We start from the raw sequence: 71931 nt of genomic DNA, 5'->3' as shown, positions 1-71931 counted from the left end.
TGGATTTCTAGCATCTGACACGACATAGACATACAACAAATATTCTTTGAATGAGCAAACGATTGACTGTGAGGATTTGGAGACGAAGCACACTGAATGAGAGTTCGTCATTCGCTGGGAAAAATGCATGTGCAGGCAAGACCTCCTAACAGCACTCAGGAGACATCTGGTTCCCTGGCCATCTTTCATGTCTCAGTGTTGGAGCATCACCCCATCACTGGATGAGCCTGCTCACCTCCCTGCAGGTGTATTTTTGAATTAGCACATTCAACAGCACCACTGTTGACATTTTGGATCTGTCAATTCTTTCTTGGGTTTGAGGGGAAGAGGGACTGTTCCATGCATCGTAGGATGTGTAGTAGCAGCCCTGGCCTCTAGCCACCAGATGCCAGTAGCACCCCTCTTCCAATTGTGACAACCAAACATGTCTGCAGACATCACCAGATGTCCCCTGGGGACCAAAATTGCCTTCTTTTGAGAAGCGCTGGGGTGGACCCATTGCACATCTCTTTGACAAGGTGTGCCACAGATGCCGACCAAGAACTTGTACAAATACTTAAGGACGAGTCAAAGCTTTGCTCTCAGGGACACTGGCTCTTCCCATAGGTCCCTGGCTGATGCAAGGGAGTGGATTTCTGCCTTGGTGCAAATATACATCTCATTCTTGAAGTTTCACAGCAGGATGACAACGTTGGCTCCCTCACATCTGGTTTTAGGGCACATGGCTCTCATTCTAAGCAACACCACCAAGACGGTAGTGTGGCACCCAAGACGTGTGCTCTCATCTTTCTCTCAAACTCACTGTTCCTTTCCCTCTTTTCCTCTAGCACTGTTTCTTGACTCGTGCCTAGAACTCCACAGCTTTAAGATAAGTATCAGGATTCTTAGTTGCAGGTGAATGAAACCCCAACTCAAATGAGTGGAGCAAGGATGGGAATGCAGAGTTGAGAGAGGGGAGGGTCGATATCTGGTCTGGTGGGGTGTGGAGCTCAAGTGGTCTCCTAAGAAACATATTTCCCCTGGGTCAGCTTAGTTCTGGGGAAGCAGAACTTAGTTCATGGTGGCAAGTGGATGTTGTTATCTGTGGCCTTACCAACTCTCACCTTCTCAGGATGCCCACAGAAACAATTTCCTTTCCCCAATAGTTCCAATAAAAGCCTTAGAATTGGGGCAGGCATGGTGACTTACACCTATAATCCCAGGACTTTGGGAGGTCAAGGCAGGAGGATCTCTTGAGGCCAGGAGTTGGAAACCAGCCTGGGTAACATACTGTGACCCTATCTCTACAAAATAAAAAAGAAATTAGCCAGGTGTGGTGGTGCATGCTTGTCCCAGCTACTTGAGAGGCCAAGGCAGGAGGATCTCTTGAGGCCACAAGTTCAAGACCAGCTTGGCCAACATGGTGAAACCCTGTCTCTACTAAAAATACAAAAACTTGGCTGGGCATAGTGGCAGGCACCTGTAATCCCAGCTACTTGGGACACTGAGGCAGGAGAATCACTTGAACCCAGGAGGCAAGGTTGCAGTGAGCCGAGGTTGCACCACTGCACTCCAGCCCTGGCGACAGAGTGAGACTCTGTCTCAAAAAAACAAAAACGAAAACAAAAAGGCTTTGAATTGAGTGTCATTCGTTCTAATTGTCCTGGCCTGGATAGCTTGACCACCCAGATGTCACTGTGGCCACTGCACCTGTTGCTCTGCAGGAACAGCCTAGCTCTCACATCTACTTCTTGGGCCAGAAGTGAGGCTAGCCACACAAAACCCTGGTGGATCCAGAGTGAGAAGATGGGTAGATACGGGGCAGGAAAAACCACATATGTCCACTTGAGCACTAAAGGGGGCCACGATTGATGTCTTTCAAAGGTTAGGCCTGAGAGGGGTGCTCCTTGCAAGCCTGCCAGTGCTGTGTGTTCCTGCATGCTGAGTCCTGGCTCAGCGGAGTCCTTGGGAAGCTCCTGGTTGGGCATCTCAGGTGCATGTTGCCCTCTTAGCTTCAGACCTTTGGTTCTGATGGTGCTCTTCCATTTGTACCCTGGGTGTGTATAATATTGTGATATAATAAGAAATATATGTATTTGGTTTTTGTCCCCAGTTCCTGGCATAGATTTCCCAAAACGCTTGGAATTTCCATTGTGTTAGATGTGAGAGGAGCATCTTCTGTTATTCATAACAAGTCCCTTTCAATCACACCTTAGTTTATGTTAATGAGGTGACATCTAGAAAACCCCTAAGGTTGAGGGCCTTTCAAGGAGAACCATGTGATTTGAGGTTGAAGCTTTTAGTCCTACCTCCCAGGAAAAGGAAAGGAGCTGGAGATTGACTTACTCAACAATGGCCAAAGATTTTGTCAATCAATCATGCTTACATAATGAAGGTAATGGCACCTCTATAAAAACTCTAAACAATGGGGTTTTCAGAGCTTCTGGATTGGTGAACCCATGAAGGTGCTGAGAAGAAAGTGTGCCCAGAGAGGGCATGGAGGTTCTGTCCCCCTTTTCCTATCCCTTGCCCAACGCATCTCTCCCATTTGGCTATTCTTGAGTTTTATCCTTTATAATAAACTAACAAACATAAGTAAATATTTCCCTGAGTTCTGTCAACGTTGCTAGCAAATTATCAAACCCAAGGAGGGGAATCAGGGGAACATCTGATTTATAGTCAGTCAGTCAGAAATTTGGGAGGCCAAGACCAGATGGGGTTAATGATTGGCATCTACAGTGGGGATATATATATTTGTCAGGTACATATATTTTTAAATGTATGGTTAAGTTATCAACTATAATCACCCTGTGTGCATTCAAATAGTTTGTCTTATTGTAGGACTGAGTCCTTAACCTAAGAGGTCTGTGTTAACTCCAGGAAGCTGGTGTCAGAATTGAGTTAAATTGTAACACACAGTTGGTGTTCACAATTGAAGAATTGGTGGGTGTGGGATAACCTCTTCTCCCTTTGGTGTCAGAAGTGTGAGTGTGGTGATAGCAGAGTAGTCATCTCTTCACTGTGGCCCTCAGGTGCCCTCCTGTCCTCATTTCCTACTCTGGCTTTCCTAGCCACCCCCACTCATGCAGCACCCCCAAATTTTCCACATGCTATCCTTGACCATATGCTTAGAGTTTCAAATGTGGCAACCCAACACTTGTGCTGACAGTGTAGAATGTATGAAATCTAGATATGGATGGTTAATGGGTACATTAAAAAATAGAATGAATAAGACATACTCTTTGATTGCACAACAGGGTTGTTCTAGTAATAACCCTGTTGTTATAATAATTATATATAAAATATATAATAATACAATAATAATAATAATTCAATAATAACTTGGTCTGGCGTGGTGGCTCATATCAGCACTTTGGGAGGCCAAGGTGGGTGGATCGCCTGGGGTCAGGAGTTCAAGACGAGCCTGGCTAACATGGTGAAACCCCGTCTCTACTAAAAATACAAACAAACAAAAATTGGCTGGGCATGGTAGCAGGCGCCTGTAATCCCAGCTACTTGGGAAGCTGAGGAAGGAGAATCACTTGAACCTGGGAGGCAGAGGTTGCCGTGAGCCAAGATTGAGCCGCTGCACTGCTGCCTGGGCAACAAGAGTGAAACTCTGTCTCTCCGGGTGAAGTCTTCCTAAGAAAAGAAAAAAAAAAGCAACTCTGTCTCAATAATAATAATAATAATAATAATAATGATAATAACTTAATCATACATTTTTTAAAGAACTAAAAGAGTATAATCAGATTGTTTAAAGCACAAAGGATAAGTACTTGAGGGGATGGACGTCCCATTTTCCATGATGTGATTCCTACTATATACCCACAAAAATTTTTAAAAACTAAAAAGAAATAAATCTGAACATTATTCTGCTGAAATCCAAATGTCATCCACTGGATTCATAAAACACCACCACTTATCTCTACATAGGAAAACAAGGGCCAGGCTGAGAGCTGGAGATTCACCTCATCCCCTTCCCTTTGGGTTCAGTGTAGGCACATCCTTTCTCTCAAGAGCCATAATGGAAGTGTTGTCTCTGGCCATGACCTTCTATTATTTTTAAGTAGCTGTGGCTGAACAAAAGACAAATAAAAACTTTCTCTGCTTGACATTGAAAAAATTGCTGGCATGTCATATGGTAATTCATTAAAGAATTCTCATTCATCAAAACAATTCATTTTTGTTTGAAGAGGCTGAATAAGCAGTTTCTTGCTGATTTCACTGTCAGCCTCTCTGGCCACATGTGGCTCTGGTTCATTTGCAGTAATTTTATTCTCAAATATTAAGAGCTTTGGGGGCATACATGGAATATTTTAAATCAAATGGTGCTGTTTTACTTAGACACCTCCATACAAGCTTATTTCCCTCTTTATATTTTTTTCCTTTACAATTCTAATACTTAGAACTTAAATTCAGTTACTTTTTTAAAGATGGGAAGCATATACCAAATGGATTGATTTGAATCTGTTACTGAACTGTGTATAGGAAAATGGTCTTGGGGTAATTTTAAAAGACTTTTTATAATATCCTAAACTAGGGGGAATTATTCCAGAGTTTCTTGGAATTCTGAGTGGAATTAACCCTTGTAAATGTCTGCTTTACAAAGTCCTTCATTATCAAGAACACCCGGTTCATTTTTTATGGTAGTTATATTTCAATACCACAGAAAGATAGCTGTTGGATTTCCCCAAAGTTTTTTCTCAGAAATCTTTAGTCAGGATTGTTTCCCAATGTCTAACTTGTGTTATTCATCTAATAGATTTTACCTTTTAAGGGACTGTTTTCCTTTCTTTAGCCTTTCAGCTTCTTCTTTCATGAGCCCAGTTTCCTTGGTTAAACCTGAAATCGTAATGCCTCTCCCTCTGACTGCTCCTCATGTTCTTTCCTCTCCCCCTTAGAACAGAGACTGTAAGCTCAGAATGCTGAGGTTAGACAGATATTTTAAATGAGTAAATAGGCTGGGAACGATAGAAAGGAAACACAGGGGTAGATGGGGACTCTGGAAGTCAGAGATCTAGAATAAGTAGAGGATTACCACCATTCAGCACCAGCCAAGAGTCCCCATGAGATGATTAGCACCAAAATTGCCAGAAGGTACACTTCCAAGAGAAGCCAGAGATCTAGGTTTCAGTGTGAAATGCTGCAGTTTTAGACATAGTCAATTATTTAAAATTGTCAACCTTACCCCTTCCCCAAGCCTGTACCTATCCCATAGCCACTAGAAAGTCTTTTACTTGTGATTTCTCCATGCTTTCACTAAAGTTACCACCATCACATTTTGATTAGACCATGCTAGTTCTTACTCTTGCCCTCACCTCCTATACTTGGCCCAGAGTTTTGCGAGTTACGGTAGTAACTGGTAAGTATCTAATGAAAAGAGTCCTGCTCTTCCACTACTGTTATTTTAGGCATTGGGACCAGAGCTCTTCCTGGGAAAGTGTCAACTGGGGCCAATGTCCCTTGGCAGTGCTTTGCCACTGGCCTGTGGACAGAGACTGAGGAGACAGTTGGAGATCAAGAAAGAGGTGGCTCAGCCCTTAATGCTGGAAAAGAAAGAACAGCTGAATTCCAGCCCGTCTGTCCACTTGGCCCTCTATCACTTGGAACTTTTCCCTCTGACCTTGTTGATCCAACACCTCTGCCACCATTGTCAACACCGAGAGGGGCTAGACACAGGCTCGTTCTGTGTATCCCATGTTACCCCCACACAGTGCACACACATAAACACACACAGATGTATACACATCCACACAGAGACTCACACTCACATAGACACACGCATATCCATAGAGACACATACATTCACATGCACACAGAGACATATTCACACATATATTAGCACACACACATCCACACACAGAAACATACATTCTGATACACACATATACACATAGAAACACACAGACACAGACACGTCTACATACATTTGCACACACAGACACACAGATACATGTGTCCATACACAGACACACACACACAGAAACACAGGGAGATATGCACACATCCACGCACAAAAATATACACATCCACATCCAGACTCCACACACAGGCACACATACACACACACCCCCACACACTCACACACACACACAGAGAACTGTCATTTCCTGACTCCTTTTCTTCTCAGCTGCTCTTAACGTTCATTTTTGTTTGATTTAACCTGTACAAGGAACGTGGTGTGTCTGGGATGTCCAGTGCTGTGAACAGGACTGAAGAAGTGACGTGTGCTCAGTTATATCATACCCCAGTTAGTCCACAAGCTTGTGTAATCGGGAGTTAATGGTATTAAATGACACTTTGCATTTAGATAGTACTTAAGTTTTTAAAACATTTTTACAGTTATCATTTTAGTTTTAATCTTACAAATAAACCCTGTGGCTCTGGTAGTGGAATATTGTTCCCCCCCATCTTTTTTTTTAACAGATTTGAAGACTTGTCAGAAAGGCTCAGAGACTTGATGATACACAGTGATCAGACATAGGAGGGTCTCCGAAAACATCTGGACATCAGGTACTAAAGTATGATGTGGCTGACATGGAGTTTCACTGAATTGTGTGTATGGTTTTACTTTACCTATGATTTTATATTTTTTTTAACAAAAATGATTTGTTACCAATGATAACTACACAGGTGATTGAACATTTCTAGTGTAGTTGACTATGGTGTCCCAGTTTTCGGTCTTACTAATTTGATCACCGTATTTATGGCCACTCAGCCTATTAGTAGGAGATCAAAGACCAGTATTCGTTTTCTGAGTATGATGATCTGTTTGTTTTTTCTAATTAGATTGGGCCAAGCAGTACAGAAAGAAGGGTAAATGTAGGATTTTCGTGCAGTGTTCTTGCTTGTATATACCTTGCTAAAAAATGTTAGAGCACTACCCTGCTAACTTATTGCAAACTTATGGTCTAGCAATCTCTTCTTTGGGGGAAGTTGTATCAATTGGGATTTTTTGGCTACAAAAACTAGAAAACCTAAGTGAATTAAGCTGTAAAAAAAACTTAATATCTCTCCCAACAGCCAAACTTGGACCAATTTTAACAACAAAAGAAAGTAGTATTGGATTGCACATAAAGTATAAAATAAATATCCACGAATCCTCACTGATATAAATAAATGATGGCATAAATAGGTTAATAAATGGGGGAGAAAAGACAAATCCTTACAGAAGAATTCCAAATAATTTATGCGAATACTCTGCCCTCAAGGAGGTGGACCACACTTCCCACTCCTTCAGGGTGGGCTGCCTATAGTGACTTCTTTCTAAAGAACACAGTGTAGAAAGGGATGCCGGGGAAGAGTAATTCACAGTGGAGATACCTGACAAGCACTACCCCTGGCAGGGGGTCAAGGTCAGTATCAACAGTGATAAATCATGTTGAAAGCATTGAAAGCATGTACCCTTGATATGATGTGATGAAAATGGCACTTTACCTCTGTGGTCTCCCTCCCCCAAGCCCCATAACCCCAGTGTAATCATGAGAGAAACATCAGACAAATCCCAATAGAGAGGTATCTTCACCATTACTCTTCAAACTTGTCAAGGTAAATCTGAGATACTGTCACAGCCCAGAGGAACCTAAGGAACCATGACAACTAAATGTAATGTGTCCTGAGTGGGATCCCGGAATGGAACGTTAGGCAAAGCTAAGGATATCTGAATACACTCTGGGCTTTAGTTAGTCATAATATATCCAGTATATTGGTTCATTAATTGTAACAAATGTACCGTACTAATGCAAGACATTAATAATAAGGGATTCTGGGTGAGAGATATATGGGAACTCACTATACATCTTCTTGATTTTTCTGTATATCTAAAACTATTCTAAAAAAAGAAGTGAGGCTGGGCGTGGTGGCTCACGCCTGTAATCTCAGCACTTTGGGAGGCTGAGGCAGGTGGATCTTTGATGGTCAGGAGTTCAAGACCATCCTGGCCAACATAGTGAAACCCCATCTCTACTAAAAACAGAAAAATGAACCCGGTGTGGTAGCGCGTGCCTGTAGTCCCAGCTACTCGGGAGGCTGAGGCAGGAGAATTGTTTGAACCCGGGAGGCAGAGGTTGCAGTGAGCCAAGATCACACCATTGTACCCCAGCCTGGGTGATAGGGCAAGACTCTGTCTCAAAAAGAAAAAAGTGATGGTTTTTGTTTGTTTGTTTTTGAGACAAGGTCCCACTCTGTCACCCAGGCTGGAGTGCAGTGGCAGGATCACAGTTCACTGTAGCTTTGAACTCCTGGGCTCCAGTAACCCTACCACCTCAGCCTTTTGAGTAGCTGGGACTACAGGGTGCATCACCACATCTGGCTAATTTTTTAATTTTTTAAAAGCTTTGTAGAGATGAGCTCTTGCTATCTTGCCCAGGCTGGTCTTGAACTCCTAGGCTCAAGCAATCCTTAGGCTCTGAAAGTGCTGGGGTTACAGGTGTGAGCCACCATGCCGAGACAAGTATGGTTCCAAAAAAGTCTTATCTCACCTAAAAGAGAGGATTCGCAGGACATGTCCAGAGTTGGCTGATCCAGCAGAACAGCAAACCTGGAAGTGCAGGTTCTTTCCCCTCACCTGCTCTGCTCACCTGACGTGGGCTGACCTCAGCTACTGGGTCTCATGGCTGTAACAGAACCACTGTACTTACCAGGACACAGGCAGACATGACAACATTCAACAAGAGGCAAAAACCATTTTTCATTATGTTCCTTTGTAAGTATGAAGGTCCTTTTCCTAGAAGCCCCCAGGGGGTCTCCCCTGGAGACCACGGGATAGAACTGGTGCCGTATCTGCTCCTGAGCCATCACTGACAAGGGAATAAGACAGCCCCAGGGTCTGACAGAAACAGGATGTCCCTTGAGTCTCATGGCGGGGGCATCTGAACTAACTGGGCTCTTCCAGCCCCTAGGAAGAGGGTGAGCAACTGGCCCCATTGCTGTGCAAGCCGCGGCAAAGCAAATGACCTTCCTACTTGGAAGGGTTGTGCTTATATCTGCTTCCCCAGGTTGAACTCCGGTCTCTACTAAACCCCATCCTCTTTGGGTGTCCATTTTTCCAACTTGTGCGAGTCCTTCTGAAGGTTAATGCTTAGGTATTCTATATTAAGCTGCGGGCGTATGATTTTTCTCTTTTCTTTCCATTGGCTGCCTAATGGCTTGACTACTCACTGTAACTCTTCCCATCTCTCAAAATGAATAAGGAAAGCTGCTTGGCTCAGATCCCTGCTTTGGGTTAGTTTGGAGGCACTTATCTGCAGTGCCCTCATGTCTGTGCTCTATTTTCAGGGCTCATACGAAGCTCTGCTAAGGAAAGCCATTTTCCCCCTGCTTTTCATCAGAAAAATGCAGATGACAAGTGTCTGTATAACAGACCCTTCATCAGTGCCCTCGACATCTTTCCAATGCCCCGGCCCTATTATGCTGCTGTGTCCTGCCAGTCCCAGTCTCTCCAACTGGTGATATATGTTATTAAGATGCTAGATTTTCTACTCTTAGTAAGGTGGTTTCTGATAGGTTATGGAATACTTTTTGTAAATAATTATGATCAGTAATCTGGGTCTCACAGTCTTGTTTTCAGAAGCAAGACAGGAGAAAATCCTTAAAAATAAAATAGGTAAACCTTTTATATCTTCAAGTGAGGATAAACATTGACAGTAACCACAGTTGCTTTCTCTCCTGAAACCAAGAAAAGGCAAAAAAAAAAAAAAAAAAAAGTGAGTGAATTAAAGATCTAGATTCTACAATGTGGTTGTCAGAGAGTGGTGAGTCCTCTGGTAAAATAAATCCAACAGGTTTTGAAGCCTGCCTACACTCCTGAGAAGGAGTATGTGAAGGAGACTTTGTTCAAGAAGCAAAACAAAACAAAAATAGAGGAAGAGACTGAAAACCACATTGTTTCCTGGCGAAGGGTGTAAGCTGAATTGGGTGAAGGAATATGAACTCAAGAACCCCTGGGGTAAAATCACTGCTTCCTCCCAGCCCCCACACCTCTTATTTCTTCTCTTTATCTGTCGGTGTAGATAATAAGCCAACAATAAGACAAGCAAGTCAACCACCATCTAATGATCCTTTCCGAGCCTTCTATGCCTCTTTCTCTCACTGAAATCCCTAGAGACAGTGGTGTGGACATGAATTTTATAATAGCTAATCAACTTGTTCTGGGAGGAGTGTGTGTGTGTGTGTGTGTGTGTGGTGTGCTTGTGTACACGTTCATGCATGTATATGTGTGAGTATGAGTTCATGTGTGCATGTGTGTCTGTGTGTGGCTGAAGAGAGGAGAGAGACACACAGAGAGAAACTGTGGGGATGCCTGTACTTCTCTGATTTGAAAGGATAATGTTTTGAGCCAAAGTGATCTGATCTGCACCTCATCTAGAAGCTACTTTAGAATCACAGGAGCCTGGATCGTCTCTACAAAGGGTGCAAGATGAAGGTGTTAGGACAATTTCAGGAGATGGGAGGTGCGAGGAATTGGCAGGTGCCTGACGGCCAAGGTGAGGCTCGAGAACCCTGCTCTCCCCTCAGTCTCTCCCAGGCATTGCTCCTCAAATGCTCCCTAAGGCCCTTCTTGCATGAAAGTGTGTCTCAGGATCTATGACCTGGTGTAGGACAGTTAGGCCAGCAGGCAGGTCTAAGTGTGCCTGCCCTGAAATGGGCTTTGGGAATCAGATCATCCACAATCCTCTGGCATAGTTAGCGGGCAGTTATTAACGTTTTCACCAGTGATGAATTGGCATGCTCTCAGGTGCTTGAGGAGTTTAGGGTATGGGGGAGAATAGCAATCAAAAGTATAGTGACAGCAGATAGCTCTTGCTGAGTGACACCAATATGTTGGAGAAAGACAATGAAAGGCTATGAGTGAATAATCACCAATTTAAGGCAAAGTGTGAGAGTTAGAGGACCTCCTTGGCAGCCCATGAAGAGTTCTCCATCTCCTGAAATCAGAGGCAAATAATAAGAATGCGGAAGTTGAGGGCCATGCCTAGAACTCAGTTACAAGGTTAGCGGAGCTCCAGAGAAGATGGAATCCTCAGTCCCGTGAAGTTTTCTCTGCCCTAGTCATGGCCCTGATTGGGAGGAAGTGGGAATCCGAGGCTTGTAATGGGAACATCTGGGTTGATCACTCTTGAGTGAGCCCTGGAAACCTGGATTCCCCTCAGTCCTAGGGCCTGCAGAAGTGGCCCATTCCCCCCGTTAGAGGTCAGCATCCCCGCCCCACCTCCACAAGAATGATGCGGAGGCCTCCACCTTGCAAGGCAACACATGCCCCTCTCCACCTCAGGATCCGTCCCGACATCCACTCCCTGTCAGATCAATCACTAGGACCAAGTCAGAACATAACCTGGCTGGGGAAATGTTGGGCCTGGGAAGGGAAGAAGGGAACTGCGTGTTGAGGAATCTGTAGGGACTAGCAAATACGCAACAGCAAAAGTTGGGAACGTATGTATGGGGCTGGATCCAGAAAATGCCAGATCAATAGAAAAGGGATTATAAAGTTAGAGAAGGGAATCTGTTGATATGGGAAGTCTCTCCCATGCTGTGGAATTATATATCCTGGCAAGGATCTGGGAGATTGTGCTCTGGGAATACACTGTTAAGTTGGCACTCAGAAGTATAGCAAGAGTGATGAGCTACCAGAACTACTAGAACTTCGGTGGAAGATGATGGAGGAAGGGATAGGAAGGCTCAGATAAGTGGGCATGCTAGACTGGGAATACTAGGCAAATCCAGAAAGTCTCCCAGCTGACTATGTTATATAGGAGGGCTCTGATGATGCTACAGAAAGTAAGAGAGAAATCCCATGAAGATCCAGATCCTCATCGATGAATATATAGGGGTCCAGTATGCTAAGGCATCCCGAGACATCCCCTCCAAAGCAATATGGAATATACTGATAAAGGGCTTCCGATATGGCAGAAAGACTCACTCTGGGCTGTCCTCCGCAGGCAGGGACTGACGGTGGGAGATGCTGTTACAGAACTGGACTTCCTGATAGCACTGAGGACGGTAAGACTCCAAAACAATATTTAACCAGCAGAATCAAGGTGGATACAATTATCATAAGGGGCATCTTGGATAGAGTTGGGAAGGGGCTGCTCTGCAGAGGGCTATGATAATGGTTAATAGAACTTGGTATTTCTAGGAGCAGGATAGATGGCAGCTGACAGAGTATTGCTCAATCTATACCCCCAAAGAGATTAAGAATGAGTGATCAGGAGGCCAAAGGCAGTCGTTCCATTAAAACACCACGATCCCTTGTTAGTTTCTACATGTGGGCCAGTTTTCAGACCCGGAGTCCATTAACTGAAGGAGAACCTGGGTCCTTAGGAGGAAGGATCCTGTATCATCATAGCAACTGTATATATGATGATGATTTGTCCAATATTTCTCCAGAGGAACCTATAGCCTTTTACCGAGGTAGTCATCTGGTAGGGGCAGGGGGATACCTGGACATTTCCAGGGTTGTTGAATACAAGATCTGTGTTCACAATAAAACCTGAGGATCTGAAGCGTCATCGTGCTCCTCCTGCTAGAACAGGTATATGAGGATCAGTGATTAATAAAGACCTGGACCTGGACTGACTCACAGTGGTCTCCTGGGTCCTCAAACCCACCAAATAGTCATTTTCTTAGTCTCAGTTTATCATTGGAATGGATATACGTGGTCTTTGGCAGTACCCCATATTGATTGATTGGTTTGTGTGTTTGTGGAGTGGTGACTGTTGTACTAGAGACGGTCAAATAGGAAAACTTCGGGCACAGTGGCTCACGCCTGCAGTTCCAGCACTTTGGGAGACCAAGGTGGGTGGATTGCTTGAGTTCAGGAGTTAGAGACCATGGGCAACACAGTGAAATACCACCTTTACAAAAAAAAAAACACACACACACACAAAAATTAGCCAGGCATGGTGGCATGCATCTGTAGTCTCAGCTACTCAGGAGGCTGAGGTGGGAGAATCACTTGAGCCAGGAGGTCAAGGCTGCAGTGAGCCATGATCATGCCACTGTACTCCAGGCTGGGTGACAGAGCAAGACCTTGTCTCAAACAAACAAACAAATAAACAAAGAAAACTCTGAAACTGCCTCTCTACTCTGGCCAAAAGAGTAAATGAAAATGAAATCACTATTGCATCCTAGGGAGAATGGCAGAGATTAGTACCACCCACAAAGTGTTCACGAGTCGTGGTTATAATCATAGTCCCCGTTTAATTCACCAGTCTGGGCCCTACAAAGACCAGAAAGATTCTGGAGGATGTGAACTCTGCAGCCTCAAACTCAACCGAGTAATGCTTCCAACTCCCGATGTGATTACAGATGTGGTTTTGTTGTTGTAGCTGTTTTTGCTAGAAAGTAGTAACACGTCCTCAGGTATGTGGTGTGTGGCCTGGGTTTGGCAAAGGTGTTCTTTGCTATTCCTGTCAGAATAGAGTGCCTGAAGCAGATCACATTCACATGGAGTGCAGGACAGTATACATTTACCATCTCCCCCAAACACATTAACTCTTCTCCCTGCAATAATTTAGTCCAAAGGGAACTTGGACTGTCTGGACACTTGAAGAACATGACACTGGTCCACTAATTTGATGACATCAAGTTAATAGGGTCACATTAACAAGATGTGGCGAGTAATCAGCGACCTGCTAACATATGTGCTTCAGAGGGTGTGAGGAAACCCCCTCAGAGACTCAGGTGTCCATCATATCTATGAACATTTAGGAAAGGACAGTTGACTGCATTTCATATTTCCCCTTACTGAGAAGAAAGCATATCACCTGGTAAACCTCTTTGGGTTCTGAAGGCAGCATTTTCCTCCTCGGAAATACTACTTTGATACATTTTCCAAGTGGCGTAGAAGGCTGTCAGCTTTGAGTGGGGCCCAGAGCAGGAAAGGGCTCTGTGTCAGGTCTAGGCAGCCCTGCTGCTTGAACCATATGATCAGCAGACCCTCTGTTATTAGAAGTATCTGGGTGGGAAAATACGCCATGTGGAGTTTATGGCAAGCCCAATAGGAGATTCACAATGTAGACCCCTAGGGTTCTGGAGCAAGGCCATGCCATCTGCAGCAGAGAATGATATACCATTTGAAAGAATAGCTCCTGGCGTGCCAATGGCCCCTGGTTGAAATGGACATGGGACATCAGGTAACCTTGTGGCCAGACTGCCCATTGATGATCTGGGTTCTAGTCAACCCAGCAAGTCATAAGGTCAGGTGGGCCTAGGAGTGATCTGTCATAAGATAGAAGTAGCACATCCAGAATCGAGCATCAGCAGGGCAGGTGGGCACTGGGGAGCTGCATAAGCAGGTGGCCCAGACCCTCAGGTCACCCACCGCTGCCACACAGCCCCCCTCACTCAGTTCATATTTATGATGATCGCCTACATGACCATGAGGGCTGCAGGGCCTCTTCTGGGTCAACTGATGGAGAAAGAAAAAGGCCAAGCTTAGTTTAGGGAAGAGTCAGATTTGCTTGTGGGTGCAAGTCAAAAGTGGACACTGACTGCATGCTGTCCCTCCTACGAGTGTCCTTGAAAGACAGGGGTAAGGGAAAATCCTCCTCCCGGTAGGAGGAGCTTTGGACTGTGCTTGATCATGCACTTTTGAGGGAAAAAAGTGACCTGTACAGAGATTCATGAGTGATGGCAAAAGGCTAGGCCAGCGGCCAAGGAGGAGCAGGAATGGGAGTTTCAGGGACAAGGACTCTGGGGGAGGCATGTGGCTAGGACACTGGGAGGAGGCCTTGCGTCACCTTCTAATGCCTACCAGAGAGCGTCTTTTACAGGAGAAGCACCGAGCAACTAAATAGACAAAAAACTGGTGGCCCACATGTTGTACCTACTGGGGACACAGTACCATAAAATGGTCACTGACTTAGGGTCCCAGAGGATAGTGTCCCAAGCATGCAGAGTATCACCTTCAAGCTGGTTGCTAATCTGCTCCTTTACAAGCCCGTCTCATCTCTCCATCAGGCCCGTGGCTTCTAGGAGATGTAATCAGTGACAAAATGTGTAGAGCCTACAGTCAAACGCTCTCTGCTGCACATTGTTTACTGTAGGGCAATATCAGTATCAGTCAATGTCAGCTGGCCTCTCTCGCAGGCTGCGTAAGAGCTGGTACAATTGGTGCAGAAACGTGGTAGCTGCTACCTCAAGGCTGGAGGGTCTGTTTGGGCTCAGCAGCATTGGCTGTCACTCATTAAGGCTGACTTAGTCATCACTACTTCTGAATGTCCAGACTGCAAGTCACAGAGACAAATGCTGAGCCCCAGAGGAGCACCACCCCGCAAAGACCAAACAGCCACTTAGCACGAGTTGATTACTTGCGTCCTTTCCACTCCAGAAGAGGACATGATTTCTCTTGATTAGATTGATACATATTCCAGGTATAAGTTTAGTTTTCCTGCCTGCAGGGACTAAGCTACTATCTGAAGGCCCAAGATTGTTTTCTCCACTGACATGGGAGCCCACATAACATTGCATGGGACCAGGCAATCAATTTTACAGCAAAGGAAATTCAGCAGGAACGTCAGACCACGCATGGGCTCTACTCACCTGTCACATGTTCTACCTCCCAGAGCTGCTGCCTGATGGAGAGATGGAACAGGATTGTAAAGGATCAGTGTAGGCACCAGCTTGAAGACGATGCTCTGCGTATCCTCTAGGACCCTAAGTCGGTGACCATTACATGGTACTGTGTCCTCAGTAGGTAGAATACACACATCTGGGAACCAAAATGCAAAAGGAGGTGTAGTCCTACTCACCATCCCTCCCAGCGACCCACTTAGGGAATTTGTGCCTCCCATCTCTTCTACTCTGGGTTCTGTGGGGTCAGAGGGTTTGCTTCTGAGAAGGGATGCTTCAACCAAGGAGCAGAGCAAGAGTCTCATTAAACTTTAGGCTGCCAGGGGCCAGGCACAGTGGCTCATGCCTTGTAATCCCAGCACTTTGTGAGGCTGAGGAAGGTGGATCATTTGAGGTCAGGAGTTCGAGATCAGCATGACCATGATGAAAGCCTATCTGTACTAAAAATAGGAAAATTAGCCAGATGTGGTGGCACACACCTGTAATCACAGCTACTCAGGAGGCATAGGATTGCGTGAAGCTAGGAGGTAAAGATTGCAGTGAGCTGTGATCACGCTACTGCACTCCAGCCCAGGCATCAGAGTGAGACTCCACCTCACAACACACACACACACCCCACCAACTTTAAGCTGCCAGGCATGGTGGTGCGTGCCTGTAGTCTCAGTTACTCTGGAGGCTGAGGTGGGAGGATCCCTTGAGTCCAGAAGTTTGAGGCTGCAGTGAGCCACGATCGCACCACTGCACTCCAGTCTGGGTCACAGGGCAAGACCCCAATTTCTAAAAAAAAAATAAGAAATTTTAAGCTATAGCTGCCAGCTGCCACCAGGTCCTCCAGGACCCTTGTGCCCAGAGACCACTGGGCAAGGAAAAGAGTTTCCATCCTGGCGGGAAGAATGAACTGACCATCAGGAGGAGGTAGGGCTGCTATTTATAGAACGGGGCAGGAAACGATATGGCTGCTAGCCAGGTAATCCATTTTGGTGTCTATTGGTCCCCCTGACAAATTGTAATGAAAAACAGACAAGTGCAGTATGCACAGCCGGAAAGCACAGGTGACCGGGCCCTAGGTGTGAGGCGCAGCATCACCCCACCCCGTAAGCCACCTGCATCTGCAGAGGTGCTCGCTGAAGGTGAGGGGAATATGGAATAGGCAGGGGTGGCGTGAGGGGATGGGCAGCAGGTACAGAGTCAAGACCAGCTATAGCTACAGGGACTGTAGTTCGTCCCACCAACGTGCCTTTTGAGGTTTCTCCAGGAAAAGAGAAAAAGAGAATCCTGAAGTCATGGTTCTCAGATGGGGTAAAATAAGTAATACGGAGTAAGTAGATTCAAGCATATGGGAATGGATGTGGTAACTTACAGTCCAGATCCCTGCTCAGGACCCAGGAACCATTTCCCCAGCCTTTGGTAGGGTTTGCAGTCAGCTCATAGATGTCTTCAGCCAAAGGGAGCTCCGCACCCAAGCCTGGGCCCCTCCCCAGTGGCAGCTCATGTCCAATGCCTGATGGATGCAGGGGTGAAAAGACCAACCTCTTTGTCTCAATTCCACCCAATGCTGAAGGGACATCCCAGCTCCAGAGCCCCCGCTGTGGCTGGCTGAGGCCCCTGCTGCAGCTACACCAGATGTCAACGTCTCTTTCCACCCCGTCACAGGTGTGACTCACCAATACATCCCCCGTAAGTGTGCTGCAGCTCATCTCTGACTCCACAGATGCTGCTTCCAGGGAACTTTAACCTAAGATGGGCTGAGACTAGATGGATTTACAATGGAGAACCAACAGAAACAGGACAACAATTTCTGGTTTGATCAGAACATCGATGGCATACTTTTCAGATCTGTTTCAGCCTAAATTGGAACATTCAGCTGCATGCTGCAGAATGATATTTGTCATTTATCATTTTACAGGATTCTTCTAACTCAGGCCCCACCGCCTCCACAAGCGCTTCTGTTCACCCCACCCCTGCCTGTACAGGAGCCATTTAATAGAGCAAACATTATTCATTTGGCAGTGTATTTGTGCTGCACCAAAAAACCAAAGCCAAAACAGAAAGAAGAAGAAAAAAAAACAGACATGGAGAAGTGTTCCCTTTCCAGACAATCATCTAAATATCCGTAATCAACTCATCTGTTTTTGTAGAAGTCCTGGATTTTTGTATTCAAACACTGACCACGAAAAGTGACTAGTAAAATCTCTGAAAAGTTAAAGGAAATGCTGAAATTCCAATCTTAGTAAACTTAGGTCCAATTCAATTTTCTATGATTTTTAACAGAAATTGAATGTTGGGGAGAACTGGGAAAAAGGACATTATTCTGGTTTGCGTGGTAGACTCCACATGGACAGGTGTTTAAAACTCACTGCTAGGTAAACTAGATTCAAATTCAAAACTTTTGTCAACCAATATTTCAAACTTTTACTTTTTTCTCTCTTTTTTTTTTTGCTGACAAAACCTTGTTTTTCTCTCCTTCCTTTTTTTCCCCAGCAGGAAGGCACAATCATTCTACAATACTGCCAAATATAACAAACATCTACAGATGGGTTGGTCTGCAGCTGGAGGCTTTAACTTTGTAGTATTTATTTGAAATACCCCAGCCAGCAGAGCAGGGCCACAACACAGTGGGCACGATTCACAATGTTTTGGCTCTGGAGCAAATAGCAGTTGAACTTAGTTTTTTCAGCTAAAATGGAATTTATGCAGATGTGCTTTGCACTAAATTCATTAAACAATTACATCCTGGTGCAGTTTTCACATTTTTGTAAAGGATCTGCATAAGCACTAATTAGATCTAAAACAATGTTACTGGGCAAATTACAGTGCCGATTGTTCCCCTCGGCTTGCATTCCACATCTGCTTTGCCATGATGATGATAATTTAGGTGCAAGCAACACAAATGCCAGTTTTTGTTACATTTAATAGAAATATTTATTTAAAGCATACTATAGATTAATTGATAATGTAACCATTTTTAAAGAGCCTCTCAATGTTTTCTCACGGACATTGAGCTGAAAAAAAATGCAATCTGTGAAAATACAGTAGCTGAAACTTCTCACAATTGCTAACTGGCATTTCCTCAGTGAGGTTCGCTATTGAAAGGCAACTTTGCATTTCATTTGGCTTCAAGTACAAGCTGGGTTCGCTGAATTACAGCAGTGCCTTTGAGAGTGCAGCGGCATTTGACGTAAAGGCATAAAGACTTTCCTAAACAGCTCCCAGTCATGGCAACCCACGCTACTGCTTCTCTGGTCAACCAGTTTCAAAGGGTGACTTAGTATTGGAAAATGATTTAATGGCTTAGGTATTTCAGATGGTAGAGTACGTTTTCTTTCTTCCATATTCATCTCCTGTCTACTTTGTATATCGTTGACTATAAGAAGGCATTATTAACATTTAAACATAAAATCAACTCTGCAGAAGCGAGGACGTTCAGACAGGGTTTCTATGGCAACTTTGAATGTACCAACTTAATTCAGGGTTTGCTCCAACCCAGAGTCACCTCCATTATCGCTGTCACCCTAGACATTCTTTAGCTCGCCTGGCCAGCCATGCAGTTGGGAATCCTGAAGTGCGATCGCTCTGCTCCTGCCCAACCTCACCGCGACAACAGCTAGCTAGCGTTATCTCCCTCCCTGGGAAGGAGGCCAGCCTGGCGTCCAGTTCCCTGAAAACCACTCCTGTCGTTTGACTTTTCAGATGGGTTACTTTTATTGTTTGATAGAGTCAGACAGAAAACAGCAAGCTTGGTGCCAGCGCTGACAGATTAAAAGGCAAAATGAAACTTCAAGTGTCATTGACACAAAAGTCCAAGTTAGGACATATCTCCTCTCTGTGAGGGAACACTGTGCTGATTTTTTTTTTTTTTTTTTTTCTGAGATGGAGTTTCACTCTGTCACCCAGGCTGGAGTGCAGTGGCATGATGTCAGCTCACTGCAACCTCCACTTCCCTGGTTCAAGTGATTCTTCTGCCTCAGCCTCCTGAGTGGCTGGGATTACAGGTGCACGCCACCACACCTGGCTAATTTTTGTATTTTTAGTAGAGACGGGGTTTCACCATATTAGCCGGGCTGGTCTCGAACTCCTGACCTCATGATCTGCCTGCCTCGGCCTCCCAAAGTGCTGGGATTACAGGTGTGAGCCACCACACCAGGCCACTGTGCTGATTATTAATATGAAGCACAGCGAGCATTCATGGCGCTCTCAAAATTTAGCATCCATGTTCATTCACTCACTTTACTGGATGCTTCCCTAACCTTTATGCACATCTTTCCATTTCATTCTGCGGTTTCTGCTAGGTAAGAGGGATTGGAACTAGAAGGGTGATAATTTCTTCTACAGACTTAATTGGCAAGCCTGAAAATGCTGTGCTGGTGGAATATGAAATTATATCCTCTTTGAAGGAAAACATAATTTAGCACTGGGGCTTTGGGTTGTTAAAGTGGAATGTATTATGCCTGTGGAAAAGTCAAAGCAATAATTGTAATTAAAACATGTCATTTTTTAAAGACTCAGAAAAAAGAGAATAATTAGTATTTTCTAACCTGAACCCAAAATTCTTCTTGACTCACCCTGGGAAGATGTTTGGTTTTATATTTTATTTCTATGTTGTGTTTTATTGTAAAGGGAAAGAATGATGATTTAATTTTTACTAAATTAAAAATAATGTGAGAATTATTTCTCAAACTCCCAAAAGTTGCCTTTGGACTCATGGAAAAGGGAGAAAACTCTAACCAAAACCCTGAAATGTTTTTATTTATTTGTTTGTTTGTTTACTTTTTTATTCATTTATTTGAGACAGGGTCTCACTCTGTTGCCCACGCTGGAGGATAGCGGTGTGATGAGAGCTCACAGCCGCATCAAACTTCTGGGCTCAAGCCACCTCCTTCCTCAGCCTTCTGAGTAGCTGGGGCCACAGATTTGTGTCACCACCCCTGGCTAATTTGTAACAATTTTGTAGAGACAGGGTCTTGCTATGTTGCCAGGGCTGGTCTCGAATTCCTGGGCTCAAGCAATCCTCCCACCTTGGCCTCCCAAAGTGATGGGATTACTGGTGTGAGCCACTGTCCCTGGCCAAAGACACTGAAATTTTAGAAAGTTATGAACAATGGGAAGAGTCTTATTATGCTAACTTCTTCAGTCATAGCAGCATGAGTCACTCCTGTAGCTAATAATCAGTTCTGTGTAACATCTGAAGAGATAACTGAATGAAATAACAGAGCTCTTGGTGAAACTGACTTAATGCAGCCGTTGCACCTTTTGGCTAAAGGAATCTCATTTGTGGTTTGATGGCACAGACGATACCGTTTGCTGCTCCTAACTTTCTAAGTCGCTGGATAGTACCATCAATGAGGCGACTCGGGTTCTATTGATCCCTCTCCTTCTCTCCTGGCCTTCTTCTTCTCCCATTCAACAAGAATTTCTGGTTCTTTCTCTGGGCCAAGGAATCTACTAGGCACTGTAGGACCCTGCCTTGTGGATTCACACTCTGCAGGGAAGAGTCATGCGTCCTTTTCCTCCAGGGCACACGCCTGTCGTTCCTGACAGAGATCCTCGGTCGTATACTGGGAAAACCCTAGAGGTTGAGTGGCTATAGTTGTTAGGAAATAACCTTATTTCCTGGACTATTTTGTATTTGCTGGATTGAACTCCCGAATTTTATTGGTTAGAATACATGATCCAAGATGATGTTACATATTATTACATATCTGATATAATATTACATATTTAAACTGATCCACTCATGTCCATCCAGGAAAAATACAAATTAGTTGTAATTGAGGATGCTGATAAGTTCCTCACCTCCCCAGAGTGTTTCTCCATAAGGCCTTGTAGAAATTGCCAGCATTAAAATTTCCTCTTCAATGAATCTTCTTTAAGGAGCTTATCCTTTTAACCAGTTTATATTAACTGGATTAACTTTAAATCATCAGGACTTTCAGGCACTTCTGGCAGAAATCTGCCATTCGAGATGTTTCTTCTGCACTGGTTGAGTGGCTGCATCTCTCATTGTAGTGGTGTCATACATGTGTCCCAGATAGCAAGAGCTCCTGGCTGCATATGAGAGGAGAACCTCACATTTGAACTTCTGTGTCAGAAAAGCTGACACTATAGATAAAGGGGCATAAGAGAGATTTTATTTTATTTTATCTACTTTTGAGATGGAGTCTTGCTCTGTCACCCAGGCTGGAGTGCAGTGGCATGATTTCAGCTCACTGCAACCTCCACCTCCTGGGCTTAAGCAATTCTCCTGCCTTAGTCTCCAGAGTAACTGGGATAACAGGTGCGTGCCACCACGCCCTGCTAATTTCTGTATTTTTAGTAGAGATGGGGTTTCACCATGTTGGCCAGGCTGGTCTCAAACTCCTGACCTCAAGTGGTCGGCCTGCCTTGGCCTCCCAAAGTGGCAAAGGTGTAAGTCACCGTGCCTGGCCAGGATAAATTGTAAGCAATAAAGTGTAACATGAGTTTCTGCTGCATCTAAAAGGAACGAATGTATTTAATGGAACCATTTCTAGCCATTGTTTGCAAAAGAAAAAAGGAAATATAGCGAGCCAGGAGCCCATGTGTAACCAAGACGATGCTGGGTATCTAAGGCCTGGCGGCCCTACAAGTGAAAGCTGAAAGGGTGGACGTGAGCCTAAGAGACACACTTAATTTTACCTGGAATTTGCCCTGCCCATTAGCTTCTTTAAAACACTCAACAAAACACACGTATTAGAAGGAAGCTCAGAACTGGCTGGGCTGTTCTTTCTGTATACATCCGATTCTGGCTGGTTTGACGACATTTTGAAACACCTACTATGTGGCAAGCTTGTATTATGCTTTGATATCACAAGGCTCAAAAAATATGATCCCTCCTTGCTTTCAAACTCTGCTTAGTGGGAGCAGGAACCATATACGCCATTCTGCATAGCACCAAGCGTAGCCCATCATCTGGCACACAGTAGGTGTTTTCTGCATGTTGGAGATAGACGCCTAACAGATCCTTTCAATACAAAACAGTAGGTAAGGGAAGCAATGACTGCCCATAGGAGAGGCCACAACCCAATCTCTTTTAATCCTAAAGGATTTGCATATGTTAACTGGGCCAAGAAAACCGTTATTCATTTTCATCAAAACAGGGCTTACTTACAGTGTTTCAGGGGCACCATCTTCACAATTAAAAATCTGCTTTTGGCCGGCACAGTGGCTCACGCCTGTAATCCCAGCACTTTGGGAGGCTAAGGCGGGCAGATCACCTGAGGTCAGTAGGGTGAGATCAGCCTGACCATCATGAAGAAACCCCGTCTCTACTAAAAATGCAAAAACTAGACTGGCTTGGTGGCACATGCCTGTAATCCCAGCTACTTGGGAGACTGAGGCAGGAGAATCACTTGAACTCAGAAGGCGGAGGTTGTGGTGAGCTGAGTTCGAACCACTGTACTCTAGCCTAGGCAACAAGAGTGAAACTCCATCTCAAAAAAAAAAAAAAAAAATCTGCTTTTGAGGAAAATGAGGGGAGGGGACATTTCACAGATGCTACTGCAAAAAATACATGTTAGGCGTATGTAATGACAATGACCACACAGCTAGGGTTGCCAGGTAAAATACAGGACACCTAATTAAATTTGGATTTAATATAAACAGTGAACATTTTCTTAATAATTTTTTAGTCTAAGTCATGTCCTAAATATTGCATCATGTCCCACGCAATATTTGAAATATATAAAAATTTTAACTGAGAGTAATGGCTTAGATTTCTATCTCTGACAAACCTCAGGTTGAAATTTGACCTCCAAAGTTGGAGATGGGGCTAATGGGAGGTTTGGGGTCTTGGGGTGGATCCCTCACGATAGATTAATGCCCTGGTGGGGTGGAGTGGTGAGTGAGTGAGTTCTCACCCTTAGTTCCCATAAGAGCTGGTTGTTAAAAGAGCCTAGCACCTGCTCACCCCTGCAACGCCGGCATTGTGGGAGGCTGAGGCAGGCAGATCACCTGAGGTCAAGTGTTCGAGACCAGACTGGCCAACATGGTGAAACCCCTCGTCTCTACTAAAAATACGAAAATTAGCTGGGCGTGGTGCTGCATGCCTGTAATTCCAGCCACTTGGGAGGCTGACAGGAGAATCGCTTAAATTCAGGAGGTGGAGGTTGCAGTGGGCTGAGATTGTGCCATTACAGCCTGGGTGACGGAGATCTCAAAAAAAAAAAAGAAAGAAAAGCCTAATGCCTCCCACTCTCACTCACTCCCAGTCTCTGCACGCTGTAGCTCCTCTTCACCTCCCATCATGAAGCAGCCTGGGGCCCCTACCAAATACAGCTGCCCAGTCTTGAACTTTTCAGCCAACAGAATCATGAGCCAAAGCTACCTTCTTTTTTCTGTCTCAAGTACTCAGTCTCAGGTTTGCCTTTATAGCAACACAAAACAGACTAAGACACCGAGTGTCCCATATTTTGTTTGCTAAATCTAACAACCCTACATATAACATTATTGTTTTTATAGCTCAAATAAGTGGCAAAAATTAGCTTTAAGGAAGAGGAATAACTAGGTTTTCTAGAACTATAGCAATTCTTCATTCTTGTCCCAATTTTTGTGTTTGGCTATTATCAAAGAGACATGATAGACATGGCCTGATGACTAAAATGACAACTGATAATGGGTCTGATATATCGATCTTCTCTTTTGTTTCCTAACTGTAATGCGTTCGAAACAAACAAAAATAGACATGGACTAGCTGCCTTCTTTTCTTTTCTGCCTCTTATTTTATTAAAGCATCTGTGAAATAACCTTTCTTTTGTGCTGTGTCCCCCCCCATTTTCCTCAAAAGCGGATTTTTAATTGTGAAGATGGTGTCCCTGAAGCACTGTAAGGAAGCCCTGTTTTGATGAAATTAATAACAGTTAAGACAGCTGTCTAACAAAACTTTAATTAGGGAATTCTCCTTCCATCTTGGAGTGCCTACAGAGTTGAATGTGATTTAAATACTGCTGGCCCCACCTGCATTCACCAGACAGTCTCCTGCTGGGGACAGTGCTGTGTCATTAAAATGGAGTCCACTGAGAGAGACAATAGTCACACCGTACAGAAGCATGAAAACCATGGCAAGTATTTTTCAGCCTTACCTCAAGACAGCCCCATCATACGTGCTTGCAGATTGGACTGGTCTGCTCCTAGGACCCCTCTCTTTCTCCATGACAGTTTGATTTCTCTGGACGGTGGAATGTGGTGATGGCAACCTGAGAACCAGGAGCCAGGAGGCACAGAGGCCACCTGAGGTTCTGCTCCCGTAGGCCTGGAACTTGAACGTGTCACCAGCCCTCACGGAGTGTCAGCTGCCGTGTCTGAACAATTGGGGATAATGAATGCACTTTCGAGCAGATGAGAAGGTGCCCTCAAAAGGGCTGAGAGCAGCACCAAGCTGGCGCATGTGTGCAAAGGGCTCTTCTGTTTTCAGGGGCGTCAGCCTCCCTCAAGGTTGATGGGTGGCTGGCCTTCTCTGCTTCGCCCATCCTCCCTGCCCTGTCGGCCCCTCTCCTTGCCTCCTGTGGCACCACTAAGCCATCATTCCCACTGGAAAATGACCTGACTGTGGTTTTCTTTGACAAACTCGGTAACAAAGCAGCCAACTCACGGTCGCTTAAAGTGTTGAGGAGTCACCTCCTCACGTCTCACAACCCTGGGGGCTTTAGTGTAATATTTAGTTTATTAGAATGACAAATGTAAAAGCCCAATTTCCTAAATCCTTTTTTTTTTTTTTGGAGAGACAGAGTTTCACTACGTTAGTCATGCTGGTCTCCAACACCTGGCCTCAGGCAAATTCTCCTGCCTCTGTTACCTAGTGCAGCCCACAGTAACCTCAGACTCCTGGCCTCAAGGGCGCCTCCCCCATCAGCCTTCCCAAGCACTGCGACTGCGCCACCTCTTTGAGTCATTTTCCACTGGCTTGGGTTGAAAGGACTAAATTCCCCTTAAACTGTTAGTGCCATTTATGTTAATTATTAGTTTCCTTTAAGCATTTTAAGCTGCAGCGATAAACTTAATACACTCAATTTGCTTTCTAAGCAAGTCAAATATCTGATCTGGCTTACGTTAATAACCCTAACAAGCGAAAACCTCCAACGATTTTAAAGTTTTATAAATCTGGTTAAATTGGGAGTTTAGAATATTGTGACTCTCAAGTTCTGTCATGTATTCTAATAGTGTTTGAAAGTTAGTAAAATTATCTCATAACATTCAGCTTACCACTTAAAAGTCTCAAATGGTCACACTTATAAAATTGGGGTCCGTAGGTTGCAGAGCACGAAAGAGATGCAGGGCCACGGTGACCTGGGTTCTAGGCTGACAGAGACCACGGCCAGCAAAGAGCTGGGGTGTGTACACGGGGCAGCAGGGGTCCTGTGAATTCTGTTTACATACCTCTTTTGAGAGTGTCTAGTAGGCAGCTGGAGATACGGGAATGAAGGTTGAGGTAAAGAGTTCATCGCCAGAGAGAGTGTAGGGAGAGGAAAGAGCAAAGGTCCAACTGAGCCTGGGGCTTTGGAGCACGACACTGCCTCATGATGGACCCAGAGAGGAAATCAGGGAAAGAACTCAGCCAGCCCTCAGCTCTGGGCCCCGCGCCTTCAACCTTTTGGAGCTGAAAGGCAACCCCAGAGGACCTGCGGGCTCCCCTGGCATTTGCCATGGTCTTACCGTGTTATCTGCGATGTCTTTAACTTTGGGGTCAAGTTTCCCTCTCTGTGGGATTGAGATGCAGATGATAATAACGGTTTCTGCTGTAAGAGAAGAAAATAAATTGTTATTCACAGTCCAACTTGCTTCTAAGGAAAATGGCTCTTTAAAAAAGAAATTGACTAAGCAGAAATAGGCCTGGGATCCAGGCACAGACACTGGGGAGGGGCTTGTAAAATCAAGAGGAATTTGGAGTTTCCTGGGACTATTTGTGAGCGTGGTGAGGAAGGGCTCAGGAAGGGAGGCTGGGTGGAGGGAACGCCAGGCTGGCCATGAAGGCAGCCATTAGCCACAGTTGGCGACTGAGCTCTCGAAATCAGCTCAGTAAGTATAAAATATACACTGTGTTGAAAGACATTATGAATAAAAGAATGCTTAAAAAATCATTAATACTTTTAAATATTGATTGCATGTTGAAATTCAAATTCCCAATATTGGATAAAATAAGATAGGTTGAAATCAATAAATTAATTTTTAATACCACTACCAGGAAATATTACATTGCATATGTAGATTGTTTTTCTGCTGGATGGTGCTGGGTTACAGCTATTAGTAAAAGGAAGAGTTAAATATGCCCTATAACAGAGTGGCTGATTTTATTTTTAAAGCACTGTCATGTCTAATATTCAGTTTGAGCTTGTTTTGAGTCACAGCAATGTAAACACCCTCTTTGCCTCTCTCCAGATCTTTACGTAAGTCTATTCCATACTTCATCTGCTCTTTGTGAGTACATTTTCTGGGAGCAGAAGTTAACCTTCACATATGGGTCTCTGGTACAGTCCAGTAACAACACTTGTAGGAAGAGGTTATCATGAGAAAGACGATTTTCTATATCAGGAATTCATACGTTCCTTGGGGAGGGGTTTTAACTTCTGCAGGATGAGGATTTGGAGCTCTGAGCCAAAATCATCTAAGTTTCAAGAAGTAGCAGTGCTTCCGCAGGCATCTGAGTGGCATCGTGTTTTAGGAGTTGTTAAGTTTATAGGTGAAAAGTTTAGAAGGCACCTGGTCTAATCCATAAGAAAGATCAGCAACAACAGGGTCCAAGCCCCGGTGATGTGTGGGAGGAATTGCCTGCCCATACTTTAACTGTTCTTGGCTGCCATCTGGGATGCTTTGAATAAGCAAGGTGGATGAGATTGTGGAAGAACTTAGTGATCAAATGCAAACATAAACATGGTGTGGGCGGCAGCAGAGCCTTTCTGTTAGAGCAGTTTGTGGTCTGTGCACCTCCTGTGTAGAGCTGATGTTCTTACACTCATCCCTGGACACACTCTTAATCTTTAGGGCTAACTCTCAACCCATGGATTATCGAGGGAGGGAATATTGCTGTTGCTAAGACTCTAGGGTTTGATCACCCATGCCTTCCGTATCTCAGTTCCCATCCAAATACCTGTTAGACATTTTTACAGCAAGCCTCACACTCACACAACAGTAGTTTCAGGAGAAAAGACTTCCCGGCACTGGTATAATATTTTGTCAGACTCTCATTGGAGGCTCCATGCTTTTTTCCACCTTCTGGTCTTGAGGTGGCAAGAGAAGAGTCCATGAAGCTCACATTCCAGTGTTGGAGACAGCATGGAGCTGCCAATGACGTCCCCATTTCCAAGCAGAAAGCATCATATGTAAGAAGGTATGAGTCCATATTCCCTCATCTGAAATGCTTATGGCCAGATGGGATTTGGAATTCAGGACTCTGCAGATTTTAGAAAGGTAACATGGTGCGTAAGTCCTATAGCATGACATCCTAGGAAGGCTGGAGGCAGCACTCATAAGCAAACTCATCAATGCTTCTGGAGTGAAACGTATGAAGATTCACTCAGTGAAATCAACAAAGACTCCAAATAACCTCATCTCAGCTCAGGACAAGTTTTGATGACAAATGAGTTTGTTCTTCACTTATGAAAACAAACAAACAAACAAACAAATCTCTTTGGGTGTCAGAGCTCCTGGATTCCCAATACAGAGGTGCAAATATGGGTGCACTGCCAACACCAGGGCTCGGCCAGTGCTCAGCTGAGCTTGGGGTGCCTATGTGAGCTCTATTCCCATTAGCAGTGCCCCTTAGATCCTGCTGGCCCTAGAAAATCTTTAGTCCAAGTTTGGCATATTGGAGGGAATCATTTGCTGTCATGTAGTTAGTCAAAGGCTCTGAGAGCGAGTTCCCTAAACAGCCTGTACCATTGCTTTTCGGTGGCTCTTACAGAGGTCAGCCTGGGAATGTTTTCTTCTCTGCATTCTACCTTGGAGTACTATGGAGAATCAGGAATTGGCATTCTTAGTGTTTGACTTCCCATGTAGTTCATGAAATCTTTTCCTTTTTTTAAGAGACAGGGTCTCGCTATGTTGCCCAGGCTGGAGAGCAGTGGCTATTGATAGACACAATCAGTCACAACACACTGCAGGCTTGAACTCCTGGGTTCCAGAGATTGAGAGCAGCAGGGACTACAGGCATACATCACTGCACCTGGCAATTCATTTTTATGTAACAAACACTTTGATTACATGCACTATGTCAGGTACTTCTTTAAGATAGGGACAGTAATAACCTTCATTTTATAGGTTAGATGATGGCCAGGGGTGTTGAGGAGCTTGCTCAAGGTCATGTAGGTAGTTTAAGTGTGGAGGAGGAATTAAAATCCATGAATCTGACTTCAGAGTCTGTGCTCTTAATCACTATACCACACTCCCCTATGAAACACTGGGTTTATAGAAAGTTAAAAAAATGCTACACATGGCCCGGTACGGTGGCACCTGTAATCCTAGCACTTTGGGAGGATGATGCAGGCGGACCACTTGAAGCCAGAAGTTCAAGACCTGCCTGGCCAACATGGCAAAACCCCACCTCTACTAAAAATACAAAAATTAGCCAGGTGTGGCGGCCATGCCTGTAATCCCAGCTACTCAGGAGGCTGAGGCACGAGAATCACTTGAACCTGGGAGATAGAGGTTGCAGTGAGCCCAGATCGTAACAATGAACTCCATCCTGGGCAATGGAGTGAGACTCTCTCTCAAATAAAAATAAATAAAAAGGAAAAAAAGAAGGTACACATAAGAAGAAAGTTACTTTAATTTTTTTGAACCAGAAAATAAATATGATTTACTTCTTCCAGAGAGTTCAACTGTGACTCGAAGGCATTAATTTTCCATCTGTGGCCACTTTCTTCCACCTCAAAATAAGATTCAATATAAATGCTTTATTTTTAAAGAATTGACAATTAAATAAAAGTTTGTTGTCCCAACAATTATATATTTTAATAGAATAATTTGAAAATGAGGAATATTTATAAGGATAGACTGAATTTCTAGAACTTGGGAATCATTTACATTATAAAGAACTTCCTTCCTCTCTACTGTGCATGAATAGGCTCAAAGTACAGCAGTGACTATTATTGTTCACAATGCTTGGAACATACAAAGTGCTCTGACATCACAAATTAATTGTTAAGGAGAATATTGCTATTGAAGAGTTGCATTGTTCGGAGGGAATATGATGGTTTCATAGAAAAGACGGTGTCTCTTATGTTGTCATAATAGGAGATAGAGAAAGGCAGTATCTGGCCAAGTCATGAGGTGTCTCAGACCCCCCTTTCTGTTTTAGATATGTTTTAACTCAACGCATTCAGGATGCAAGGGCCAAAACATATCTCCCCAATGTTATGGAAAAGGAGGATCAAATACGTTTTGATTAGAAACCTATACTCAGCAAGTCCATCTGTTTCTATATATTTGTACTTATTTAATCTTCATTTCTTACTGATGAAGTTTCACTTGGAAAATCCCAATCTTGCCTCTACTAAACTGGGAAGAAGAGACATACAGACACCCTGGGGCTGGACTACCTGAAGGCATCGGGGTGTCCTGAGAAGCCAGGCTTGAGGGAGGCAGCAGCTCCAACACCTTAGAGCCTTGGGAAGAGCCCCCGTGACAGCCACACTGATTGAGAGGAAAAGAATGGCAGAAGAAGTTGATCTCTTTCCACTGGGAGATTGATCTGCACTGGGTAAGGCTATTAATCCATAAAGCCTCTTCATCTCTACAGAGTCTGTGATTTCTTGTCTTCTCTAAAAGTCCCAGGCAAAACAGACTTTTATTAATGGTATTAAACAGGTACTATACTGCAGCAACAAACAAACGAAACCACCTCCACATCTCAATGACTTTACGCCTTTTCTCCCCCACGAGGTCCACTGCAGGCTGGGTGACCCTCCCAGGCATCCGCCCTGCATGCTGTAATACGTGCAGCTCTGCCGTCTTGGCAGGAGGTTTCCTTGGCTGCCTTGGCAAGGGATGAGACAGCTGGAACGCTGGGCCCGCCTATTCTATTTTCACCTGTAGGATTCGCAGGTCCACAGTCCATCAGACAGAATTAGTCCCAAGGCTCCACCTAAGGGAAAGTGCGGTGAGCAACACTGTCACACTCGACAGAAAGAGAATCATTTATGCAAAATGAATAGGTTCCAGCCCCCTTCTCTTAGGGTAAACTCAAGGAAGTGTAGTGCGAGTGGCGTATTTGTTTGCAATGCTATTATTCGTAGATGGCAGCATGCATGGAAGTGCTAGCAGGCAGGGTGGTGTTCTGTGTGTCTTGGTGCCCCTCATACCTGCCACAGTGAGTGGCATGTGAAGAAAGCTCAACAAAGCCTTGTTCAACAACTAAATGAATGAATAAAGTCTTCTGTATTCTTAACTTCCCAAGGCAATTTCTTACTGCCCTTCTTTCCCAGCCCACGCGCGGTATATCACATCAACGAGGCATTCTGTATGCCCCAAATCACTTCTGATTTGCTGCAGTTCATCTTAATGGAAATGAAAGCTATGGTTCTGCAGCTTTGGTAGCAGTTAGGAAACGGCTTGCTAAGCAGTGGGAACCAAGCAAGGTGCATTTCAGTGTTGGCTGAAATTGCTGCGATAGTTGGTCCCTTACCTGACACTCCTTCCTAAGAAACAAATTGGTCTTCAGATAAATTTTGCCTATTAGATCCGTTGGCCAGATCTTTAGCCAAACCAACCAATAAGCCATGCTTTGACTATCAAATGCCCTGATTGCCATCAGCAGTTATGCTCGTGGCTGTTTTTCTCATAATAACAATGGGCCTGTGTTGAGCACACATGGTCTCTCCTTTGGTTTCCTGGGTGGCGGATGGCACTCCTCTTGTGAGGTGGTTTGGCCCTGCAGCCACGGCCCAGATAATGGGCTATCTTAATATCTTGGCTTTGGACTTCTTAGAACATGCTCTCATGAATGGGCAAATGGTCCTTGGCCAGACTCCTAAAAATAGCCTGTTTTTCCTCTACATCTGACTGCAAAGTTGGTGATATGTATTATTAAGTAAATGTGGATTTAACAAAAATGTGCTGTGGTTTATGTTCCGTTACTCTTATGCTGTAGTTTGAAATAGTGTCGGGGTTTCTATTGACTTTTTTGAGTTTACATCTGAATTTGGATATACCTGAGCACTGGGCTATTTTCTTATCCCTGTGAAATCTTTTATGCAGGGGTTGGTTTTCTCCTTGAGGCCTGGTGGCATGCAACAAAAACTGTGTATGTGCATGGTCATATTTTCATCTGTGAGCAGGCTGCCCCCTTGGGGTTTGAACATTAGTATTTGCTGATTTTTCCTGCCATATACATGTAAGTGCAAAGAGTTTCATTTAGATGTAGAAAGGCCTGGGGGTGTGAGGAGGTGTAATTTTTCAACAGTGAGCTTAGTATGTATAAAAAGGTAATGGGCAGTTTTATAAGGACTATTTATAAACTACTGAAGGGGAAAAAGGCACACTCCATTCTTGTTATTAGGATGAGGGAAACTAGATGAAAAGACTGCTCATTCAAGTGTAACTGATCTATATCAAAAGACTCAGAATAGATGAAAATCGGTGTTTCAGAAAGACAGCAGGCTAAATAAAAAACTCCATACAACGTTCATCCCAAGTAGCCTTCTTTTCCCCGCTTTTTGTCTGTAGTTTGTGCACGGGCAATAATGGAGGAACCTGAAAAATGCTAATCTCATTTCTGAGCTATTTGATGGTCTCATAACTATAATCCAGTATTTTGACATTGACTGGCTTTGTGTTTAAAAGAATCTGTGGTTATGGACCAGGTTGTTCTGAACTGGAAATGATGTACTTTCTGGGTTTTCTAAAGAAAAAATATTAAGCATATTTAATCATACTCTAGCCACTTATTCACCAGGAAATGCGTTAATTCTTTGAATGGTGTAAATGAGTGTCCAGACTGTTAGTTGCGGCTTTTGTCATTGTTAATGGTCCACCTGCACTTTTTCACTCTTTCTTTTTTTTGAGTGTTCATATGTTCACAGAAACTCCGTCCAGATGGTTAGGAACTGGGTAAGTTGTTTAAGACAGCGGCACATTATAAAGATACCACACTAGTCCCTGCCTCTTAGGGGTGGGGACAGAGACTGCAGTGAGGTTAAGCATTTCACTCATGATCACGCAGTCACTGGTGATTGAGGATGTGAGTTTAGTCTTTTGAGATCAAGCTGGTGACCAAAGGCTGTGACAACTGCATTCAAAGTCCCAGGTAACAGTATGCTTCGTGCAGCTGCCGAAGTGAGCCAGGCCAGGGTTTCTTGATCTTTGACGAGTAATGGCTTCAGTAGGGAGGCTTTAAAAGGCACATATCCTCAGATCCCATGCCAAGACCCTACCCTTGGAGATCTGGATTCAATAAGTCTGAGGTGGGACCCTGGTACCAGTATTGTGGGAAAAGACCCCAGGTGATTCTGATGAGCATTAAAGGTTGTGAATTAGTGACCAAGGCCCACAGTCAGTTCTACAAGCCTGGATATGTTGAGGAAGATTTGGGGGAAAGAAGGGATTAGTCTAGTTCTGGCTCCATACCAGAAGGCACAGGAGGGCTGAAGAATTCCTGATGGTTTCAGCTCAGAGCCAGGGTCAGGCAGCTGAGCGACCCTCCTCCTTCCCTAAGCCACAAACACCAAGCAGATGCTTGGTGATTTCCTTACGGTAGACGCGCGTGGAATAATGGCACCATTACATGTTAGAAACTTTGTTCTTGACATCTCTTTAGAGATGCTTGAATTTCCTGTGGGTTGCAGGGCTAGGCAGTCTCAGGCAACCTCTCATTCCTCACTAAAAATGAAGACCACCCCCCGCGTCTCAAGTCTCCCTCTTCATGGTCTTCTTCTCCCAGGCCTGTGGGGTCATGGTCATTCACATTCACGGTTAAAAAACTATTTCAGTGCCTGCTGTGTGCCAGGATTGTTAGACATGTGACCCCAGTATTCCTAAACCCAATAACCCCCAAATGGGGCTTCCTTGAAGCACAAGAAAACAAATCAAAAATCTTTTCATTTTTAACTTAAAATTGTTTTCTCATTTTAGAAAAGCATTTTTGTACAATTTCCTCTTTTACCCTAAATAAACATCAATACTTCAGATTTTAGTTAATATAAAAATTGTAAATTCATTTTTGTGTTTCCAGTGAACAGCCAAAGCATTAAATCTTGCTTCATTTTCCCCCTCGGAAACAGACAATTCCCCTAAAATTTACCTTCTGCCTATCATATGCCTCAAAACTCTGAAAAAGAGCTGAATTTCAAAAATCAAACCATCAAAGGAAATAAAACTGAACAGTAACAGCATCTTCTGGATGGTTCTGAAAATAGAGGCTGTAAAATTTTTATAAAAATGCAAGAAAGAGTCTCATGATAAAATGTGATGGATAATAAGTTGCCTTACGATGCGGGCCACTAACTCATTATTAAGCCAAAATGGAATTTTAAACATTGTTCCTTTTGCATCTATTATTTTTATCTCAATCATGTTTCCTGAAATGGATTGTCTTTGGTAATTGTCCAGAATTTGTGGGAAACATTGGTTCAATAAAACTGTCATGATTGATTTTTGGAGGAAAATAGAATTCTGTCTATATATCTGTCTGTCTGTCTATTGTTGGACTGTCTAACCCTATTAAAAAGTACCCTAAATGATCTTATTTTGCATAAGTATCAGGTAGCTTATAATAACAATAGCCTATAAAATATACAACAGTGGCATAAAAGGAAATGGAAAGCTCCACCTGCCTCAGTGATCCATTGTTGTCTCCAGCAATATGCTCCCAGACTATCAGTTAAGGGAATTTTTTTTTTTTTTTTTTTTTTTTGAGACAGGGTCTTGCTTGGTCTCCCGGGCTGGAGTGCAGTGGTGCAATCAGGGCTTACTGTAGCCTCTATCTCCCAGGATCAAGTGATCCTCCCACCTCAGCCTCCCAAGTAGCTGGGACCTCAGGTGTGCCACCACCATGCCCATCTAATGAATTTTTAAAAATTTTTTTGTAGAGATGGGGTCTTGCTATGTTGCCCAGGCTGGTCTCAAACTCCTATCCTCAAGTGATCTTCCTGTCTCGGCCTCCCAAAGTGCTAGGATTACAAGCATGAGCCACCATGCACTGCCTCATTTTTAACAATATAAAGCCCTATGGAAGCTTTTTGTAATGTCCTCTATAGATATTCAAAAATTATCCCTCATCATGAGAAAAGCACAGAAACAAGGAGTAAGAGCAACTGTAGGAATAAGAAGAACAGCTGGCCAGGGCTTGAGATGAAAGCCACACCATTTTGGACAGCTCATCTTTCATTATTAGAAATGTTTGAGTCGGCCGGGCGCGGTGGTTCACGCCTGTAATCCCAGCACTTTGGGAGGCTGAGGCCGGCAGATCACGAGGTCAGGAGATCAAGACCATCCTGGCCAACATGGTGAAACCCTGTCTCTACTAAAATACAAAAAAAATAAAAATTAGCCAGGTATGTGCTAATTTTTAGTTAGTTGTGGTATGCACCTTTAGTCCCAGCTACTTGGGAGACTGAGGTAGGGGAATCATTGGAGCCCAGGAGGTGGAGGTTGCAGTGAGCCGAGATCGCGCCATTGCCCTCCGGCCTGGTGCAGAGTGAGACTCTGTCTCAAAAACAGAAAAAAAGGAAAATGTAAGAAGGCACATTTGTGACATAGTGAGTTATATCCTTGAGCGTGTGGCCCTTGTTAAGTGGGCCTTTAGAAAATAAATTTAAAACAATGATACTGGAAACTATATTTTCTGTTTATTCAGTCGGTAAGAGAAGGCGAGTGCCCTCACTTCCTCTTTCTGGGAACACAGCTAGCCTACATTTCTCAGATTCTCTTGCAGTTAATTTTGGACCATATGACAGAGTTCTGGCCAACAGAATGTTGGTAGAAGTGTCAAATGCCACCCTAGGCAAGGACCATGTTAAATCTTCTGTATAATCCTAGGTAATATCTATTTCTATTCTGTGGGGACTTGGGAGGCCATATATGGAAGATGATTGGAGTCTCTGATGGCTAAAATGGAAAAAGATTAGTCTCCAAATGATTGCATGGAACAGAGGGTCCCACATTCTTCTCCCAGCCAACCAGCACACATTAGGCTATTCTTTCCTCAAAATCCTGCCCTTTGACCAACATCTCCTCATTCTCCTCACCCCTGGTAACTACCGTTCCATTCTCTGCTTCTATGAGTTCAACTTTTTAGATTCCACATATAAGTGAGATCGTGCAGTATCTGTCTTTCTCTGCCTGTCTTATTTCACTTAGCATGACAGCCTTTAGGTTCATCCATGTCACAGATGACAGGATGTCCCTTGTAAAGGTTGAATAGTATTCCACCGTATATGTACCATGTTTTCTTCATCTGTCGATGGACACTTAGGTTGATTCCATACCTTGACTATTGCGAATAGTGCTGGAATGAACATGCGAGTGCAGATACCTCTCCAACATACGGACTTCACTTCCTTTAGATGTATACCCAGGAATGGGAGTGCTAGATCATATGTTAGTTTTATTTTAATTTTTTAAGGAACCCTCCCATACAGTTTTCCATAATGGCTGCACCAATTTATATCTCCACCAACATTGATTTATTTCTTATAGAAACGAAATTGGGAAGTATGCAGTCCTGGGCTGGGATGGTAACTTTAGGAAGTCATTAAATGAAGACGCTTCCTTCAGCCCTCCTCTCCAGCCTCCTTATAACGTGGCTCTCATCCTTGCGGTCCATTATGTCAGCCCAAGCTTCAGCCATCACATCCATATTCCAGACAGTGGAAAGCAACCAAGGGTCAAAAGGCATATTCACAGTCTTTTAAGGAGGCTTCCTGTAAACTGCACAAAACCCTTCCACGTACATCTCATTGTCCAGAGTTTGTCACAGGGAGATATCTAGCTGCAAAGAAAGCTGGGAAATGCAGTTTTTACTTGGGGGTAGTCACGTACTTGAGAGTTTTGTCACTAAAGAAGAGGGGGAGAACAGCTATTGGGGTAGGGGACCAGAAGACTTTACGACAGTTAATAACTGCAGGCTTCTTACTGTGAGGGAAAAGTTGGCTTATACAAAGTGCAATTTCAGACACACACCTGTGTTCACATATACACTTTTTAATTTATACTTAAAAATATGTAACCTCTATAGCTTGCCGTTTTCACCCTAGTCTTAGCCCATTAGAATTCCCCTGCAGCCAGTGAAGTAATGATTCTCCAGAGTTTTGGGCATAAACGTAACTTCCACCTGATGGCAAAAAGAAACATAAGGATACTTTACATTCTGTGTATCGGCATGCATAGAAATACAGTCATATGCCACGTAATGACGTTTTGGTCACCAATGAACTGCAAATATGATGGTCCCATAGGATTATAAGCTGAAAAGTTCCTATCACTGGTGACATATCCTTTGTAATATTATAGCACAATGCATTACACACGTTTACAGTGTGTGCAATGCATGAACAAACCTACCCGTGCTATCAGTTGTATAAAAGTACAACACGTGCAATTATAGACAATAAATGATACTTGATAATGATACTAAACAATGTCATTGATTTATGTTTTTACTATACTATACTGTTTATCATTATATTTTAGCATGTACTCCTTCTACTTATTAAAAGAAGTTAACTGTAAAACAGCCTCAGGCTAGCCCTTCAGGAGGTGTTCCAGAAGAAGACATTGTTTTTTTTTTTTAATTGTACTTTAGGTTCTGAAGTACCTGTGCAGATCATGCAGGATTCTTGCATAGGTACATACATGGCAATGTAGTTTGCTGCCTCCATCTGCCCATCACCTATATCTGGCATTTCTTCCCATGTTATCCCTTCCCGACCTCCCCACCTCCCACAGTCCCTCTCCTAGCCCCCCTCAACAGACCCCAGTGTGCGATGCTCCCCTCCCTGTGTCCATGTGTTCTCATTGTTCAACACCTGCCTATGAGTGAGAACATGCAGTGTTTGATTTTCTGTTCTTGTGTCAGTTTGCTGAGAATGATGATTTCCAGATTCATCTATGTTCCTACAAAAGACACAAACTCATTGTTTTTTATGGCTGCCTAGTATTCCATGGTGTATATGTGACACATTTTCCTTGTCCACTCTATCATCAATGGGCATTTGGGTTGGTTCCAGGTCTTTGCTATTGTAAACAGTGCCACAATGAACATATGTGTGCTTGTGTCTTTATAATAGAGTGATTTATAATCCTTTGGCTATATATCCAATAATGGGATTGCTGGGTCAAATGGAATTTCTATTTCTAGGTCCTTGAGGAATCACCACACTGTCTTCCACAATGGTTGAACTCATTTACACTCCCACCAACAGTGGAAAAGGGTTCCTGTTTCTCCACCCTCTCCAGCCTCTGTTGGAAGAAGACATTGTTACCACAGGAGATGACAGCTCCATGTGTGTTCCTGCCCGTGAAGACCTTCCATTGGGACAAGGTGAGGAGCTAAAAGATGGTGAGTGGGTGACCCCGACCATGTGTGTGCTTAGGCTCATGTGTGTCTTTGTGTCTCAGTGTTTAACAAAAAAGTTTAAAAGGTAAAAAACAAATTTTGAAAACAGAAAAAAGCTTACAGAATGAGGATAGAAATATTTTTGTACAGCTGTACAATACATATATTTGTGCTTTAAGCTAAGTGTCATCCCAAAACAGGCAAAAGTTTAAAAAAATTGAAAAGTTTACCAAGTAAAAAAGTAGAGTAAGCTAAGATTAATTTACTAGCGAAGAAATTTTTTTTTTTTTTTTTGGTGAGGCAGAGTTTCGCTCTTGTTGCCCAGGCTGGAGTACAATGGTGTGATCTCGACCGCAACCTCTGCCTCCTGGGTTCGAGTGATTCTCCTGCTTCAGCCTCCCAAGTAGCTGGAATTACAGGCATGCGCCACCACCACCAGCTAATTTTTTAGAAAAAATATTTTTTAATAACTGGAGTGTAGCCTAAGTGTACAGTGTTTATGTAAAGTCTTCAGTAGTGGACAGTAACGTTGTAGGCCTTCGCATTGACTCCCCTCACGCAATTGATTCACCCAGAGCAACTTCCGATCCTGCAAGCTCTATTCACGGTACGTATCCTAGCCTGATGTGCCACCTTAAATCTTTTATGCCTTATTTTTACTATACTTTTTCTACGTGGAGATATACAGATACTTGCCATTGTGTTACAATTGCTTATACTACTCGGCATAGTAACATGCTTGTAGCCTAGGAGCGACAGGCTACACCTCAAGGCCTGGGTGTGTCGTAGGCTACAGCCTCTAGGTTTGTGGAGTGCCATCTGTGATGTGCACACAAAAGTTGCCTAACGATGCATCTCTTAGCAATGTATACCTGTCATTAAGTGATTCATGGCCTTAAGTAATTACATGCATGTGTCCGTATATCATGCTCTGCTACTGTTTCAATGTAAGCACAACACGTCTTGTGCTTGTCGTATTGGATTTAGGGATAGACATTCTCTGTGCTGAGTCTGTTTCTCTCAGTGCCGTGTTTGAATGAATGACACCCACTTGCTGTACCTTCCATTTCTATAGCACCTACTACTTTATAGAATTGCGGAGACATTCTGGGAGAATACATATAAAACAGATAACTCTCTTTACATTGGATGTGTGGTAGATACTTTTCTTTATCATGTTTCCTGTGTATTCTATTTTAAAGGCACATAATATATACACCAAATTTCCTCCCCGTTTTCTATGACGTCAAGGACAACTCTCCATCCCCATATAATATTATTTGGTGTTAAAATTGTATCTAGCTTTCTCCCTCGTTCCCCACTCACCTATCCAGGTACATTCCTACATTGTATTTGTCTGTGCTACCCCCCTAACGTAACAGAATAAGAATGTTTCATACCAAAGATTTAGGATTTTGAGTACCCTCAGTGATCAGGTGTTAGAAGCATCCAAAAAGTGACCTCTAGAAAACTAGGGTTAACTGCTTTACATTTGACACCATCTAAATGCTTTACAAAGGAATATCTCTTAATTTCTCACTAATCCTATAATTAAGTGCACGCTAATATTGTCATTCCTGTTTTGACAGAAGTGGAAACTAAGGCTTGTATAAATTAAAATATAGTTACATAGCTAGGGGCAGCCTGTCGCCAACTGCAGGTGGCCCGCCCCAAAGCCCATGATTCGAATCACCGTGCCCTGCTGCCTTCAGCGTGGGCCCCGACAGAGCCATCCAGGGTCCCCATAGAGCCGGTTTGCCAAGCACGCAGTTGGGGGAGCACCGCTTTCTACAGCGTGCTCTGCTCGGAGACAAAGTCCCTCCCTGGGAAAGCCTACAGTCTAATTAGGAAAATAACGTGATCATATAAGATGACCGGAATACCAAATACTCTATCCACAAGAACCCACTGATCTCCAGGCTGAGGCATCCCGGAGGGTTCGTGACATACTGTGGGGGACCACCTTGCTGTGAAAGACGCACTAGTTTGAGGAAAAGGTTTTTTTTTTTTTTTTTTTTTCCAGGCAAATCGTGTCTTGCCATGAATTAACCACCAGCCATTTTCATGTGCACTCACTCATCCTCTGGCCACCTCAGTCATTTATCTGCAATCACGTTCACATATTCTGGGCACTGGAAGTTGGTTCAGTTAACAAGGAAGAAGGAAACTGATAAAGATATTGTTAATGGATCTCTTTGTGCATAAAAAGCACTCCCATCTTCCCTCCCACATGCTGTCCTGAATTCCCCTTTTCCTTCTTCTCAAAGTTTTACTTTTTCTCAGAATGTCTGTGTGTGCCATATGACAGTGATTTTCTGTGGTAATTGCTTTATTCTTCAATAAGAACCTTTACAATAGCAAACTCCTACAATACTTATGTGTAAATTAGGGCCGTTCCAAGGCAAAAAATTGAAACTTGCACGTCGTCATTTTTGATAAATTAAAAAAAAAATCCCCTTGAATGTGAGAATGTGAGAATTTTTGTCCTGTGCCAAAAAAAAAAAAAAAATTAATTCTTTTCTGCCTCATGTGTTCAGGTTTACATTACGGGATCTCAGAGAGGATAGATCATTAATTCATTTCAACACAGTCAGCTTACCAAAAAAAGTGTGTTTCATTCTGCTTTATACAAAAGTCGGGTGGCATTCTATGGAAATGCGATTTTACAATGAAAGTGCTCTCGGGCTATGAACACTGTTCATAAGCCGCTGGCTGTGGAGGGTAGAGGGTGGCTGCATCCCCAAACAGCAGGGCCAGCACGAGGCAAAAGCCACACACCTTATCTGAGGGGCCCCAAAAGAAAGGATCGCAGGAGCGGTATCTTTATTTTGCTCACTTGCAATAGCAACAACAAAATGATACCACAGACGAAAACTGTCATGTCCCACCCCCTCCATCTGTCCTGTGCTGTGCACCCTCATTCTACAAATTAATCTTTCACACATTTTTTAACAAAAAAAGTGTTAATGTTATAAAAGAAAAAAAAAACAAGGAAAACAGAAAAGGCTGTGTAGAAAATAAATTAAATTTAAATTTGATGGCAGTTATGACTTTTTTTATTGACTATAAGAGCAAACAGTCACATCAAATTGGTGCCACTGGCATATAATTAAAACTACAGGGCACCCTTAATGATCTCTGACAATGATCGCGTGTTTTTTTTTTTAAATATAGCACGCACATTTTGTCCAATTTGGGCTCTTTTTTCCTGTTGCTTTTGTCCTCTTTCTGAGTGGATATTATTCATGAACTGAGTCTTTATTATCTATTTGGCCATCTGCATAGCATTGGCCATAGTCCCCTGTATTGTAATTTTGAGTGAAAATAAGGACTGCTGGAGATTGCAACACTAAAAATAAATAATAGTAATAACACGCTTTAAGAACTCAAAAGCAAAAGGCGTAAAGAAAAACATTTGGGCTGGAGGTGAGCTTTGGAGGTACGTGGCGTGAAGGCGCTGCTGGGGGGACAGAAGTCATTCCATTCTCTCATTTAGCATCATAGAAGCTGGATGTTCACTCTGACCAAACTAACAACTAGTTGCCTTGATAGGATAATAGGCAATTCTGAAAGTGATGCTGCTTCATGCTAGATTGTCTTTTAAAGGAAACAAGTATTTGTTCTCTTAGTACTCTCTTGCTTCAGAAGTCCACAGACTCCATGGAGTGACAGCCCAGTAGCACGGTCTCCTTTGGCTATCAAGGTTTTAGCTACTGAATATTTATTTATCTTTACCATGTATTAAGCCCCTTGCTTTAGTTTAGTGAAGGCAGATTTTTTTTAAAGTTAAAATAGTAGAACGTATTTCCCATTAAAAAAATATGCATGGGAGAAAAGAAACTAACTGAAATAATTGTTTGCTTTCTAAAACTTTGTCTAATTTTATTTGTTTCCCTCCATTCTTCCCCCCAATCCTTTGGATATTTTCCTTTCTTTCTTTCTGAAATTCTCTTCGAGGTTTGCTTGTCTCTTTTTTCTTTCCACTTGTCAGATCTTCCCGGCAGCCTCTGGAAGGCCATCAAACCAGCTGATTGAAAGATGAATATGAGTTAGCAAAGAAACACCTTCCTGAACAGAGAAAATCTGTGAGACTGTAATATATGAAAATAACATTTTTGTTATTTTCAAGTGAAAATGTATAATATTCTATGTGTTTTTAAATGTTTCTTGATTTTTTTTTTGCTTGTAGTTTATTCCTACTAAACTTGAGGAACATGCAATTAAAGCTTTGCTTTCTCTCTCTCTTTCTCATGCCTTCTCTCTCTCTCTTTTTCATACACACAAACAGCTTGGGCTTACTACCAAGGCAGAATGAATTCTGTCAATTATCTCATTATTTAGAAAATGAGTTATTTACTTGCATTGAATTATGGTTTAAAATAACTTTCTTGTTGTATTTCTCTTTCCTTCCAAAATTGATTCATGTATGTATACAGTAATAACCTGAATGGCATAAAATTTTCAAATTTGGAAAGTTTGAGCTAATCACTTTAATATCCATATTGATTTACCTAAAAATAATGAAGAAGATCTAAAATCAAATGGGATAACCCAGTTTCCAAAATAGCCACATGTGTACTTACTCATGGCAAGTAAAATTTAGGGCATATGTATTTATTTATTTATTTTCATACCTATTTAACTTGCATAAAGTGGGTATGCTGGTCATTTTAAAAAATGATTGAGACTTAATTTATCGCTTTTAAGGCTAATTTAATTACAAATATTCCAATAGCCCCATAATGCTAAACTTTTGTATCTAGCATTAATGTTAACTTTAATTAACATTATATGTTTACATATTAATATTATATCTGTTAGTTACCTCTGTGAGATCTGCAGAAAATAAAAATATTATACTTTACACACCTGTCTTAAGACACACAGTTCCACTTTCTCTAAATTGGTGTGATAATCATTGATATTTTAAAACCTTATCCAGATGTGCACTTAATAATACAGTACAGATTTCTCTTTAACAAACTATATTTCAAGTCTGATTCTTAAAAAAAAAAAAACCCCAAAATTCTTCCCCCCAAATAGCTAAATCCATAGTCTGGAGTATGCACAATTGAGAGTCAAAATTTCCACTCTTCTAACATAAGAATAAAGTGATAAAAAAAAAAAACATGACATTAAAAATATTCTTTTAGCAATGTGATATAATACAATACTTTAAATAACACCAAAATACATTATACTTGTGTGAAACGGTCTGGGCCAATATCATACGCCTCAGCCCTTCCTTTGTGTTGTTCCTCCAGCCCTCACCCCTGCTAAAGTATTATACCAAATATTATCTGATACTAAACATTAGCTCTTAACCACAGCTTACTATTGCCCTGAGTTGAACTAGAAATTCCAAGGCAGAATAACAAATGAGGCCTCTCCCTCTACTCACTCGCATTCTGTGGGAGTTTTATAGTTGTTTGGGAAAGCAGGATTTGAGGAATGACATTCTAACATACTTAGGTAAAGTATGCTCATTCTAGAATATTTCTGTAGCTGGTTGTAAATGTCACAGACTCATCATCTCAGAAGCTATATAAGAAAAAGGGATCTCAATCAAATGTCTGACCAGATCCCTCCTTATGGCCGTAAGAGTTTAATTTTCATTTAAACAATAATAAATATAGGCATAAGGGTTTGAGATGAATTATGTAAGCCTTTTAGCTACAACCATTACATTCTGCCACCAAATGAGCTGCTGTTCTCACTTTGCTTTATGGGTTCTGCATAGCCCGTGTTATTGTATCTGCCAAATAAAACCCAGCAAACCATGCAAATGAAAATATAATCTTTTATCTCTCATAGTCCCCGCATGCACCCATATATACAATTTTATCAATTCCTTTGTACCAAATGTACTGTTCCTAGGACCCTACTGTCTTAATAGGACCTACAGAAAGGGAAAACACTTCTTGCTTGGAGGTATCTTCATTTATATCCACCAATAGCATGTTTCTGTAGCTGTAGCTACATTTGAAAAGTCAGAAATAATTCCTTTCATTATATTTTTAGCTCATTTATGTGGTTCCATTGAGATCATGGGTGTCCTCAAGGATAAAGACCCAAATGACTGTACGTTTTCAAAGGATGGCAGATTCTAATTTGTTTTAAAACACTGGAGTTTTTCCTTTTGATTTCAGAGTGGCCTAAATATCTGAGGAACAATGACTTAGTGAATTGATGATGAATTATCTCTGCAACTCACCAATATTAATTGGGGGCCTTGGACATTGTCACTTAGCCACTCCATTTCAACATTCACCTCCAAGTAATGAGAATAATAACACATCTTATGCCTATAAGAGATATTTGAGCAATAACTCACCTCTAAAATGCCTCAAGGATGAAATACCTCTTACATATACTAAAGAATTGCTATGCTTCTCCCAGGAGTAAAGTCTCTACCACATCCATCTGGGGTATTTCTAGGTTGGGTCAGAATGTACCCTAAAAAAGTAAACAGATGCTCTTGTGGTAGCCTACATAATAAGCTCTCCTTCATCCCAAGTTTAAAGGGAGCAGTTGAACATATAAAACACTGCTATTCCTGCTGGCCTTGGACAAATGCAAAGGTGTAAGTTACTTGTTTTCATTATCTCCCTTCCCTTCTTTCCTCCTTCCCTTCTCTTTTCCTTCTCTTCTACCCTCTCCCTTACTTCCTTCTGTTCTCTCCCTCCCTCCCTTTCTAGAAATATTTCTTGAATGCTTATTATGTGCCAAGCACCATTCTAGCTGCTAAGGATACAGCTATTATCATAGAAAGAGTCCCCATCCTGAGGGAGCTTACGATCCACCAAGGAAGATAGGAAACAAAAAACACAGTGGGTGTCTTTGATGGGGAATTGTCCTGGCCCACCTTATCAAAGTAGTTCAAGAGTATTTCCTTCCAATGCTAGTTCATGCATCTGCTTATGAGCCAGGCCAAATATTTGTACAGAGGCTGATGTCACTGGAACCAGGCCTTACACATGATAGGTGTCCAGTGGCTGTTGAATGAATGAATTTGTTTCTGAAATGTGATCAGTTAGCTTAACAAATAGTTCATATTCCTCAATGAAATGTCAGTACATACCTACAATTTCCCCATAAGGTCAACCTAAAACTATGTAATGAATGTGCTATGAAATTCTTACTCTATATTAATATGAACTCTATAAAATCTAGTTCTTATTAATCTGGTCTTGCCAGAAAAACCAGCCAAACTAGTGACCTAGGTATATGAGTGTTCACGTGAGTACACACACACACATACACACACACACATTGCCCCAATTGCGGCAACTTCATGTCTGGAAAGAGTTAAATACTGAGTATAGCCTACATTATTATTTTTTTAAATTCCTTATTCTTTTATCAAGTGCTCTCCTCGCAAAACCAACTGAGTATATTCTAGTCTTCTTCGCTCTTGGGCTAGCTATTTCATGAAGTATTATTTAAGAATAATTTGCAAGACAAAAAATGGTGGCATAATCAGCAGAGCCCAGGAAGAAGTATGAACATCTCTGCTTCATTCACCTCTCTGCTGCCACTGCCACGCCTACCAGCACCATCTCCACCGCCGTGGCCTCTACCATACACCACTTCCCACTGGGATCTTTCCTTGTCTTCAGCTGTCTTCCATTATCTTTCTTCTATACCGTCACTATCTTCTCACCATTCTTTACAGCCCTCCTGTCCCCTGTAAAGCCATTGTCCCATATACTGCTCTACTCCGTCTGTCATTTGTCTCTGTCTAAAATGCCATTGTGTATGTGTCTTTGTTACGCAGTCTCTTGTCACTGTGTGTTTTGGTGAGCCTGTGTTCCTGCATCTGTCCCATATCCCAAGCGCTAAGGTACAGCGTGGCATTGTAGACCAGTTGTAAGTCTAATTTCCTTTTTTTGGACCCAACTTTTTTTTTTATTTTTTTTGCTATGACCTTGCTGAACAGCCTCAGTTGTGTAAAAGATCTTCAGAGCAATGGGTTTTCAGTTAAAACATGTGACAGTACATTAATGTACAGAGACAGAGAACAAAGAAAGCTTCCAGGCCCGTAGAAGGAATTTGAAATGCGTTTTCTCTGAGTTCATATTCAAGAACCACTTTTCCTATTGTCTCCCATAAAGCTATTACTGCAGCTTCAATTTAAAATGCTTATTTTTACTGAGTTTAATTTAGATACACATTTGCATTGTAAAATGGGTACTTTAAAAATAATCATTTTAGTCTTCGGCATAAATGCTAGTTCTTTGTAAGAGAAGTAACTTCCTGAGTTGCATGTTATTGCTAAGGGTGAAGTAAATTTCTGGAGTGAGATTTAACCTTCTGTCTGCTCTTATTACCACGAATAGTTTGAATTTGGTATATATCAAGGCTTTTGTGTTAAATTGATAGAATTTCTTTATAACCAGAGTTTGATTAAGACAATTTTATCTTATTACAGTAGTTAGGATTGGTAAACACTTATTAGGCATCAGCAACATATTAGTTACTGAAAGAAAAATGAAACCTTATCTTTGTCCACTGGATTCACAATGACATTTATACATAATGAAGCTCTAAGAGGGAATATTATTTCATGTATTGTTGGCACCTAGCACATGGTGGAAATCTAACAAGAACCATGATAATGCGTTTCCTGTTTCTCTAACATATAGTAAGTTCTCAGTAAATAATTTCTAGATGTATCATTCTCCCTTCTGCTGGTTTAAATCCAAGAAGGTGCTGCATTCAACAGTGGAGCAAGCACAGAAGAAAGGAAAAATTTCTCCCTGTACAAGAATGCAGACAGATGCTATTTCTATCTTGGGGTCCAAAGCACAGCAGCAAACGCACAGTAGGTGTGCTATTAATATTTCCTGGTAACCCCTCTTGTTCTCTTCATTTCACCTTTTCTAAGTTCATTTGCAAACCAAATTTCTACAAACTCTAATTTAAGCAACTTAAAAGAAGAAAAAATATTAGCATTCAAATATTTAGAAGTTTTATTCTCTCATTTTGAACAAAACAACTTCTACTTACTAATATTGTGCAATATTTTAGCACAATTAATACCTTGAAGATTTACATTATTGAAGGGGGGTTATATCATAGGTTCATATTAAATCTTTCTTTAATAGAATTTACTCATCTGAAAGTCATGTTTAGTTGGGTTATTTTAAACGGTAAATCTTAAAAAGCCCACAGGTAAAATGAGTGCATCTTTCAATTATCCAAAGTAATGCAGCCTTCAACACAACAGATAAACTCCAACATCTGGTATTCAAAAGCATGTGATTTTTAAGGACAGCAGACGTGTCTTTAGAAATGTGTTTTGTTTGGGATAGCCTTTAAATAATTTTTAACAGATTGAACTCCCACCAGTGAATGACATGAAGGCATTCTGTGGCGCAAGAAAGCCAGCCAGCCTAGGGTTCAAGAGGCCTGGGATTATATACAAAGTGAATGATGAATATATTTACAGCACAAAGTTAACTATAAAAGCCATCATTGTGTGCAATTTTTTTCCATGTGCTATACGGTATAATGTATTTTATGGGAAGCCTGAAGGAGATAGAGGGGGGAGAGAGAGAGAGAGAGAGAGAGAGAAGGAGAAGAGGGTTGAGTTGGGTGGCTACTGAAATACCTCTTTGCTTTTAACCTAAATTCTCTAAAGTGGCCTTAGTCCCAACCAAGCCTGAACTATTGGCCTCCTACAGCCATTGTGCTGTCTATAAAAGCACTGATGTACAATGAGCAACGACAAACTGGCTGCACAGGAAAAAGTTTTAGGGAGACTGTATCTTTTGCTCCTCTCTGCCCTTAAGCCTCAGAAGGTTTGAATCATTGGTGTAGGCTCATTCTGCTTTCACTGGTACACTACCAACGCGTGGTGCAAACCTGCTAAGGATTTTTCCTCAAGAGTTTCTGATAAGATTATTTCTGTCTTCAGGGCTGAGAATCAGGCTGAATTATCTCCAATGCAGGGCTTACCATAGTTTAGGAATTTAATAAATAGATTCAAGTATCACAGAATTTATAACCCAGGGAATATGACATAGAATGTGCTTTGCAGAATTATGAATATACTCTATAGATAAGATGAGAATATATTATAGAGAATTATAAATACATAAAATATGTATTTTAAGAATGATGCTATATAAAACATGCTCCCTGTTCACTTCATTGTTGTGATGTGTGTTCTGGTTTGTTCCTTTTTTTTTTTTTTTTATCTTTGTTTTTTTTTTTTTTTTTTTTTTTTTGTTTTTTTTTTTTTTTTTTTTTTTTATCATTATCTCAACTGTGTGTCAGTGTTTCCTCCTCCCTTTAGACAATATCAACCTGTTCATTTCTAAAAGCCAGAAAGGGACAGAGACACAGAGAGAGAAAAGTCTAACGAAGTTCATAGAGATTCATGCATGCTGTGATATTGAAAGTGAGTGGCTTAACAGAAGCTTGAACAAACTTTCCAGTTTAGTGTATTTTTTTCTCTCTACGTTCAAAATCAGGTTAATCTCTACTTACGTTTTGTTAGATTTTATACTTATTACCAATATAATACCTTAAAATACCTGGTATTTTACTATTGTTTGCCTCCCTAATTTTAAAACAAACTTCCATTCATATAGGAAGTTAATACATTTATAAAATATCAATATCCAAAAACCATTTTCTGAGACAACTTTTTCAACATGACCTATTGCATAAAGTGTAATAAAAACACTGAGGTTTTTCCGAGATTTGAGCTGTGGTTCACACTTAAAAGACACTCATTTTATGGAGCTGCTCATCAAATTCAATTTTATTTGATTCATCAACATTTTATACTATTAAATTGTTATTAGTTGAAACGTATATGTTATTAGCACATAAAACTTGTTCCCTGGCAAGAAAGATTCATTTGTTATCACTTTTAATTTCAGGACTCCTGGAAAAGTATGGATTAACTGGAACTTTACAGGACTGGGTTCCTCCAGGGAGGACCATGGTAGCTTTTCCCAAGAGCTGAGAATACTTTTTGCCCTTTTCCCCCCACTGTGGGGGGTGGGGGAGAAGGATAGATTATTGGCTAAAAAAACCAAAAACAAACCACAAAACTCTGTCAAGTGTCTTTGTATCATGGTAATATGCTAAGCCTATTATACAGTGGTAAACACCCTACTTTGAGGTGCTTAATTGAGGGGGATATTTACACTTTGACTTATTACCTTCCATGGTTCCAATGGGTATTAAATAAAAAATAGTAATCATTCTATATTATGCTCTCTCTGATATCAGCCTATTTTTACTTAAAGTTTTCATGGTGATAACTTTCCAAAGGATTAAAAGTATCATCTGTACAGTAAGTTTATAGGACACTTTAAAACAAAGAGAGTAAAAACAATTTTTTCAAATGTAAAAAAAGGGCATGAAATACAGTCACACTACGGGACTCTAGATAAAATGGTTGTAGCAATTGAGGGGCAACAGATTTGCTTCCTTAAATATGCATTTAATCTATATTTTCTGGCCACACTGCTGAGTTCCCAAAATGGATTCTAGAGATGACTATTAGGGATACACACACACACACACACACACACACACACACAAAATGGTTACAACTTTTGATGTATCAATGTTTTCTCCTGCACATCTTTGGGGGCTGTTATTCTACTTGTAGGTACATTCTACAAAACATTTTGTTAGAGCTACACTCTGGCTCTAGATGCCGTAGAGCTGAGTTTCTTAAGCTTTCTGTAGATAATGTGAGTGTCCTAATATTTTCATGAGTTGTTTAATATCCTGAGACTATCAATTACTTTATGTCTACTCATCTAGACATCTGTCACTCTATTTTTAACTTTTAGTAGATGAGAAACAGCTTTGATAACGCAAAATTTCTTTTTCCCTGAATTTATTGGTAAAACATGGACTTTTCACATCTCATTTTGTATGCCTGTATATTTCATCCGTGAATAGCATTTATAAATTTCTCTACCTTGAAACAGGTCAGATGGAAATTGGGCCTTCTATCACTAGACTGAAAAGACCCAGAATTCATCGAAAGCACAGATAAAACAGACTTCATGGAATACAAAAACTGTAGTTCTCATAAGATATCCTTGACCTCAGTAGTGAATCATGAGGGTGTAGAGGGTTGAGAAAAAAGTAGACACATCACTGTTTCTAACAAGATATCCCAGAGTTATTTCAGTTCCAGGAATTTTGTGTGCTCCTGTTTTTACTTCATTAGCAATTCAACATGTCTGATTTGTCCACACAATACTTTCTACTTTACCCATTTGACCTGGAACAAAGTGAAAGCACATTTTGCCCAGTTGAAAGGTCTCCTGGCAAGTTGGTTAGCAACAGGCTTGCCAGTCTGGGTTCTGTTAGCAAAGAATAAACACATTTCATTAGACAATGACTAGTGGACTGACTTCCTCACTATGCAGTTTTGTTTTTTTTCTATTTTCTTTTCTTGAGCCATTCCCGCTCCCCCACCACTTGTTATTCAACTTTTTACTTGTAATTCTTGCCTCAACACGATTTCCAGTTTCTTGACGGCAGACATTCCCACGCGTCTCTGTGGCCGTGATTAATGCAGTTTAATCGCCAAGAACAGGTACCGAGTGAAAGTTTCTTCGAGGGGAAGGAAAAGCGACACAGCAGCCTTCCATCTTCCCTCGGTAGTTTAAAGTTGTGGCTAGATACGTACCAATTAAGGAATCAAGCTAAGGCGTCTGCAAGTACCAATTTTACTGCAATGCTCTAAAATTTGGTCACTCGGGGATGTCTTGCAACAGTGTAAGCATACAAGCGACGGGAGCGTTTCGAGAGAAAGGCAGGCGCCCTGCCCCGCTCTGCCCGTGACACGATGACGTCAGAACGACTCCCAGAAACTGTGCCCGAGTTGCTCGCGTCCCCAGCGCCCCGATGTGCACCTGGGCGCGGGACGCCGCAGGACGAGCGAGAGCGTTCCTCGCTCCCGCTACCCCGCGCACGGCCAGCCCAGGACCCGGGCGCCGTCGCCCCGCAGGAAGGAGCAGGGAGAGACAGCCGAAGCCGGCCTGGAGCCCTGCGTGTCCCCGGGTGCCCTGCCTCTCCGGGACACCTGCGCAACTCGCGGTGGCCAAGCCCCACTACGTTTAAAAGTGTATTTGTGGTTGTCACGGTGCACACCAAAAGGCTCGCTCCGCGCCCCCAGAGTGCGCGGGGCCTCCGAGCCTGGAAACAAGCCCCTCCCAGCGCAGCTGTCGCCGCCGCCTGCGGGCTCCTTTCACTTTCTCACGGCCAAGTCACCCAGAGGGGCGCCGCCGCTGCCACCGCCGCTGCGCCCGAGGACTCCGCCCCGCGCCGCTCCGCTCCGGGCCCCCGCCCGCCCGAGCTCCGCCCACCCCAACAGTTGCCGCCTGCGATTGGCACGCGCGGGAGGGCAGCTCCGGCTCGCCGCCCCCATTGGCTGGGCCCCCTTGTCAGTCCGACGACTGCCCGCCACCCCCTCCGCCTTCTCGGAGAGCCGCCCTCCCATTGGAGGAGTCTGAGGCCTGGGGGCGGGCGGGGAGCGCCGGTCCAGCCGCTTTCGGTCAATCGCAGAAGTCCAACGCCCGGAGGGAGGGAGGCCGGGGAAGGAGAGGGGCGGACCGAGGGGGGAACATCTGGCCGGCGCCGCCGCGTGCGTGCGTGGTGCGTCCTCCCGCCCCCTCCCCTCCCCCTCCCCCGCGCCGCCCCCCCGCGCCGCCCCCCCACCCGCCCGGCGGCTCCGCGCTCGCTCCCTCGCTCGCTCCCTCGCTGTGTCTGGCAGGCTGCGGCCGCCGCTGGGCTGCTGCCATGGGGAGCCGTTGAGAGTGGGGCCCTCTTCGCTCCGCCGCGCTCCTCCGGCTGCCAGCGGGGGTGGGCGGGAGGGAGGGGCGGGGGGGAGCGGGCGACGGAGCCGGGATTGGGGGGTGGGGGGGCCGGGAGGGAGGGGGGCCAGAGCCGGAGGAAGCCCACCAAGTCCGGCGGCGGCGGCGGCCGGGAGGAGGAGGAGGAGGAGGCGGAGGACGCGGCGGCGGCGGCGGGGACGCGGTGACTTAGGGCCGCTCCGTGTGAGTCCCGGCGCCGGCCCCTGCCCCTGCCCCTGCCCCGGCGCCCCCTCTGCGCCCCGGCTCCCCGGCGGGCGGGGGGCGCCAGCTGTGCGGCCCCGGCCGGCGGGGCGGCGCGGGCGGAGGGGAGGGCGGGCCGGGGGCGCCCCCGCGAGTGGAGTTAGTTTGTGTGGTCGGGAGCTTTGGGGAGGCGGGGGGCGGCGCAGCTGCGGGAGGCCCGGGCGCGGGGACGGGGCCGCTGCAGCTGCGGGGTCGGGCGGGGTGCGGGCTCCCGGCTCCGCGCCGCGCCCCCGCGGGCCGGTGCAGCTGCGGCGCGGGGCGGGCTCCCGGCCGGTGCAGCTGCGGTGGCGCCTCCCGGGTGCGGAGGGCGGCGGGCTGGGGGAGGGGGCTCGGGAGCCGCCGCAGCTGCAGTGGCGCCCGGGACGGCCGCGGCTCCGGGGACCGGTGCAGCTGCAGTGGCGCCCGGGGGAGGGGGCGCGGGGGAGGGGCGCTCCCGGGCGGGTGCCGTGGCCCGGAGGCCCGGGGGTCGCGCGCCGCGGCGTCGGGGGAGCGCTGGCAGCCACCCTCCTCCCGCCGGCTGCTTCTTACGACTTTTCTTTTGTTGTTGCCGTGACCCGGGTCTGTGCTCTCCGCTGTTGCTGAAGGTGTTTTCCTGCTGCACCGGCTCTGCGCCCTCCGCCTCCTTCCCTGTGGTTTTTAACCTTCCTCTTTCCCGAGTGTTTAATGCACGGCGAACTACGTAAAGATTTGCACTGCTGCCCCGCTCGGCACCCCCGCCCCCACCTCTTTGAAAAACAAAACCCCAACCTCACAGAACCTCTGTGGATCCGCGGTAGCGAGACGGGAAGGGGTCGATTTGTGGAGTGGGAGAGTCTGGCCCGTTGCGGTGCTTGGGGCTCATTAAACTGTCACTCACCCCCCACCCCACTGGGTAAATGGGGTGATTAATGTCTGATATGTTGGAATGGGGCGAGGGCATTTGTGGAGAAGAGGTGGTGTGCCTGGGAATACGTGGATCTCCCAAGGATGACTCCTGGACTAAGCGTTCAGAATTATGTCACTCACTGCGAAGTTGGAGAAAGTTAGGTTTGTGACTTTGGGGAAGCGAGAAGGACAGGACGGAGTCGTCGGGTTTTGTTACTCTTTAACTCTGCCACGGCTTCCTAATGGGAACGAAGTGGGTATCACCAGGGCTGGGACGCTTGCGCCTCAGGCCCCAGTTCCTTTTCTACCCCTCGCCCTCCCAGCAGTTTGAGGAGATGTATTTGACATTCAGAGATGTCGCAGCACCCTGCCCGGCCCCCGGTCAGCCCAGCCCGGGTCGCGTTACAGGTTCATCAGCTATTAGAAAAGAACCACAAACTTTGGTCAAAAAGTTCTCAAACTTACTAGACCCGGCTTCTCCCCACACAAAGATTTTCTTGTGATCGTAAACATGACAGAGGGGACCCCCCCCCCCGCAAAGAAGAAAGATTGTTAAGGGACACAGATCAAAGGGAAGGCAAGGTTCTGCTTTTTCTGAGCAGAAAGATAAGATATGCAGGTGCAGCCTTCATTTTAAGTGACTGTAGCAGGTTGTATCAGTTTATTAATTAGTCTCATTGAACTGAAGTACTTTCCAGGATTTTAGAAAGTGCAGTTTCAGCTTGTTGGTACTGAGAATTGAAATTTGCATTAACTGTGGCAGTGTAAGAAATTTTACCGAGAAGGTGGTTGTAGACAAGTAGTTAAATAAGAGGGAAATAATAAGGTGAACCAGTATGAAGTAATAGTTCTGAACAAGTCTGCCAACGTTTGAGACATGTATACCATTATCTCAGCAGAAAAAAAAAAAGTGCGGCAATAATGTTGAAATGGGACTGGAGATGTCAAATGGGTTGGTTTAAAAATATCCCTAAGAAACTAAACGTTGGAGTTAAATAAAAGTGAATCTGGATTTCCTGAATAGCACCGTGGCTTGAGTATGCTGTCAGTATGTAAGCCAGTCCACCAACTTAAGACAGAAGTGTTGCTATTCCATAAATACAGTAGAACTCCATATGCTGAGTTTTTCAATTTCTTCTGTTAGAAAGTTTGGAAAAAAAGGAAGACTTTGAAGTATTTTGTTTATACTAACAGAAGAGAAAAGTTCTCCTAAGAAAAAGCTGGTGGCAGGAGTGTAGAGGAGTAGCATATGGCATTAAAAGGAGCACAGCTGGAGGTAGCATTTCCATCTGAACATGATGTCAGAGCAGCTGACAGCCTGCCATCCCTCAGCCTTTTATTCTAACACACAGACAGGGAGTTAGTGTGTGCGGATCTGTGGTGGAGAAGGTATCTCATTCCTCTCTAACATCATCTCCACTTTGCATCTGTCTCTCTTAGTCTGCTTTTTTTCCACCGATGTAACAGACCTGGAGCCAGCAGGACTCAGAGGAAAGGACTTAATCAGGTTTATGTGTCCTAAAGGTAGGAGTAGCAAGAGATTAGATGGAGCATATTTCTGTTTTGGTGTTTTGTTTATTTAATTTAAAAAATCACATTACTTTTCTAACCCAGTTTAGGAATAATATATGAAATTGAGTATTAAATGAACATCTTACTGGAGTTGAGAGTCTTGAGCTTGTTGAGTTTTAATTTTTTATCCCTTTTACTTGAGCGAATAAATAACTTTAATACACAGAAATATTTCAAGTTTGGAAATGCTAAGAAAGGCTTTGAAATATTGCTTTTGGAAATCACGTTGGATTAAAATGCTTTTTTGTTCACTGCTATTTAGATTTGATTGGGGTGGTGGTGGGGAAATAGTAAACTGTCTGGAATCCAGCATTCAAACTTATATGAGAAGATTATTCTAGTTAAGAAGCTAGATTGTTGTGTAATTAATTCCACTGTGAAACTTTATTCTTCAAAACATTCAGCAGCACTACTGAAACATACAGCTGTAGTGCTTTTGAAACTGAAGGTTTTTTAAGAAGCAGAAGAAGAAGAAAAAAAAGACTTTTGTCCCCAGTAGAATAGTTTGACTGGTTTCCTCATTTCTCTTTCAAATATATATTTAAGAGATCTTTTATTTCAGCATAACAATAATTATTTGCAGGAGTTTTTGTGTTAGCGACTAATTTAGAACTTGTAGATTTGAGCTGCCTGAATTGGCCAGACAGCTGTAATCGCACTCCTCTATTCTTAATCTCTTTATCTGGGCAGCAGCTGCCATATGGCCACAGTCAGCTGGATCAGATGTTTATAAGCTTCCTTCTTCGTCCCTCTCTGTCCTCTCAGCCTCCTAATTTGATCACGGCTACCTTGTGAGCTGCCCTCCAATCTTTATTTTTAGCCCTCTCAAGGATTAGGATTGATGTTAGCTGCGGGGCACTTAAAGTGATTGTATTGTAAATCTTAGTTTATTCTAGCAGTGGCATCTTGCAGAATGTGTTTGGGGTTAGGATAAACTTTTAGTCTATCTTGCGCAAAGTGTAGAAGAGGAGGAAGAAGGGAAGTAATTTCTGAATATTCAATTAAGTGTATCTATTCCCAAAATGCACTTGCTGAGATGGATGGTGTGGAGCCTTGCTTCTGGTCACAGGGAAGGGGAAGTCGGGTCCTCTTTATTTTTGAGGAGTTTACCCACTGCAGTTGAATTCTGACCCTTTGTACATCTTTGCCTTTCCCCTACCTCCATTTCACTTTTCCTCATCAGAAAAGGAGGGCAGTGATGAGTATTTGCAAGAATAGAAGCTAGTGGGAAAACACCAATATATCAAATTATATTGAAACAAAGTATTTTCTGTTGGCTGAGGTAAGGCAGAACCAGGGGAAAAAAAATAGTTTCTCTTTTTCTAAAAAGGTTTTTTAAAAAAAGTTGAACCTGTAAAGCTTTTGAGTTTTAGTTCAGCATTGTATGCCTTTATTTTTAAAAGTTTGAATTAATTTTAATATGAAACTCATTTTGCCTTGCAATGGATCAAAGTTTAGATGAGAATTTTCTGAGTTAAATGAAGCCCTTCTGGTTCCTAATATTCTAAAAGTACAGTTTCTACAAAGAAATACAACTTTTTTTTCTCAGTTCGTTTTTCAAAATCTTTGGATTTGTTCATAGTAAAGATGATCTTTTCCATCTGTTGGTGCAGTTCCTTCTGATCTCGTACATGTGTGCTATACCTGCAAATCTGAAGGCATTAACATCTGTTTTTATACACAGGGCTTTTGTTGTAACACTCTGACTTTAAAAGTAAGTTGTTTGCCAATTTCTGGACTAATTATGCGATTTCATTTTTTTCTTGATTCAGCCAAATTTGTGTGTGTGTGTGTGTGTGTGTGTGTGTGTGTGTGTGTGTGTGGTTTTAAACTGTGCTAAGTACAGTCAAGTAGCAAAAGTAAAAAGATAAAGGATGGTCGGACAAGTTTTCTTGTGTCTTCCAGGATATGTCTGGGGACATTTCTTTGTTTGTTATATGAGTTGTTCCCTTTGAAATTAAAGCTATTTTGTAGGGTTTGTAGGACATAATTTGATAAGTAGAGTTAATCAAATTTCTTCTGAAAGAGATCTAAATTCTTATTCTTAGTGAGAGGCTGTAGTTAAAGGAAGGCTTTTGAAACTTGACTGAAAGTTCAAGGAAGATGGAGATGTGTCGGAAACTGCTTGGCGGGGGTGAGGAAGTTCGGAAAGTGTACCTTTTCCTTCTCGCTTTTGGGTCTTGTGCGTGTGATTTGGTGGTGCTTGGGTCATAAGCCTGATTAAAATTCAGGGACATGTACCACGGCGGCCAAAGCAGAATTAATTTTTCTATATGGGGACTAGAGCACTGAAAAGTCGTTCCTGACCAGGCTCTAATGAGAAATTCCTCTCTTCCCAGGTTATGAAGACAGTATGGAGTTTCCAGACCATAGTAGACATTTGCTGCAGTGTCTGAGCGAGCAGAGACACCAGGGTTTTCTTTGTGACTGCACTGTTCTGGTGGGAGATGCCCAGTTCCGAGCGCACCGAGCTGTACTGGCTTCATGCAGCATGTATTTCCACCTCTTTTACAAGGACCAGCTGGACAAAAGAGACATTGTTCATCTGAACAGCGACATTGTTACAGCCCCCGCTTTCGCTCTCCTGCTTGAATTCATGTATGAAGGGAAACTCCAGTTCAAAGACTTGCCCATTGAAGACGTGCTAGCAGCTGCCAGTTATCTCCACATGTATGACATTGTCAAAGTCTGCAAAAAGAAGCTGAAAGAGAAAGCCACCACGGAGGCAGACAGCACCAAAAAGGAAGAAGATGCTTCAAGTTGTTCGGACAAAGTCGAGAGTCTCTCCGATGGCAGCAGCCACATGGCAGGCGATTTGCCCAGCGATGAAGATGAAGGAGAAGATGAAAAATTGAACATCCTGCCCAGCAAAAGGGACTTGGCGGCCGAGCCTGGGAGCATGTGGATGCGATTGCCCTCAGACTCAGCAGGCATCCCCCAGGCTGCCGGAGAGGCAGAGCCACACGCCACAGCAGCTGGAAAAACAGTAGCCAGCCCCTGCAGCTCAACAGAGTCTTTGTCCCAGAGGTCTGTCACCTCCGTGAGGGATTCGGCAGATGTTGACTGTGTGCTGGACCTGTCTGTCAAGTCCAGCCTTTCAGGAGTTGAAAATCTGAACAGCTCTTATTTCTCTTCACAGGACGTGCTGAGAAGCAACCTGGTGCAGGTGAAGGTGGAGAAAGAGGCTTCCTGTGATGAGAGTGATGTTGGCACTAATGACTATGACATGGAACATAGCACTGTGAAAGAAAGTGTGAGCACTAATAACAGGGTACAGTATGAGCCGGCCCATCTGGCTCCTCTGAGGGAGGACTCGGTCTTGAGGGAGCTGGACCGGGAGGACAAAGCCAGCGATGATGAGATGATGACCCCGGAGAGCGAGCGCGTCCAGGTGGAGGGGGGCATGGAGAGCAGCCTGCTCCCCTACGTCTCCAACATCCTGAGCCCCGCGGGCCAGATCTTCATGTGCCCCCTGTGCAACAAGGTCTTCCCCAGCCCCCACATCCTGCAGATCCACCTGAGCACGCACTTCCGCGAGCAGGACGGCATCCGCAGCAAGCCGGCGGCCGATGTCAACGTGCCCACGTGCTCGCTGTGTGGGAAGACTTTCTCTTGCATGTACACCCTCAAGCGCCACGAGAGGACTCACTCAGGGGAGAAGCCCTACACGTGCACCCAGTGCGGCAAGAGCTTCCAGTACTCGCACAACCTGAGCCGCCATGCCGTGGTGCACACCCGCGAGAAGCCGCACGCCTGCAAGTGGTGTGAGCGCAGGTTCACGCAGTCCGGAGACCTGTACAGACACATTCGCAAGTTCCACTGTGAGTTGGTAAACTCCTTGTCGGTCAAAAGCGAAGCACTGAGCTTGCCTACTGTCAGAGACTGGACCTTAGAAGATAGCTCTCAAGAACTTTGGAAATAATTTTATATATATATAAATAATATATATATATACATATATATAAATAGATCTCTATATAGTTGTGGTACGGTCTAAAAGCAGTCTTGTTTCCTGGAACTAAAAAGTTGGGATATTAACTTGTTTTTGCACTTTAGAATAGCATGAGAATCTCACTAATTTAGCATTCTGATAAAAGAAACTTTAGAGCAAGTCAGAATAGAGAGGTGTTTTTCCTTTGAGGGGGTAGGGGAAGTAAGCCAATAAGACCCTTTTGAACAAATCGTCCTATCACAAAATGCTTTCATATGGCTTAATTTTGTCAACACTGCATTGTCTTTTGAGCTCTTTTTTCCCCCCTATAATTATTATTTTTTTTAAGTAGAAATTCCCTCCAGTTTTATTAGCCTCTTTATATGTCTCAAATTGCATGAATCTTTTCTGGCTGTTGGAAACCTGAATGCTTTTAGACCCAAATGGAAAATTTCTGAAATGCTGGATTATCTATTTTTAAACAAGCAGTTGACTTAAAACTTTCTGTGGCAACTTCTGGTTTTCTGATGGTTCCCAGTGAGCAAAATGCTGAAAGTACACTGGGATCACTGGGACACCGTCTTGTGAAGGTTTGCTTGGGATGAAAAAGGATATTGCAGCTTCAGCAGTGTTGAACTGTGTGTTTAAAAATGTGAATTACTGTTATTGTATACTGTAATTGATTACATGGGCTGGGGGGGTGTCAAAGAACTTGACAGGTTGTGTTGATGCTCTTAGTTGAGTCTTGAAAAGTAAATATTAACGCTACAGAAATGCATGAGTTTCAATATATTTTTTGTCTTTGTTTGCATTGTATAACTTTAACGAGTGAGTTTAAAATTATTTAATTTCCTTAGAAAAATAGCACCATTTGGAAAAAAACTGGTGTTATGAAGAACGTAAATGCACTGTTTTTATTTTTATTTTATATAATTTAAATTGACTTTCCCACTGTCTTTAAGTTGAAACTGTTAAGCTGAATAAAAACTTAAGCTGCAAATTGATAACTTCGCTACATAACAAGGAAAATATAAATGTTTACAAACGGCTTAAAGATTTGCATGTGCAGTGTGCATTTATAACAAACTTCTAATTGCACAAAACCCATGCCAGCTCAGAGTTTAGGTGTACACATTTACCCAGTTGAGCATTTTTAGAATAACTACTGCACAAATTGACAATAGGTCATTCTCTCTCTTTTTTGTTGTTTGCTCCCCTTTTCTTTTTCTCCCCTTCTTCCTTACCCTCCCACCCTTACTCCCCACGCCCCCCACCCTCCACCCCCAACTCATGAAAAGATTCCATGGACTGAAAAAAGCCCCAGGCTGAAAGGACTGGACTGCCTTGATTGACATGGGGAGGGGGTTAGTAGACTATGTGTATTGCGGCAGCAGAGGCTGCAGCCTGACGTGTGGTTTTAATGACCAGCACGCAAGGCAAAAGCATTTTGCACAGTGTTTGTTTTCCTGTCTTGCACTTACAAATAAGGTCTATGGGAGTAGCATGGAAAACGTTTGCTGTTTTTCCCTTTTTTTTTTTAATTGCTTTTGTTTAAAATTTGATCGCCTTAACTACTGTAAACATAGCCTATTTTTGTGCTTAAGATACTGAATGGAAAACTCCATTGTGTGTTGCTGGACTGTTTTGGAAATATTTGGTTAAATGTGTGTTAATTTGGCTGTAATGGCATTTAAAGCAAACAAACAAACAAAAAAAGCTGTGAAAATGGCCTTGGAGCATTATCTTTAGTTACTTGAAGAGTTTCTAGTTTTTTTTAAATACAGTTTATGTTAAAATTTTATTAATTTAGAGAAGACAATCAATGTCTGTGAGAAAACGGACTTTCTTTTGGATTTTCTTTTCGTGGTCATTGTGAGTGATTGCTTTTTCCTTTTCTTAGTTTCACATTCTTCCTTTGTTCTAAAACTTAGACTGACATCTAGCTTTGACAATCATAGTACGTTTTATTTTCCTGAGGGGGGAATAACTTATAATGCTGTTTAGTTTTGTACTATTGGTGTGTTGGTGAATTTTTAAACTGTGTGCTAACTGCAATAAATTATATGAACTGAGAATTTCTTGTGGTTTTTTTTTATTGTGATAGTATATAGATTCTAAATATGTATCATACAGAGTATCTTTAATATCTATTCTGTTCAGAGCTTATGAGATTATTAGAATGCCTTAAATCACTCACATGGGAAATGTGTAAACATTCTAATCACTTAAGATACTAAATGCACATTTAAAAAATGTGACCCATTTTCACAATCTAGATCAAGAAGGTTGAGGTAATTCCCTAGAAACTTACGAATCATGAAACTACATGGCTGCACAGGTTTTTAAAAGTACACTGTACAACTACTAATCCATACACTGTCAGTCACTTTTCATGTGCAATTTTATCCTCGGTTGATTGGTCAAATCTATTCTCCTGTGTTCTGGTTTAAGTGGAAAATTGAAGGAGACCGGATGTTTTAATCTGGAAGACTGGTTGGCTAATGACTGGAATTCTAGGCAATTGAATTAGCAGGCATGCCATTGTTCACGGTTAGCTACATGCATCCTTTTTGTTGCTGGGAGAGCTCGAAAGTTCCCAGGTTTTAATTCTCGAGTTTTAATGTAAACGTGTAATTAAGTACATGGACCATTAAAAGAACTCTATTCCCTATTTTTTTGTCATGGTCTCAACTTGATGCTTGTCTAGTTGGGTACACGTCAGGGTGAGAAACGCTGCTGGTTGAGCTGGGTAGCAAATTGACAGAACACTCACACGTGGATGACACTGTAGAGGAATGGTCACAACCCTAAGTGCAAGCAGTCAAGTAGTGGGCACGGAGGGGTTTTGTAAATCTGAGGTTGTCTCTAACTTCCAACCTTAAATATAGATATGACTATGAAATTTTATGTTGTTAACTGTCAAAAGTAAACTATGTTTATATTCGATGGCCTATAGTAAGGTCAACATTTTTAACCTCTACAAAAGTGGGGTATAAGGTCGGAAGTTTGAAAATGTACCATTTACGAACGACCTGGTGGCTTTGGATAGGAATCCACAGGGATTTTGTCATGAAGTATATAATAACAGAATTTGGAATCCTAATTTCACCCCCACCTTTTTTTTTTTTTTTTTTTTTCTAAAACAATTTTTAAAGTATGCAACTCACCCTTGGTTTTAACCTGCCAAACACTGTTTCTTGTGAAAGAGGAATGTACATTCAACCCCCATAGAATAATGTCTTGGGTAGTTACAAGCTTATAAAAAAGGGAGGGAGGGGCAATTTTTATTTTCAGTTCCTATAGTAACTGGCCAAAGTATCTCAAAGCTCCTAAAGATGTTGAGTGTTTACTTGACAATTTAGTTTTACGAACCAACATCTAATTTTAAGTGAGGAATATTATCTCAACAATCTTAACTGGATATGCTTATAAAAATAATATTTTGACATGATTTGGAAGAAATAACTTCTTAAAACATTCTTTGCAAAACTGGAACAGAATATTAATTATACAAACTGCCACATTTGATAAGTGAAATGAAGGAATAATTTATTTGCCACATTTAAAAAAGGAAATTAATTTGTCATGTAATCATGTCAGAAACCATTAAAATTGATCCCTCCTTTGACATCTGGCTGATCCATAAGTATATTTTAAATATGTAGTTTTATTTACTTTTGAAAACTTCTGTTTCCTTGAGATAGCCCATTATGCCCTGGATTTATGTGGGTCTAGCATTGTGTGTTAGGTATACCCTAAAGAATATCCAAGAGTTATAAAATGTTAAGGATACTAGTTTCAGATTTCCTTTCTGGTTAAGTATGTTATCAGATTAATAGGTGAATCAAATAGAGTTTTTCTTTAACAGACTTGTTATGAGTATCTTCAAACAGGTTATTGAAAGATTGGAGAAAGGGGAACTCTGTATGAACATTTTAGAACAGTGAACATTAAAATGGCCAAAATATTCATTTTCCAAGTAAATCATTTAAACTACCATCAAGAAGTGGCACTACTTAAAAAATCTCCAGCTTCCAAATGTTACTTATGAAACATACACGGACTACATAAAAGCTTGACTCAAGAAATCCCATTGTACAGATTAATTTTTTTTTAGTGGTCTTAAGACCTCAAAATTTCCTGCGTGGCTTGACTATTTTATTTCTATAATGCTTAACGCATTCTTTGATTTCCACTATAATGAGGGAAAGTTTCACATGCTCTGACTAGGAAACTGAGATAATTTTAGATTTTAATTTGTAGGTACTGACCTAAATTTTTGTTATAATTGTTTGTTGCAATGCTTGGATTTGCTGAGAAGGTACAGTGAGTTGAGTGTGAATTCGAAATGCAGCAAAGAAAAGCTCCATCCTTTTCACTGAAATGACTCGACATTAAAATGCTAAAGATACATCTTTAAAAATAAAGCAATAGTTTCATTTTTTAAAAGCGAATAGCTTTTAGGAGTTTCATTTTGGCTGTAGTCCAAGTTTCTTACACTGACAGGATTTTGTCCCTTATGTTAAAAATTTTCCACCTTTGCCTACAAAAACACGGCAAAATATCTTTGTATATGATCCCTGGGTCTAAAATGTAGAACCATCTATCTTCATGTAAGAAGCTAAACTCCAAATTTAAAGCACTAATAAGAAAGGATGAGGTCATAGATATGAAACAAAGGCATGAAAAGTGGGCCTCTTTTTAAGTCTAAATATAATTATCTGCTTACACTAAATAAATTGTTGAATTAATCACCCAGGTAATTCAATCTCATAGGATAGTATTTGTCTAAAAATATTCAAGTACTTAAAATAAATCAGCATATTTTTTGAAAGGGATGAATTATCCAGGTAACTCTCCTGATTTGATTCGAACATTTACTAATTTACTGTGCATCATAATTCCTACATTTATGTGATCATAGTACTTTTCTTTAGCTGTAGGGAGTTTACAAAAAAAAAAAATTATTTCAAAACCAAAATTTTTCTTGCATTTTGGGGCACTTATGGCCAAATAAGGTATCTCCTTTTCTAATCTTTGGAAATAGGTTTGCAGTTAAGCTTGCAATTTGCTATAGGAGGCATTCTCTCTAGTTAGTTTGGCAGGAAAGGAGTGAAAACCCAATTTGGCTTTAAAATGTAGCACATTAGTCAGTAACAGTTTCAGTGAGGATATTTAGAGTGGCTTTGAGAGGCCGTGTGATACCCATAGACAGTCCATTCACGGAAATGACTTATTTACAGTTTGTTATAATCTCTGTAGTTAATCATTAAATCAAGTAGCTTTTATTAAATGTCAATATGTATGGTTAATATGACTACATAGGAATTTTTAAAAGTCATATTGCCCCGAATATTCACATTTGTAAAGGGTATATTTGTAGTTAATATGAAGTGGAATGTGGAAAATGTATTTGAATATTGGTAAACATTTATGGACAGAATAAAGCTGTTTCAATACAGAACGCGCATACAATGGTATGAACTTGGAGGAACAGCATACCCTTACTTATGGATGCTATGCCAAACCAGAGCTAACGTCTGATATGTACGAGCTTGAAAGGCTATATCTTTATCATGCATGATTTATAAATGTATATTACTTAAAACTGTAAAACAGGAGACATTTGTTTTACTTTAAAAGTCATATTTCGTGCAGTTTACCTCTGAGAGTGTTATTAAAGACACTTTTTTGTATGTCTAATGCTCTGAAGTGATCTTTGATTAAAGTAAGAGCATTTAGATTTTTCATCTGACTCTCTTAAAATTTGTTTTGGAAAGCAGCCTCAAAATATACACATACCTTTTCTGTGGACCATGTCTTTGGAACTATATCATGTAAATGATATACTAATACTGAAATGACAATTACCTGTTTACTAGACAGCAATGCTTCTTAAGGATGTCTATTTGGACAATTTTTGGAAAAACACAATAGGACAATCATTAAGACATTTGAGAAAAGTAGTCATTGTTTGTGAGCCATAGTTACCATAGATGTTAGTGCCAATGATTTGCATTTAGTGTAAAAAAAATACATTTTTTTCTAATTTATAATGGTTTCTGAATGTCACTTAAAAGCTTTACGAAGTAGAAAAAATTTGAGCATAGAACCATACCTCGAGAAAATCTAATTTATAAAAGTTATTTTTATAACTACCTGTCTTTGAGAAAGGTCTCATGCTGAAGCATGTGACGGGGAGAAATGGTACAGGTTTATATTCAAAGCATAGTCATTATCCACGAGCCTTTAGCATAAAATTTGTTTAAGACCTCTTCAAAATCTCCGAGATTTTGCAACTGAATAAACTGAAAGAAACTGAAGTCTGGCAGAGGGACTATTCCTTTAGGTTCTGATTTTTGTTGAGATGCAAACTAAAATTCATACTTTGTAGTTGGTTCTCTCTGTTTCTCAATGTCCTTTTATTTACCATAGGAGGGTACATTTTATGCATCAAGTGATTTTGACACCATTGCACAACTGAATTTTTAAGCCAAGTTTGTTTTTGGGTCTGACTTTCTACCATTCTGAAAAAATCGAAACAAATTTAAAATGAACACTGTATTTGAAATGGGCCCTATTTACCACTGGGTATCAGCAAACCGCGTATTTCCACGGAGGGAGGGTTGAGCATGCAGATGAAAGAGCTGAGGCATTTTCCGGGGGTTCATGACAATAAACGACATGGAATTGGATGACATCCTTAGGTTAAAAGAAAAAAATAAATTAGGGCCTATGCTGGGTCACAATGAAGTTTTGCTTTTCATAGTAAGTGTGAAGTCTAGAAAATGTGGTGATTTCTCACATTCTATTTATATGTTATTTTACTTGAGCGATGTCTCAAAGCAGTACTAGAATCACTTCTGTGCAAAAGGGGGAGGGAGGGAGGGTTTGTCATCATTTATTCAGTTTGCTTTGTAAAGGTGCTTATCTTGCAGTAAAAATAATATTTTAGTCAGAATATGACAGGTGGTTTGTAGGCTTGACCAGCATGGAAGGATTTTAAGTAATTGGAGTGTTTCTGTTTAAAAGTCAGTCAAGTAACACCCTCAAAGACTAAGGCAATCAATCCTCCTATTGTTATGTTTATTTAACAGTACATATATGCTTTTTTCTCTCCCCTAACAGAACAGAACGTTTAAGCCTTTTAACCAAAAACAACTCCAAGCTTACATCTGTATCCTGAATTTTAAAACTTGCATTCTGGCCTGGTTGCTTTTGAAATAACTAATTCTGTTACTCAAATTATAAAAATCCAGTGGCCAGAATGGCTCAGTTGTTTCCCATGATTTGAAGACCTACGGTGTACGTCTGATCATCTCCCCTTACAGACCGCTGCATCACATGTTTTTCCACAGAGACAGATAGAAAATCACAAAAACTTACAGCTAGCTGTAAGGGGCAAAAGTGACTTCTGGTTCATTCATCCTAAAAGTGGAGGAGCAGGCACGGGAGGTGAAGGGGTTCAGTGCTCTTTACAAATATGTCCTACCTTCCCCAAACTTCTGCTATCTATCATTTTAGAGATGAGATTTTGCCGTGTTTAGAGGCATACAAAGGCCGAATTCTTTGCTCTGGGCACATCTTTGATCAAGTCTGAATTTGAAATCAACATTCTGGTTATGCCTAAGTGATACAATTTGCATTATGCAAATATCTATTTACTATGATTACACGTACCATTGTCTGCAATCTATGTTTACCAATGGAATCTAAGACTGGAATGGCACTATTTCTTTTCCTGCCTTGACCCTATCAACTATTTAAAAAATACATACACACCCTCAGAACGTTCTCTGAGGGTGCCAAAAGAAGGCGTCTTTTGACCCATCTCCTTCGGGCTCACTAAGAGCTAAAACCCCGTCAGGCTCCTCCTGACCCACCCGCCCTCCCTCTCCGCTTGCAACTACAAAAGGGTTGCTTGGGTTTCCAAAACATGTTATTTGTTCAACCACAACGAGGCACTGCTCCTTGCAGGCTAAGTCACTGCAAGGGCTGTCAGGGCTGCTGCTGGACGTGCGGGAGGGAAAGACGAAAATGGAACAAGGGCAGCAGCCAGACGGGATCCTCAAAACTTGTTTGCTGCTGAAATGGGAGAATTGAATATTTTCCCACTTAATCTGAACATTGGCCTTGGTTTCTTGGAATGTTTCTCACCCCCTCTCAGCATCGTCTACTGGAAAGAAGGCTCAGGAGAAAGTTAGGGAAGATCTATCCGTGTAACACCTGAGGAAACCCACCCTCATACCCTCATTTCTCCATTAGACCAGCATAATAATACCTGTGTCACCTTTTTCTTTAGAATAACATGAAAATGAATACGCAAACGCATCAAGCTCTCAGAGAAAAGATGCTGTGCAAATTGGAGGTGACCTCACTATTACAATAATTTTTTTTTTGCACTCAGATGAAATTTTTCCTTATTCTAAAGCCTTCCTACTGACGTGGACTTTCTCCAATGTGGGTTTTTGTGATTTAAATTCAGCAAGCACTAACAGTTTCAAATTTATTTCAGTTTTAAGCAGGAAAGCAGTTTCTACATGAAATATGAAAATGAAAATACCATAGTGATGAGAAAGACGCCACATCCTCAGGTGGGTTTTGTAGGCATGTACGTGCTCAGCTATGCACATCTCATATAACTGACATTGTATTTCTGGTTCTTTTCTCAAATCCCAAATCTCTCAAAGCCCTTTCAAATCTCTATCTGATTAACTAGTCCAAAGCCTACGTTGGATACAGATATTTTTCCTCTTAAGGCTGAGGAAATCAAGACTGAAAGCTTTGGTTCATGTTTACTCTTGTACCTTAAGTATTTTAAAAAGTATGATTAATATAGATAGTAACAAACAGGCACAGCTCCCCGGGGAGGCACACATGTTAAAATGATTTACCCAGAGATTTAAATGATTTACTCCAGTCTCACCAGGAGAAGGTGACACATGCCAGGGCAGAGCTCGGAGCAGCTCGACCTCAGGCCTCGCTTCAGCTCTGTGCTACTTGACGTGGTGCGGAGCAAATCCATGCTTGCACCGCATCACAGCGAAAAACATCCATCTGGAGGAAGACGCACCTACTGAACGGCCGCAGTGCAAAGGAAGCAACGCTGCTGTGTGCAGTGATGCTTACAAGAAAACTTTGAGTAGATATTGCAGGGATCAAACTTAGGACCCAACTTTTTCACGCAACAGGGCCAAGCATTGGATGGCTTCGGAACCCCCGCTCAGCGTGTCCACTTTGCTCTCTGATGCAATGCCACTGCTCAACAGCATTCAAGCCACAGTCATCTATTTTTTTTTCCTCTTTCTCTGCTCGCTACAATGACCCACATCTCCCCTTTTATTCTGTAATTTTTATAAGCTTTTAAGGCAATGACTATCATAATTCATGTTTGGTGAAATAATTCTTTTGGCTGATATATTTCATAGTTTGGTCTCTTAAAAAAAGTTAAAAAACAACAACGAGAATCAAAAACAAACAGCCCCCCCCAAACTTCCCTCTGCTTGATGCCATAGACAAGAGTCCAAAGGACATTAGCTGCTCCATTGCACACATTGGAAGGGAGAGTTTGCTGTGAGCTCAGTCCTTCTAATAGACTGGCAATTTTGTAAAAGGTTTGGAGAATTTTGTTTAACCATTTCTGCATGTGTTTTTAATGAGCTCATGATGGTGTGTAACAAAGGCCAGGTTGTGTGTTTTCCAGCACTCTCTGACCTGATTCCTCCCTGCTGACGTGGGGAGTGGGCACCTGTGCTCTCCTGGCTCACCTATGGGAGTCGAGGTGGTGGGTCCATCTCCGGGCCTGTCTTCACGCCAGGGATGAATCATGCAGTAGGCAGAGTGGAAGGAGTCTCTTTGTTGACAGTTTTCCATCTGGACTTTGGATACGGCTGATCGTTCATGTAGAGCCTTGGTGAGCTGGAAGGGGCTACGCGAGTCAGCTCCTCCATAAGGGATCAGGGGTGTGTAAAACATCAGCAAAGAACTGCCCAGGATTTCATTCGCAAAGCTTGGAGAAGCATTTTATTCTCTGAGTTTCAGATAGCCAGGGTTGTGAATGTGTATGACTGCAGCTTTGACAGGTCGGTATTTAATAGTCAATAGGATCATTTATAGCCTCGTTCAGATAATCCGACTGGAGTACACCTGAATAAATACATCAAGCTCTGGTGGCTAAAAGCTAACCCCTTTTGAGTTTAATAATTAAAATAAACAGAGCTAGTAAGATGAATTTCAGTTTGTCATGCATAAATGTAAGAAGCTCCATAAAGGATGGTGCTTTGTGATTCATATAGGAATATGATGGATGTATGATACGTTTTCCACAGCTATTTAAGAAAAAAAGATTATCTTAGTCATGGGGTAAAGTTATGTGAAGCATTGCGCCATCCAGGCTGTGTCTGGGCCAGTACAGATTTTTTTTTCTTTTTCTTTTTCTTTCTTTTTTTTTTTTTTTGTGAAAGATTACTTCTTGGCAAACTAGATATGCAAACGCCAGAATACAGTAAAACCACATTTAATTGGACCTACTTGCCAACTTCTTGAACACAGCTTGGATTATTCCACTGGAGGCTGCTTCTGTTAAAGGTTGGGGGAGGAGGAAGTGGCATATTGACAAGACTTCAGATAATTTTTTTTCACTCGAAGTACAATTATGCAATGAGCCAAGTTTGGAAGTATTTTACTATGTTTAATAATTATTATTAAAGATATTGTAAAACATATGCATTTGTTAAGTGGAATGTAATGGGAGTAAAATCATGTCATCAATTTTACTTTGGATTTATTTTCCCATTTTGTGTTTTATTTGACAGTCTTCCAGATTGATTCTAGCCAAAACCATGCACTCTAATATATATCATACTTGATATTAAAGTGAGAATGCGGGTAATTTATAGAATCTGAGTGAGAACAGTTTTCTTCTCGTAGCCAGCCTGCATGGAGCTGCCACCTCTGCTCAGGTAGCAACCGACACATGCCTCGTACACAGAAAGTAAACTAACAGGGGTCGAGAAACCATCCACACGTTCTTCCTGATGGACGCTCCCAAACCCACATATACCAGGCATTGTTCAATGGGAGATGAGGGCAAGGAGAAGGATATAACTCTTTCTTTATGTGTGTGTCTGTGGATCGAGAGGAACCAGACTTGTGTCTGGAAATGCAAGTGGGAAGTGGGATTCACTGACAAGCCGTCATCCTATCAGGGGAGTCCTGGCTTCAGGCCAGGGATCCTAACGGTGGCACCGCTGTCCCTCACCTGGAACACCAAGGAGTCATGACATCAGTTTGTTTCACATCCTAAGCTTAAAACGAAGTTATGTTGTTTTGACCGCCTCTTTTCCAAGGGGGAAAACCACCCCTGAAACTGCACTCCTTGAAATTGAACAGAGGTGCCATCGCTGATGATTAGCAAGGTGCTCCGGACAGTTTGCGTGGAACTCCACCTGCTGTGTGAAAACCCCATGCTTTTCTCGCTTTCCCATTCAAGCTGCTTAGCAGTTGGGAACTCTCCTCCGAGAGTGGGTTATGTGTTGCTTGGACTTCTGTGTGCCCTGTGATTTCACTGTTTTCGTCTGCCCTGCCACAGCAAATGACCAGTGGGGACAACTCGCTGACGGGAGGAAAAGGCCAGGTCCCTGCATCCATCTCAGCGCCCTGCAGGCACGGCCTGTCCTTCCAGGCGGGAGTTCTCTGCGGCATTCCTAGGTGTTTTAAATGTGTGCCCCGGGGCTGGGGGGAGCCTCGGGCAGCACTGTTGCTGCAGGAGGCAGGGGGGACTGGACGGGACAGTAGCAGTGTGAGGCTTTCATGTGCAGAGGGGACATGAGGACATCTGGACAGAATCCCTGCGAGCAGAACTCCTGCTGCAGGCCTTTGAAAACCTGCTGCACCGGCCTCAGCGCCTTGGAACTTTCTCCCTGGAGAATGCAGAAAAGCCAGTGCCCCTGATTTCTTAGACATCTACTGCCTGGACACCGACAGGGCTGCCCAGGAGCAGCGAGGTGTGGGGTGAGGCCCCGAGCACGTTCTGAAAAGTGCTTGTTTTTAAGAGCCTGGAACTAGGAGTGAGGAGTGACAGGAATTCTGCCCTCAAGTCCTCTGCTAACTGGCTGTGCAGTCTTGAACAAGTGACTTCATCTCTTCATCTTTCGAATAAACCTTTTGGGCCAAATGACTCGGAGATTCTTTCCAACTTTAAATATATTTTTTAACCTGTTTAACTGAAATGCTGATTGAACTTGGGCTAGGAACAAAGAAATCGTTTCTAATTAGAGTCGAAATGATGACTAATATACTGCTGGGGCTTCTGAGGCTCACTGGGATCAAAGGCACACTCACTCTGATAAGGGAGGGCACGGACCGGGCTGGGAGCGTTTCCACCAGCCTTTGGGTTTTGATATCTGACTACAGTTATGCCCACGCATGCTGGCCATGTGCTAGCCACATGCCTCCTTGTCTTTGGTCAAGTCCAGTGGCTTTTGGGTTATTTGTATTTATTAATAGGAGAAAACTGAAAGATCCCGAGTACATATGAGGCAGAAGCTTATCTAGTTTCATGCTCTGTTGGGTTGCGTTGTTTTGTTTTGAGATAGGGTCTTTCTCCATCACCTAGGCGGAAGCTCAGTGGTGCAATCATGGCCCACTGCAGGCCCGACTTCCCAGGCCCAAGGGATCCTCCTGTCTCAGCCTCCTGAGTAGCTGGGACAACAGGCATGTGCTGCCTGGCTTTTTTTTTTTTTTTTTTTTGGTGGAAACAGGGTTTTGCCATGTTGCCCAGGCTGGTCTCAAATTCCTGGGTTCAATTGATCTGCCTTTCTCGTTCTCCCACTGTGCCGGGATTACGGGCACAAGCCACCAAACCTAGCCCAGTTCCATGGTTTTAAAAAAAATGTTAAAACACACGCCTGTAATCCCAGCACTTTGAGAGGCCAAGGCGGGCAGATCATGAGGTCAAGCGATTAAGACCATTCTGACCAACATGGTGAAACCCTGTCTCTACTAAAAATACAAAAATTAGCTGGGTGTGGTGGCTCGTGCCTGTAATCCCAGCTACTCAGGAGGCTGAGGCAGGAGAATAACTTGAACCCGGGAGGTGGAGGTTGCAGTGAGCCTAGATCGCGTCACTGTACTCCAGCCTGGGTGACAGAGCAAGACTCTGTCTCAAAAATAAACAAATAAATAAATAAATAAAAACAAAAATGTTAAACATCTACCTTTAGAAAGAAAGATGATGAGGCAATATCACCTTTGTTTTGCTGTTGTTGTTGATTAGAAAGAATGACCCCCAAGGAGTCATTCCTATGAGTCCTGCAGACTGGCTTTCTGTTTGTTCAGCTCCTTCCCAGAGCCTTGGTTGGACAGCTCCCTGTCACCTTCCCCAACAGGGCCTTGCCTATGAAAAGGCTAATTCCGGT

General features: G+C 42.7%; 1 protein-coding gene and 2 long non-coding RNA genes across 10 annotated transcripts; 2 read left to right on the top strand and 1 right to left on the bottom strand.

Moving 5' to 3' along the window:
* Window positions 1–37847: 37847 nt before the first annotated feature.
* LOC119471810 lies at window positions 37848–43213 on the top strand. Of its 2 annotated transcripts, none has more exons than XR_005200899.1 (2): window positions 37848–38035; window positions 42042–43213. It is a non-coding gene; the product is annotated as an uncharacterized LOC119471810 (long non-coding RNA). The 2 variants fall into 2 exon arrangements; XR_005200900.1 differs by lacking the exon at window positions 37848–38035 and adding an exon at window positions 38532–38657.
* Window positions 40049–51686, bottom strand: LOC108306945. 3 transcript variants are annotated; one of them, XR_001826347.2, is made up of 4 exons: window positions 50431–51686; window positions 44916–45045; window positions 44385–44506; window positions 40049–42077 (listed from the first exon to the last, which is right to left on the bottom strand). It is a non-coding gene; the product is annotated as an uncharacterized LOC108306945 (long non-coding RNA). The 3 variants fall into 3 exon arrangements; XR_005200898.1 differs by lacking the exon at window positions 44385–44506 and adding an exon at window positions 50301–50391 and having other exon boundaries at window positions 50529–51686; XR_005200897.1 differs by lacking the exon at window positions 44385–44506.
* Window positions 51687–51755: 69 nt separating this feature from the next.
* ZBTB18 (zinc finger and BTB domain containing 18) lies at window positions 51756–60588 on the top strand. 5 transcript variants are annotated; one of them, XM_017532105.2, is made up of 2 exons: window positions 51756–52089; window positions 56922–60588. In XM_017532105.2, the coding sequence occupies exon 2, from the start codon at window positions 56936–56938 to the stop codon at window positions 58502–58504; it is 1569 nt and encodes a 522-aa protein (XP_017387594.1). In that variant the 5' UTR covers window positions 51756–52089; window positions 56922–56935; the 3' UTR covers window positions 58505–60588. The 5 variants fall into 5 exon arrangements, with proteins under 5 accessions (XP_017387594.1, XP_037595760.1, XP_017387593.1 ...); XM_037739832.1 differs by lacking the exon at window positions 51756–52089 and adding an exon at window positions 52773–54399; XM_017532104.2 differs by lacking the exon at window positions 51756–52089 and adding an exon at window positions 52773–54534.
* Window positions 60589–71931: the final 11343 nt, after the last annotated feature.

The sequence above is a fragment of the Cebus imitator genome, unplaced genomic scaffold (genome assembly GCF_001604975.1).
Source record: "Cebus imitator isolate Cc_AM_T3 unplaced genomic scaffold, Cebus_imitator-1.0 Scaffold75, whole genome shotgun sequence".
NCBI lineage: Eukaryota > Metazoa > Chordata > Mammalia > Primates > Cebidae > Cebus > Cebus imitator.
Note: the sequence above shows the minus strand (reverse complement) of the source record. Positions and strands in the feature narration are given on the sequence as shown.

Excerpts from the sequence above, each read along its gene's own strand:
- ZBTB18 (XM_037739830.1), top strand. The coding sequence starts at position 56,686 with ATGGAGATGTGTCGGAAACTGCTTGGCGGGG. Across the intron at positions 56,717-56,921 it reads TCGGAAACTGCTTGGCGGGG|GTTATGAAGACAGTATGGAG; the intron begins GTGAGGAAGTTC and ends CTCTCTTCCCAG.